We start from the raw sequence: 72,089 nt of genomic DNA, 5'->3' as shown, positions 1-72,089 counted from the left end.
TCATCAAAGGGGGATCTGTCAACCGTATGTTAATCATGTGATTCTTGTGTGCCACTCTTGGCAGGAAACTCTGAGATCGTCTGGCTTATGGTGGTAGCTGTCGATCGTCTGGGAATCTGGGTCTGGGCTCTAGGTCGATTAGACGTGAACCATCCTCACTGCTACCAAACGTGCTCCAACACATTGAAGCGTCTCTGTGCTATATGGAATTACAAATAAAATGGCTTAGAGCAAATAACTGGACAGACTCAAAGAAGATCATAAAATATGCCTTTATCTCAATTAAGGAAAGCAGGGTGGATCATCGTCTAATTGATTCATGCAGGTTCATACTGTCTTTTTGATCCTACTTAGTTTATATAATGCTAGATGCGTCATCTATGATGTCATCCTACGTGACATATTACAAAACCCTATTGAGGGATGGGATTGGATTAAGGGAACATATCTCCATATAGAATATTAGTCTTCCATTGACAGTCCATTTTCTGTAGGACACACCCTGAGCTACTTCTACACATGTATCACACTGATTACAGCAAAGAATATGGCAGCGGAATAATACTTGCAACAATGTATGTAAATGTTTATGGCAGGCGTTTCTAATTGATTGGCAACACAAATCCAACCTTGGACATTCGGCTCACTAGCAACACGCACATAGAAACAAAACTCAGGTGCTTGGAGATACGTCAGCTCTTCCCTTGTTTTCCCAATTAGTCAAACCTCTCTCATCGATAGGCCTCATGCCAATGTCCTCTGTTTGAAGATTGACCTTCCCAGTCTGCACTGTCTCAGAGGATTCAAGGGAGTGTAGGCACACCATAATCTTATCTTCAAGACTAACGAATAGCCCTTGTTTGCAAGCTCTTCATCACATATTAAAAGACCACAAATTTGTCAATTTTGATGGTGTATTCAACACTATTTGATTCAATTAAACTGGGTGCAGTTGCTACTCTTCGCCTTTAGAGACTTGCTCACTCTATCCAATATAAACTTTGTGCTCTTTTCATTGTCCAATACTTGGCATCTGTAAATGTTCTGGTTCTTCCTAATCTTGAGAAATGTGTCCTTCGCACATGGTCTGCTCTTTGTACTCCATACTTTGCCTTCATCTCTCGAAATATTATCCTTGATTGTAGGCCAATGTGCTCCTCTATTTTGCAATTGGAAAAAAAGTCGTCATCATCTTTTGACTTTAAGATCCTAGGCTTGTATTTTGAGGTAGCTGGGCTGATTGACATGAGCTGTAGTCCATATAACATTGAATATATACCTCTCAACCCATAAACCAAGGGCAGTTTATGACGAGGTAACAATAATTAGGGATGGATGAGGATGCAGAATTTACTCAAATGTCAATAATCAATCTGACTAAGGAAGTTGGCAAAACTTTGTTTTATTTGCAATTATCTAAAATATGGAGTTACATCAGAGTTTCTCTCAATGCATTCTATTAAAAACACAACTTTTATAATCAAAACTCATCATAAATGACATCACACTACGTGGCAAACTACTAAAACCTACTTGGGGATGTCATAGGCTTACAAGGGACATCTAAGTATACGTTCCATACTAAAGCGGGAAGTGATAGGGTATTTAACACCAGGTGGACAACTAAGCCCTCCTCTAGTGCAAGTCATCTTCATCGTCATAAAATATACGATGATCCATTGGTTACACAAACTATAGGGTTCTCTGTTAGGTGGCTGTTACGCTCACCTTGTTTCCGTGGGGGCGCTGGTCCGTCAGGAGGGCGACTTCTGCTGGGGCGTCTGGGATTCCCTGCTGCTGATGGTTCCTCTAGCAGAGGAAGGTATGCCTGTAATGAGAGGGTCCCCGATAAGTTCAAGCCACTGTTGTAGCCTTGGACCCGCCTCTCTTGTGCCCCTGTATGTGATTTCCATTGTCAGTGATTTTTCTTACCTTCTTTATAGTATCAGCGAACTCTCCATCCTGCTTAACTCAGCTGTATGTCCAGTTACTTTACTGGGTCTTCGTGTGGTGTGAGGTGACCAGACCTGCTGTGACTCCTCTCATGTGTCTGTTTTCGTTCTTATAAGTCTTTCTTGTATTGACTCTCTCTTGCTCTTTGAATGCTTCCACGTTCCTTTCTCGTGTTGTTATTTATGAGTTTTGTCTCTCCAAGTCTTTATTTTACTAATCTCTTTCTCCTTTTCCTTTGACAGTTGTAGCTGTGGTACCAACACGTGTGAAGCACTTGAAAGGATCTAGGCTTCAAGATGCGGTAAGTATGGGTTTTTGTTACAAGCGTTAGCAAGTAGTTTTCATGTTCACTAACCTTGTCCTTTCTGTCTTTCAGGCGCCAGATGTGGAGCCACATTCCGGACGGGACCGCAGGTGTCGGAGGATGTGGTGCGCCTTCCGCTGAAAGTGGTGATTGAGGATCTGAAGTGCTCAGGTAGGTAATTGCCAGCGTGAGCTGATCCAGGCGAAGATGGAGCGGTCGCTGCAGCGTGCATAGCTGACTAAGGAAAGCTGGTCCGGGTAAGTGAAGAGGTAGCGGTCGTTGCAGCGGACTTTGCTGACAAAGGTAAGCTGATCCGGGTAAGTGAAGAGGTAGTGGTTGTTGCAGCAGGCGTTGCTGACAAAGGTAAGCTGATCCGGCTAAGTGAGGATGGAGCGGTCGTTGCAGCGGACGTAACAGGTAAGCGTGACAAGGATAACTGGTCCGGAGCAGATGGACCTTGGATGCTGAGCGTCGGTGAGTGTGTGCTTCTGCTTGGAAGCAGAACAAAGTGAAGCACAGGTTGCTGGAAGGGTGTGGCTTATATAGACGACCCCACCCAAGGATCCTACCACACCCTGAACACTGGACCGCATGTAGGGGTTTCATCCTGATCTCTACCTGTCATGTTGAATCATCAAGGGAGTTGTACTGAAGCACCTGAACATTTCTCATGAGCCTGGTGCCAAAGGACTGGGTGAAGGAAGGCCCTTTCCCATTTTTGAGGGAGCTTATACCCTGGCCATATTCCCAATATCGTGTCATGGCTCCTAGTGTTGTCTTGGGGCAGCACTGAGTCATGACAGTGGCCCTCTACACTTGGTTTGGCACCCTTGTAACCTTCTGGAATATTCCACATGCTAGCAGCATGCCGGCAACCACTCCAGGTGCAGGGAAGGTCGGCGTGGTCATGCCTCCCTTCCAAATTAGCCCAACATCTATCATCACTCTTGCAGTCTACCAGTCAATGAAGGCTTTGAACTTGGCCTTATAGAAGCTCTCTGTGCCTGAGAATAAAAAGGAGTATCTTCTTGGTTTCATTGTAGCTCGACCTGATGTCTATTTTGATCTGACCTTGTGACTGGAGACCACGTTTTCAGGCTCCTTGCTGCTTTTAATTCTATCAAATGATGAACTCTTGACGCCTTCAGTGTTTTTCCATTCCACCTCAAACAGAAGTTTGTTTCTTTCTCACGTTCATGTAACTACTGGATGGACAAACAAGCTCACGGTGGCCTCGACTTCTTGGTGCTGGGCCAGCCAAGCCTTTTTTGAATTTCTCCTTCGCAATGAGCAATTTTCCAACTGTGCCCTATTGAAAAGCCTTTCCAATCACAGGGTTTCAAGCCTTGCTAAAGTGCATCGTGGAACATCCAGGTTCTATAAATTCCTATGTATATACTTTGGCGCATCACCTCAAACTATTCACTACGTAGCCAGCCTTAAAATCACTTTGTCTACTTGCGTTACTGCATCTGTACAAGTGAAAACTGATTTTGCATTTTCCTCAGCGTTTCTGTAGCATGAGCATCTTCATGTTGAGACCGAGATGTTGCTCATCTTTAACTCCTCCTCTTCAGATCTTGTAGAATTTTTAAGTTCTTTTGCCTTGTGCATCTTTTCAGGGTGCGTCAGTTCTGCTCCATGTGACATTACCAGTCCTCTTTCTTACTTATTTTCACACTTCTTCCAGGACCAGAAGCCCATCATATCTTTGTGAATGCAAATATGGTTTTCTCAATTAATACCTTGTTTCAAGTATTCTCTATGATACAGGCATCCTCACTGGTACTACATGTGTTGCAATTTCCGGTTCCCAACATATAGGCAACATGGGCTAGAGCTTTTGGTTGGGGTACTTGACTACTCCTCTACAGTCCACCCTCTGGGCGATTCATCAACCACTCTCTCATCAGTCTTGTACATCAAGACATCCTTGTCTGGAGAAGTGCTTCTTTTGGACCCATATCTTTATGACTCCTTTCAGGCATCCTGCTGATTTCACATGCTATTCAACACTCCAGGTCATAAGCATGCATTGTCCATTTGGATTGCAGTAGATTCATCTTCCCACATACTTTCTGTGGTTCTTTGGGTACAGGAACTTTGTTCCCTCAGGTGCAAGGATGCTGTCCTTTACCTAGTCTCTGATTTCTTCATCTGTCAGTTCTTTAGGTTCAAATCCTGATTCAACATCAGTCACAATCTTCATTCCTACTGCTTTCTTTGCAGTCTCCTTGCACTGTGTGATTATTATCCCGATCACACAAAATCCAAACATGATCATCACCAACAGGGCTCCAAGTAACTTGAAAATGTTTGCCATCCATTGTGGAACCCATGAGAAGATTGACCCAAACCAGCTGTCATCACCAATGTCTTCCACTTCATTTTCCATCTTGATGTGTAGGTTTGTTAGCATCGTTATGACCTCCATCAAAGTGCCATTCTCCTAGTCGAGAGAAGGTGTGAATGTGCAACATGATTCTCCGATTTTGGCACAAACACCTCCATCCATAGCTGTGATCATGTCCAGGACATATATATTCTGAAGGGTCATCAGTCTTATGGCTCTCAGTTCCTCCTTGATTGCATTGAATACCCTTATGTTGCTTTGATCATCTGCAGAAGCTCCCATCTGGTTATCTGTAACCATTTGGCAATTGTCATCACCTGTTTCTAGGCATAAAGATCGTTGTGAATATTGCTGAAGTCTGATTGAACAATCGGTGTTGATATGGAATAGCATCAAAAGCTTCTATCGATTTGGCTGAGAAATTGTTCTCCCTCTTCATTCAATTCAAGAGCTCAGCATACCTCTTCTTCCTCAGGTGAGCATCTGCTTTCGGAAATTCACCAAAGTTTAAGTCGCTTTTAGGAATCACCAGTGCCGGAACACGAACAATCACTATAAAACATAGTCCTCCCCAATCTCTGGGCAGCTTCATGTAAGCTCTGGATCCACAGGCCCAAAAGTGATCCATTATCACTACTGTCCCATCCTTCATTCCTGGTACATCAAAAATGTGTCTGCACTGTTGATTCTCTCCACCTTTTCTCATACCATTGTTTCTGAAGCATAACTCTGCACTAGCCAGAGGCACTATCTGCAATGGGCCTCCTTTGTCTTCGACCCACGTCAGAAGTTTTGCAAGCCTTGGCCATAGAGGTTTGCATCTTTTTCCACTCGCTCTATGACTGGTTTGTGATGACCAGTTACTACCACAGCTCTGCATATGACTACACCTTCTTCCCATCCATCTGGAAAAAGCAGTGTTCCTCAGATCTGCATCTGGCCTCTTTCTTTGCAGTTTCAAATTTCTTCTTCAGTCTTCCCTTGACAATTGAGTCTTCTGTTTATTTCCCATCTAATTCCAGCTCTTTTCATACCACGGTGTTCATATGTTATCATTTTTGGTGTGTGCTCTTGCTCTTGTATTCAAATCGTGCACATAATCATCCTCATCTGGTGCTGTCCATTCTGTCACCCATATCAAGGATGCCATTGGACCCTGGAATTGTCATCATGTAGGGCAGAGTGCAAGGGGAGTAAGGCAATGAGCTGTTTGAACATCTATTTCAATAGCTATGAATATTTTAGATTTTCCCATAGCATAAGGCGGGAGTGCACACACATAGCAATCCTCCTGAGAGGTTCTTTTTCCCACCTCTTTCGTGTGCTGATACCACATGTTGTTCCCCAAATATGCTGTACTGTCCAAATAATTATTCAATTCATAATCATCCTCTCTTGCACTTCTCTTAAGTCTCTTTCTTGGTTTCTATCTAAGAATCTGTGTATGGCGTTCAGCAAGGATATCTACAAGAGTCCTTCCTGCAAAAGGATTTCTGGGGACACAGTGTGGATTAGCAGAATCAGATAAACATAGAACAGGCATATATATATTATACACCAATACATGAGGCTCCACCATCAATGTTTTTCCACACGTCATTGACCTTGCTCACTTTCTGGACCTGCAATATGCTCTATGAGCCACATGTTTGCCTGTAATTACTTTTAAGGAAGGAAAAACTTGTTTTATTCAGGCAAACTAGTCAGATGCTCGGGTAGTTGCCGAATTTGCTCTATAATGGAGTCTCACCAAACAAGATAAGGATGAACTTGAAGAAAATAATAGAAGATCATAACAAGTAGTTTGTGGGCATTGTCGTTAGAATGGATCATCTGTACTTTGGAAAATTATTATTGCTGCCATTAAATGTCTAATAGTCGGGCCATTCTTAGGATCCTGGATAAAGGCATGTTTGTCTGTGCACCTCCCAACAAGAGCAGGGTAAGCTCTGAGTTTAAATATGAAGACAGCAAAAAGTAGTCTATGTATATCAACATCGGTTAACACCATAGGCACCTGCAAAGAGAAAGTCAGTGAGAAACGAGTCGGGGAACTGCTCCCTCTTCCAGTCGTCAAATAAAAAGTCCAAATCTGGCATGTTTTGTTTACTTCACACTCCACAGTCCAAAGTCAGCAAACTCCTGTGGCTCAAGAAGAGTAACTTGCTCACTCATTGCTTGGCAGCCATAAAGAGTGTCTCAAGGGAGAAACAATCCAAATGTACACTTTTATATGTCTAGTGGACAGTCTCTGCGTCCTTCTTCCTTTTCATCAATCAAGTATGCATGCACTGAACTGCTTCTCCTTGACTTGCATCACCTCACATACTCACCATCTAGGAAATATTTCTCAGACTAAGAACTTTGCAGGGCAAGTGGTGTCAGGGTGTGTGCATGGACCCGCCTATATCCACCTTGAGAAGGGGCACACTACCACTATCATATACCTTAATCCATTACAGACCTGCATCATGTCAACATAATTGATATGTAAATGCTGAAAAGGACCATTTGGTCGAGGAATTACTCCTCTGACTGTTCGCAGCGTGTGCCCAGCCGTAAACATTTGACATATGATGTAATTTACTACATAAAAAGCAACGTGTTCTAACAGGTTCGGTACAAACCAATCCTACACAATGGTTGCTGTGAGGCTCTCCCTAGTGACATGCGCAGGGTAGTGTAGCTGTTCTAACGCCACCCTTAACAATGCTACAGGCATCACCAGTTTGACCAGTGCTGTCTTGTCACCACTATGCATCGACAGGTCTTTCTCTTCCTGTGGAGCTCCACCTTGAACTTCCATTAACTGTGCTAGTGATAAGTGAGTAAAGCCTTCATTCCCAACCATCATCACAACCATTTTCTCTTTCACATCACACGTATCAAAATATCAGAAGAATATGCAACTTGTTTTGCTTCTTCTTCTGCGTCTTGGTTTCCGCGTGATATAAAGCCGGTTCTCTCAGTGTTTGCTACGCACTTAACTATTGCGATGGCTACTGGGAGTTGTAGTGCTTTAATAAGCCTGTCCAATAATGCAGTGTGTTGCACTGGAGTGCCGTCTGCTTGGAGATAGCCCCTCCTTTTCCAACATGCTAGCCCTGCGAGCACGGTTGACGTCATGTAGGCAGAGTCACTGTACACTGTTATTTCCTGGTCTGCGTGATTTCTGAGCACGACAATAAGCACCACCAATTCTGCAGCCGGTGCTGAAAAATGAGACGGTAGTCTTGCATTTGCTACTACCTCAAATTCCCCATTGGATCTATGTTTTAACACAGCTGAGCCTGAATGCCTTTCTCTATGAGTTTGATCGAAATTTGAAGAACCATCAATGAAAAGAATCTACCCAGCTGCTAGAGCAGTTTGTTTTACTCTTGGGATCTCATCATAGAATTCCTCATAATTTGAGCAATCGTGCAATTGTTCATCATCTGCCAGTGGTTGAGCTACAAAACGTGGCAGGGTTCACCATTTTAAACCTGACTATTTTAATTGCTGGATTTGACATAACTACCTCATAAGCAGAAGCGCTTTCAGATGTCAGTGTACCCTTGGGTTTCTCCAAAACAGAAAAAAAGGCATGCTCAACAAATAACGTCATGGAACACCCCATCATTGTGCTGGCAGACTTCTCGATAGTGAATGCAGCTGCTGCCAACGATTGTTCGCAAGGGAAGTGACCACTCATTACTGGGTCCAAAAATCACACTGTAATATGCTATGGGTTTGAACCCCAAAGTAGTTCTCTGTGTGGGTACTGCTGTCATCACTGTTCCATTTGTGTTCGAGAATAAAAATAACTCTTCAGAATAATTGGGAATTCCTAAACCTGGATATGTGCAAATCGCCTTTTTTAGTTCCTCAAACCCCTCCTCCATTTCCTCAGTCCATTTAGGGCCTGCAACAAGGGCCTTGTGTATGAACGATATTCAAATACCCATGCTCTAACATAATTACACAGGCCTAACGCTTCCACACAATCAACATTTTCTGTGGATCCTCTTGTCTTTCTGTCCTGATCCAATATATGATGCTCATCTCGAACACTACTTCGTCATCTGACGGTTCATCTCTAAACATATCCTCGTCAGTGACTTCAGTCAATCTACACCCTTCCTCAATAGCAATCACTGTTCTCCATCGCTTGCCCTTAACCCAACTTTTGAGCATGGCCAATTACCCTCGCACTATGGCTGCCTGTAACAGCAAGGGAAAAGCCCATCCCCCCTCTTCGTCCATGGATATCTGTGGCCTGAACAAAAATTCATCCATTATTCTCATTATCTTGCCCATTAAACCGGGTAGTCACATTAACAAAATGCATACTCCATAGTGAAAAATTTCAGGCTCTAACAGCGTTCCCCGCAGAGTGATTTGCCCTGCAAATGCCATGATAAATTTGCCCACATTTAAATAATGTATTCCTGGCGTTGAACACACTATGCCTTCATCAGTGAAAGAAAGGGTCATATTTAATTTTCTCATTAAATCTCGGCCCAGTATATTAACTGGTATCTGCCTTGAATACAACAATGGGACAGACAGAGAACACTGGGAAGAGAAGTTTTCAACTCCAACCCCACAGGGAGCTAGCATATCCCCTCTCCTCTTCAATTTATTTATGAAATATCTATGTGTACTGCTAGAATCCATTGGCGTATATTTTTCAAATTACGCCGATGACACACAGCTAGTGTTAGAACTGGAGGGTGACTACCAATTAGACACGGAACAGATCATGACCGTTTACAACCTGATAGACAAATGGATGGAAGACAACTGGATGTGCTTGAATAGCAAAGAAAACGAGCTTATGATTTTGGGGTCTAGCCAAGCGAGGAATAAGCTCGGAATAGAATACAAGGAGCTTGTGTTTAAAGACTCACGTATTAAGGTAGTCCCCCATGTAAAAACACTTGGGATGATGATGGAGTCCACCTTGGGCATTGAAGCTCAGACAAACTACCTCCACAAAAACAATGCCTATTGTATAAGGCTCCTGAGAGCCATCTGCCCACTTCGTAATGAGAACAGCGCAGCCACGATAGCAAGGGCCATTATACTGGCACGCCTTGACTACGGCAATTAATTATTGATGGGAGCATCCAAAAAATGCATCAATAAATGTCAGATAATGGAAAATAACATGGTCCGGATTGTAAAAAGGATTAATAGAAGAGACCACGTGACGGAGGACAGAAGATCTCTTCACTGGCTCATAGTTGAGGAGAGAATCTTTTTTAAATCTATGACATTAGTGCATAGATGTTTGCATGGAGCAGCCCCGTCGTACCTCAGATCCAAGTTCACCCAATACATTTCGAACAGGACTCTGAGATCACAAGCACTAGGTAGGTTACTGGTACCTTTGGCAAATTGAGCTGTGGGTGCCGGGAAATCCTTTCTGGTACAGGCAGCTCGGCAGTGGAACAACCTTCCAGCAGCAATGCGAGTAGAACAGATTTATAAAACTTTCAGGAAAAATCTGAAGACCCATCTCTTAAAATAATGTCCCGACTTCTTACTTCTCATTTCAGCACCCTGACTGCCTATTCTGAATCTGTCTCTCTGTGCTCTGATGCCTGCGGGCTACTGACGCATTACAAACACAAATACAAATACAAATACATATTGTATTCTCCTATAGATACTAGCAATTTTTCAGTAAAAGGAACTCTACTTGTAGCTCCAGAGAACCCCTCAGCATTCATGGCATTTCCTGATAATGAACATTTTCCCTCTCGTATATTTGCCTCCTATGGTAAATTCAACCCTCGGTTCGTCTTGAGGATTGGGCATCATCGATAGTACTGAACACATCAAGGCACCCTGTGAGCTGTCCTGTTGTGGGTACATACTTATTCTCGTACCTGTAAAAGGATTCCCTCCCACGACAGTGACACCACCTACTCTAGGAGTTAATAGCTGTTCTTTGTTTGCGCTCTACTGTAATTGCATGGATGCGTGCTGTGACCGCCCTTGTGGCGGATTCAATGCACTTGTGGTTGATACACAGTCTGATCTTGGGCGAACCTATCCCTACATTGTGGGCTATATGCTGGTTGATAAGCTGTGCCCCCTCTTGAGAATTGCCCGTTCTGTACAAACCCTTGTCTCCCACATGTTCGTACAATGTGCCTTGTCATTCCACATGTCCAACACACAGGAGGAAATTGCCTAACTTGCCCTCCCTGCATGCTTTCATTATCATTCTGCATATTCTGAAAAACACCATGGTTATTCTGAACATTTCCCTGATTATTCTGAAAGCCTCCTCTTCCACGGAAGCCTCCCCTGCCTCTCGGCATAAATCCGTTCCCTCCTTAATCTGACTGCTGTTGGTTATTCACCTGCAGCATACCTGCAATCTGTTGTGATCCTGGCCCTTCTCTGCTAGTTAAAATTGCCCCTTCTATATCATACTTTTACAGCTTCTTCTGAACTAACTTGGCTTCCTCGATCTTCCTAGAATCTTCTCTCTTTCAATTTTTTTCCTGTAACAATCGGCAATGATGCACAATGGTCAGCTGTATTTCTGGCCATGGCTTTGCCTCCATACCCACCAGCTTCTTGAGCTGTCTCTGTACCTGGTCTGGCAATCCCTGACATAGAATATGATAGAATACAGGTATCGTTTTTTTGCATGGCTCACGAGTTTCCAAAGACCACTGCTCTTGAAAATTCTGAATGTAGGCAAGCGGATCCTCACTTTCCTGCATCTTACGGGCCATTATAGCACCAATATCTAACGTATCTGGATATTGTACTCTAAGCTCTTTCCATCTTCTGCTCAATTATTAAATGGCATCCCATTGTGCTCTGTGTTCTGTGCTATGATACTTGCGCAGCATGCTCTAGTCTATATGTTGTCAGCCCTTTCACCAGGAATAGCTGCTAGAAGACACTTAATGTCCCCAATAGCTAATGTATTTCCTCCTGTAATTTTCTCTAACTCATAGATCCATTTCCCAGCGCCCGAAGTCAAACTCGGGAGCTTACACCTCAGATAATCCTTATCCATCTGGGTCCACGGCATATACTGTTGTCTGCCCCCTCCTTTTTCTAACAAGGGAAACTGCGAAATCCCAAAATCGCAATTGTCTCCCATCGTTTGCCTGTTCGTAGCAGGGACATTGGTTCCTGATCTCTTTCTTCCTAGTAATGACATCAGCCTGCTCTCATATGGTGGCAATGCCCCCCTCTCGCTAAGAAGTCGCCATTTAGGTCACTCTGGGCATGCCATAGACTCTGGCGTCCTTTTTTTAGGCAGATCCAAGTTTGACCACCTCACTTCCTTGTCTGTCTGAAAACACCCCTTTGGACCACACACACTAGCTCCCTCCTCCCCACAGAAGGTTTCTCTTTCTTCATCTGATATATCTGCTCCCCAACTTGTATGACTGTCCTCCTTCTCATCTCTGTTTATAGTTAGCCTGTCCAAAGACAGGGCTCTATGCTCGAGGCTAAACAGGCTTCCTCCTTGCCTCATGACTGGGCACTTTCAGATCGATAATCTTTGCCCTTTTTCCCTCATCTCTTGATAAGCGTTTTCGATTCTGTCTCTGATGCTTCCTATATCAAAATCCTCCTCTAGATTTACTCTAGATGGTCCTGGCATAGGTTATTTTGATGGGAGGAGCTCCTCCATGTCCTCCCATGCCACACCTGGATTTGGTTCCATTAATTCCCTTTCAATGAGATCAATGTCGCGTGTCCTCTGTCTTCTTTCATTCCATTTCCACATAAAAATCCTAATCAAAATCTGTGTTTCATTGCTTCCTCCCTAATCCTTTCCTCTTCCTGTCTCTTTGCTTCTCTTCTTTCATTTGCCCTATGCACCTCATCATCTTTGGATTCTTTTGTCTCTTAATTTCTGTTCTTCCTCTTCTTCTCTTTTCTTTTCTAGACAGTCTCGTTCTTCGATTGCTCTCTGCCTATTGTCATATTTTCTTTGTTCTTCCGCTCTTTCTTCCTTTCTTAACTGCTCTTCCTGATACATTTGTTCGCATATTAGTCCACTCTTTTAGACTTGTTTTCTTTCATTCACTTTTTCCATGTTTTCCATGTCTTCTTTATCTTGCTCGTCTTGATCTTCCCCTTGCCGCACTTCCTCGATGCTCTTCCCATCAAAGTTTGAGCAATATCTGGCTGCCCATCCATTCATTCTGTATGAGCGCTATCTCTTCAACTTTGTCCTTTTCTCCTTTCCATCTTTACATTTTTGTTCTATATCTAGAGTCATGATCAGCCATTCACTTCTCTCTTTGTCCCGTAAGACTCTAGAGATCACACCAGTTTCTGGAGTTTTTTCTTGACTCTCGTCACTACTACACGCAGGCGGCTCATGCGTCAGATTACTGTATCCTGCCGTTGCTTTAAGCTCTCTTAATACATACACTCCTTCGCCTTTCGACATTTACTTCAGGCACGGTAGGTGGGGCTGAAGGCTCCGCACCACCATCTTTACACCTGCTTACGCATCAAGTCTTCAGGAGGCAGGTCTTCCTGTTCCTCCTGGTACATTTTCCAAAGCTCTATGCTACCGAACCTTTTTTCTAACTTCTTCCTGATGTACGCAGCATGCAAGTATGTGGTCATGTGTTGCAAAACTTCTTTTGACAATGATCCTCCCATGGCCATGGCATGAACATTTTATCTGCCGTGCCCTTAACCCATTCTGCACTCTACTGCTTAAGCTTGGGTGCGTGTGTTGGCAGCTGTTTGCGCAGGTGCATGAGCGGAGTAACAACCTCCATCATGATTAGTCACAATCGACTGTCAATACTTACTGATATTTTACACAGAAAGTACTTTTCAGAAAAATAATACAATATGAGCGTGCACCAATCGTCTCAGCTCCAAACCTTTATGTCTCACTTTACTTCGGTCTACCTGTTCAGTCAATACCTTTAACAATTAAATAAATAAATAAATAATCTACTCTCAGCCTTTTACCACAACCTATTAGTTGTTGCTCTTCGACATTTCATCATTTCCTTAACACACACAACACACACAATATACAAACAGACAGACAGGCTGGCCCCAATATATAGCTCCGCAAACACTCCTTGTGGCTACTCTCACCCCTAAAATTACTCTGATCGGAGTGTGAATTGTTTTCTTTAACATATTTCTATGTTTGTAGCCTATATATGTCCACTTGAATTTTAAAACAACTCCTTCTAAATGTCTATGGATGTAGGATTCTGGGTTTATCTCATGGATCGTTCATCATCCATATGTCTTAACTTGACGTTCTGCATCATTAACTAAAAACCCCACCAATCCTCCATTACTTTCTCCCCACTTAATACACAATAGTTTTTGCCACCTTTCTCAATCTACTCACCATTCGCTTTTCAGCTCCTGACCCTCGAGATCGTCTCCTCCTCAACCGGCCACCTCAGCCTTCGGTCTGCTCAGTTGCCTGTAGAAAAAGGCCGTTCCATAGGTTGGCGGCAACTATGGAAAAGGCGCGGCCACCTATCCTGATACAGCGAAACCTTGGAACAGCAAGAAGATCAGCGGTGGTGTAGCGACGACACCGTTCAGGCTGATAGCTGAGAAATTTAGCCTGAAGGAACTCCACCCCTTGACAATGAATGGCCCGATGAACTATGCATATAGCCTTAAATCTGAAATGTTGGCTAACCGGCAACCAGTGGAGAGAGCATAGCACCGGGGTAATGTGAGCTCAATAAGGGGTGCCAGTAGCCTACCTAGCAGCCGGGTTGTGTATACGTTGCAACCGTTGTATGAGGCCAGACGGCTAAACCAAATATTAAGGGTGGAAGGCCAGAAGGCAGCGGCCCTAAGTGAAGGGTCAGGAGGGCACCCAACCACCAGCACCTCGATTTATCTCCATTAAGCTTAAGCGAGTTGTGGTCTATCCAGTTGCCCACGACCCTCAAGCAGCTCTGGAGGCACGACGACTCCTCAGTATGATCCCAGTCTAGCCGGATCAAAATCTGGGTGTCGTCGGCATAAGAGTAGCAGTTGAGGCCATGGGCAGGGATGTGACACACCAATGCCCAGATGTAGATATTAAATAAAACCAGAGATAGAGACGAGCCCTGGGGAACACCACAGGTGAAATAGCAGGGAGATAAGAGGAAATGAAGCATATTCCTATATGAGCCAGGCGAGATAACAGGATGGGGTGGTCGACAGTGTAGAATGCCGCTGATAGGTCTAATAAAATTAGGGCACCAACCCTACCTGAGTCAACCAGCCTGGACATATTATCCTGCACGGACACTAACACACTCTCTGTGCCTCTACCCAGTCTAAATCCCACTTGTGCTGGGTTACTGATTTCAGAGGATTCAAGAAAGGAAAGTAGATGTGTAACTAAAGATTCCAAAAGTTTGGAGAGAAAAGGAAGCAGAGAGATGGGGTGGAAATTGGCGAGAAGAGTAGGATCAAGTGTGGGTTTCTTAAGAAGTGGGACGACCCAGGCAGATTTAAGCTCAGGGGGCACAATTCCAGATTGACAAGAGTCATGACAGCCACAGTAAGGGCTTCCAACAATTCAGGTGCAATCTTTTTCATGATCTCCATAGGAATGGCATCAGTCGGGGAAGATGGTTTAATTTTTTGAATAGCCATTACTACTTCACCCTCTGTGAAGAGAGGGAAAGTCAACCAGTTGGCAGAATTTTCAAAAGGAGTAACAGGTGGCATATTAATCGCATTAGCGGCAGATACCGCTAAAGATTTGGCAATGTTGGTCCAGATGACCTCTATTTTATTAATAAAGAAAAGAGAGCGGTCATCACATAATTTTTGGGTAGGTTTAACACTCGAAGTGCGGGTTTCTGAGGAAGCAAGTGATTTTACAATAGAGAACAGTGTTTTGGGTTGACACAGCGCTGTTTCGATCTTATGGGAGATAACAGCTGCTTTGGCACTTTTGATGTCATCCAGATAAGTGGAAAGACAGGCTCTATAAGATTACCCAAGTTGGGGGTCATACGTTTTGCGCCATTTACTCTGAGTCTGTCTCAGTTTCAGACAAGCAGCTTTAAGTAGGTCTGAGAACCAAAGTTGAGATGGCAGTCTACGCCCTCGTACTAATTTCAGCGGGGCAAAGCCATCTGCTGCATCTTGAAATATCTGAGACAGAGATAGCAGAGATAGAGGCCGTAAGGAGCCACACTTAGATGTTATATGGGCACTAAGATCTTTACTGTCAACCGAGTGCTAAGAGTGCAGCAGCATTTTTGGTCGCAAGATTTTAGTCGGAGGAATAAGAGATTTAAATAGACAGGTTATTAAATAGTGGTCAGACCATACCACTAGTTCTATGTTATTAACGCTCAAAAGAGATCCTTTTGAGAAGATCAAGTCAAGGGTATTACCCAGTATATGGGTAGGGCTATGAGCCAGTTGATGGAGTTCAAGCTCAGATAGACTGTCGAACAAAGAGCTCAGTTCAGCAGGTCTAGGGGAGTTAAAACGTAAGTTAAAATCTCCCAGCACTATTATATTGGTATAGTGCAGGCACATATCTGCTAGTAAATCTAGGAAGGGTTCCCCAAATCTACCCACAGGACCAGGGGGACGGTAGACTAGCAAGAAGTGACAAACAAGGTAGGTGAGATAGCACATCTGAATAGAAGAGCTTCCATATTCAGATCATGGGGGCAAGGAAGTTGGGCAATGTCATATTCTGCACGGAATATGACAGCAACTCCATCACCATGCTGTGGGGGGGGCAATCAAGATGAATAATAGCATATTCTGGCGGAATAGCTTGGACCAGTGCTGACGAGGAACTCGGTAAAAGCCAGGTTTCAATGAGACAGAGTAGCGATGGCTGTTTGCTCACTAGAAGAGGCTGTGTTAAGCTTAGTAGGCCTACCTCCCGTGTCCCAAAGGAGGTGGCTCTCCCTTTGGGAGAGGGGGCGAAATCCCTGGGTTTGTCAAAAGTAATAGCTTATGCAAATGTGTGACAGGGTCAGAGGCCTGGCCCTGTGAACAGGTGGGCAGCTCTCAGCCTGGTTTGGGAGGCTTAACACAAGGATGCATAGAGCTGATCTACCCCAGTGGTGGGATGCAGCAGCTGGGTGGGCCCGAGTCTGTAGTCACTGTCCCTTCTCCATGTGCCTGCATGTATGACAAGAGTTTTTGTATTTATTCAAAGACCAGGAATGTCAATTTTTAACAGACATGGCTTACAATAACACATTTACAGATGGCAGAGGCATTCCCAGGAAAGATTACTGTACAATAGCACAGCAATGAGAACAATTGGTGAGATAATTCATGGGAGTGGAAAAAAGTGGGACATGCACCATGGACAAAATGAAAACAAAATAAGAAAACAGGAGACTTACAAAAGGAACAGAGAAGGTATGGGATGGTGAGGTTGAGTGTGGAATAGAATCTGAGGGAGCAAGATGGTGAGTAAACTCAGATACAAACAGACAGGTACTGAGAAGCAAGACAACTGATACCTTTGTAGACTAGGTGAAGGAACGTGAAAAGAGAGCGGTTGTGCAAAGAGAGCCAACCAGCATATTGTCAGTAGATATATGTGGAGAGGATCTGTGGAGGTTGTAGAGAGTGCAGGTAGCAAAGTTGAGGACTTTGTCTAGAGAGAGGAAACATTAGAGAGGAAGGCCAAGGAGTAGGCTTGAGAATGAGAGTGGAGTTTTTGTACAGTGTTTAGAAAGATAAGTGTGACTTTTCGGTATGTTCGGTATGTCAAGGAGGTTAATATGAGCAGCAAAGGCAGTGGTACTGATAAATGTACTGATGAATTGCTGTAGTCATATATCACTATCAAAGAGGACCCCAACATTTTGAGCCTTGGGTGAGGGAGCAAGAATGTCAGGTGGGAAGTAGATAGGCGGGGGGGGTGGAGGGCTGACATTGGCATTCGGGAGAAAGATGACGTACATTTTGTAAGAGTTTCCGAATGAGTCAGCCGAGAGCCATCCAGTGATGAATTCCAGTGAGACAGTTCATAATCCATTCTGAGATGGCTCAGAGGAAGGAAGTAAATGAGAGCAATATTTGAGTGTCATCAGCAAAAGGGTGATAGCGAAAGCCAATGAATCATATAAGTCTTCCTAGGGAAGAGGTATAGTGGGTGATCCTTTCAAAAACCACTTGCTCCAGACTTTTAAATAGTGCAGAAGGTGAGCAACTGGTCAATATTCTGCTGGGACCTATGGGTCATCAGAGGTTTCTTTCAAAAGGAGTAAGACAGTTATAGACTTGGAGGAGACATGGAAGAGTGAGAGTGAGGGAGAGAGAGAGAAAGAGAGTGTGAGAGAGATAGAGAGAGAGAGGGAGTAAAGAGTTCAGAGAGATAAGGGCAAACAATTGAGGCTAAGTATTTGACCATTTGGTGAGAAAAAGGGTTGACAGAAATGCAAGATGGATTGGAACTATGAAGGATGGGTGGTAATTTAATAGGGGAGGATAAGTAGTGGAGAATAAGAAAGGTAAGAGACGGAGGTATCTGACAGATGAAGGGCTAGGGAGGGAGAGAGAGGAGGGCTGTGGGAGTGCCATACATTTAACAGATTCTAGAGTAAATTAGTGAGCAAATTCCTTAGCTGAAAGGGGGAGGTGATAGAAATTGGCTTAGCAGGTGTTAGCAAAGATTGGAGGGTAGATGAAAGAATGCACAGGTGATTGCAATAGAAAGGCAATTAGGCTTGTGAAGTAGGAGGATTTGGCAGAGTCCAGTGCAGTGGTTAGGACAGCAAGGGAATTTTCGTAGGCTAGGAGTAGGGTTGCTGTACCATTTTTGATCACCACATAGCTTCAATGCCCAGTTCTGGAAATTTTATTTTCTATTTTATTGCATAGGACTGCCCATGCCAGCAGCCGTCGTGGTGGAAAAGCCAGCAAATAACCTTAACCAGCTAGAAAATGAAACACATAGCAACAACATAAACCAAACAAGCCACTATGCAACCCGCACCAACACAACACCAGGGCCTGCCAAGTTGGGGAGCACGCCATCAATTCTGACCCACTCAAAGACATTGCACTCACATGCAAGGGGGCCGCAGTGTAGTATCCACCCCAAGTAAGCCTCTCTACCAAGCTGCAAAGCTGTAACACCAATTGTGACATTTAACGCAAGCTAATGGCCACCATTAAGGAGAACAGTAGATCTGCGGATGGAAAAAGGTGGGGCTTAATAGCCCTTTAATATGTCTCCTTGCTTGCATCACCTCCCTACGGAAAATGGCAGGCAGCTGTTGGCCCGTGGAACCACATAAGGGAGTGAGCCAATGGAGGTGGAATGGGAAGGATAAAAGGGAGAACAAGAAGCAGGAAGGTGTGGGTTATTCGGCTGAGGTCAAGGGAGGAGCAGGAATAACAAGAAATCTGGCAGAGGAAGGATGGATCAGAGTAGCATAGCGAAGAATTGCTTGAGGAGCATCCAAGTGGGGTATTGGTTGGTGGGATAAAGTGGTACTCGAGTTTGAATGTGCATGCAAGGTGAGTAAGTGAGACACACGGAGACAGACTAGGGAGTGAATGAGAGGGTTACTGAGGAAGTGAAAAGAGATGACTGAAGGTGAAGATGTGGGCAGAGTTAGAGTAGTAGTGTGGAGAGTATTAGTAGTGTGGAGAGGGGAGAGTAGAATTAGTGCGGAGAGGCTGGAGTAGTTGTAGTGTTGAGAGGGGTGAGTAGTAGTATGGCGAGGGGCAAGTATTAGTGGTGTGGAGATGAGAGAGGAGTAGTGGTGCATAGGAAGAATAGAGAGAGTAGTAGGGAGTCAGGTCAGAGGTGGAAGTAGACAGTAGAGAGAGGGCCATTGTAGGGATAGAAAAGGAAGTGTGAGGGAGAGAAAGGAGAGATGGTAGGTGGAGTAGTAGTAGAAAAGAGAGTACACAAATAAAAACCTTTTTTCATATTGCACTTCAGCATCTAATTGAGGGACTGGGTTTCAAACCTGTGCTGCTCCACATTGCTGTATTTCCAAGACAAGTGTATTGCCTCTGAGCTACCTTCCCAGCCACAGTAGCAGGGAGGAAAGGAAGAGTGATAGAGAGACATAGGGAGAGGCACATCAGAAAACGGAGAGCAAAGTCAGAGGGGCTCATTACGAGCATGGCACAGTGGCAGAAACAGCAAAAATGTGTCCGTAATTCCCTTTCTGCCACATAAACAGCAAATTGCTGCACTGCCAAACTACAAGTTCGGTAGTAGGTATACCTCCAACTAAAGGTTTGGAGCTAAAACTTCCTCCCTACCACCAGAAATTGGCAGAATTATCCCAGCAGAATCACCACCGACTGTAATTCTGCTAAAAACATCATGGAGTATAATGGACTCCAAGAATGGGGACTTACACCACCCAACCACCACTGGTAGTCCCACTATAAATCTATAGTATCAATTGACGGTAACAGTAACTATGTATGGCAGTATTTTTGTGGATCTATCACCTAAATACTGCCAAACTCAAAATGAGGCCCAGAGTGAGGCCTGAGTGTGTTGAAGGCTTGAACCCTTACGTTATGGCATCTTGGTGAACCTAGAGCATGGACCACCTAGATTGTTCCCAGTGGGAGTTTAGATAGAGGATGTGTTTGCCTTTATGTCATCACCGCCAGTTAGATAGCTTTGTAGATTGTAGAGGTTACCAAACACTCATGATTCCCTGGGGTTGAGGGACACCTGGGTTAGGGAGGAAACGGCCTGCACTAGGAAAGACAGACACGGACAGCCATTGCTAAACCCCTTCACAATTCTAAAAACTAAAAACTCTAGATTGGTCTTTGAGTGTTGGTGTGTTCTTGAGAAGCAATCTGTGATAAATTCAAATTGAGCCTTGAGTAGTGTTGGAAACAACCAAGAGCTGCAAACCTGAATGGGTACACCACACAAGCCCACACCTTCTTAAACCCAAAGATACTGACACCCATTGTACTGTAAAATATAGCAGCACAGATCATACATCCTTAACCAGCCAAGGGGTGCTTGAAGAGCTGACTGAAACCAACAAATGCCACGCCAGACAAAACAGTTTTCATGTGCTTTCAAAATAGATGTATTTTGACCCTTCAGATAATGGCTGAGCGTGGAATATATACTGGGGATGGGGAATTGAAAACCTGAAATCAAACTTAAGTCGAGAGCAAAAGAGGTTGACAGTGTGACAGTCCTAGCTGACGTATTGAAACTCAAAAGGGCTATTTTATATAAGGGAGCTATAAATACAATTTGCAATTTAAAGTATTTCAGTTGCCTGCCTCGTAATAAGGACCCAGATGCCTGAATCCTGAGTTCAAACTGGGATTAATGGAGATCAAACCAGAGAAACCACATAAAAGTCAGCAGTAAAGTGCTAAACTGTGCTGAGTTTCTAGGCCTAACTCCAATACAGACATTGTTGCTTTCCTAGTTGAATATACTAGAATGAAAGAATCCTGTACCCAGGGATTCAACAAACAAAGACAAGAGTCAAGTGAAAATACAGAAGTACACGACTCGTCCAGATGTAATCTGCAGCACGCCAGTACCGGTTATATGGGTACACAGATACCAAAGACATCCAAGTAAGAACATGGCGCAAATGGGGGTGAAAGAGACAAAGGGAAAGACTCAAGGATGCCACTTTGCTCAGGCAGGCACTTTCTCCAGACTAAGGGCCTCATTACACGGTAGGCGGTAAGGGTTTACCGGTACTGGTATTTTACCGGTACCGGTAAACCCTTACCGCCTTACTACGAGGTCCCTTTGCGGGTTGGAGAATTTAACGCCTGCTTTTTGCAGGCGTTAAAAACCAACCCGCAAAGGGACAGGGAGCTAATTACGGTACTGCAATTTGCGGTGCCGTAATTAGCACCTTCCCCATTCCCATTATGCCCTATGGGGCAAAAATGGGAATGGGGAAGGGCAATGGGGGAAGGGGGAATTACCGTCCCACCAACCTTGGAATAGGGTGGTAATTCCCCTTTCCACCAAGGCAGTGCCGGTATTTTACCGGCATGGACCAAGGTGCTAATAGCACCTTGGTCCACCGCCGTCCGTGTAATGAGGCCCACAGTCTTTTCCTTTTGATACAGTGCTTGACAGAACATGTTTACCTAGCAATATGTAACTCTAAGAAACTAAAGGTGACCCAGAGGTCACCACTGGTGATCATGCTTCATTTTCAGCCCCACAAGAGTATGGAAGGGAACGGGGTGAGGCACTTGGGATAGGCTTTGTCCAGTAGCACTGGTATTCTTGTATGCTCAAAGAAATCAGTGATATCTATTTAAAAAAATAAAATATTGGCATACAAAGATGGGCCCTCTGTGTGCTAAGGACAACCTATGCATGAATGAATATTGCTCACAATCTTCTGTCCCAAAAGACCAGGGAATATCCTAAAAGGAAAGAACATACTTAGAACATAATGATATCAAAGAAATGGTGAGGGGCACATCTCAATCTGCCTCCATTGGAGAAAGACACAAAATGGAGTCAGAGCTGCAGTTATATCGAGCCGAGGGGAGTCGTTTTGTTTGAAAAACAATGCAAAGTATTTTGGAGGGTGTTGTTGAGCATCTGATTCCCAGGTGAGGACTTGCTTCAAAGAGTAAGGACTGTGATGAGGAAGATGAGCAAGAGGGTGCCACAGGAATTAAGTGTTAGATCAGAATCAGGAGACCCATAATAAGAGTTTGACAATGGGGAGCCTAGAACATTAACATGGCAAATTAGACACGTTGAACACAAGTAAAACATATTTTTTTAGAAGAGGAGAAAAATACAGCAGATGACATTTTGTGTCTGTACACCAAATGAGAACACATCTTCATTTACAAAGGAGCTGTTTGCCATTTCACACATCATGCACTGCTTTGCCTTTCAAAATTGTTCATGTCCTTGGCCCTACTTAACTTATCTTTCTTCTTTTGTTGCTGTGTACTCCTCAACCGGCCTATTGGATTCTCCCCAATTCCATTTTCGCTCATTCTCCTTTGTTGCCCAAAACTATGGAACGTTCTCATCTACGTTTTACGCACTGCCTCAGCTTGGTCCTCTTTCTGATCTTCTATCAAAACTGTTGTTTGTCGTCTCTCCTGCTCCTGCATATTACTTACAGCGTTTTGCCAGAAGTGCTTTATAATTTGACATACATACATGTACAAACATGTCGATTCATGCAAAAGAAGCACAATGTGCACAAACAAATTGCTGCCTGGCTACCTGCTCACAGGAAAGTGAAATCGAAATAAAAGAACTGCAATTGTACATGCAATGGTAACAGTGGGAGAAGTGAAAAACGTTCAGGAAATACATGTTAAAATAGTGTGCTTAGTCGCAACAGAGCTCCCTCAGTTCCAAATAGGTACACAACTGTGGGAGCCCCTCTACTGAGAATGAACATGGTTCAAATAACCTGTTGTGTGGAATGTATCCCACTCAGGAGGGTCTACCAACACGTTTCAGCTCACTGAACCCTACACAGAGGAGAAATATCAGTCTGGTTCCACCAACAAGAGTGGTCCAATCAATAACTAAAGGTAAAAGCCCAAGGTTTTACAAAATTTACAAAAGTATGAGAGCCCTTCCACTGAGAACAAACATGGTTCAAATAACCTGTTTAATATGGAATCTATTCCACTCAGAATGGTCTACAACCCTTCCAATAGTTTTAGAACCTACAGAGTGGAGTACGTCCCATAGATCAGGTTATTTGAAGAATATCTGTCCTCGGGAGAGAGGATCCACACCTCTGTTAACATTTGGGGAATGGGAAGGCCTGTGCATGCACGGGTCACAGGTTGTCCTCAGATTCATGGGCATAGCTGAAGGTTATGCCCATTGAGATTCTTAGGAGTGTGGATGTTTGCAGGTCAGACTCCAAGGACAAAGGTAGTGACAGAGCAACCCTGCAGTCCATACCTGTTGTACCCATGGTGTGCTGCAATGTCCCAAAGCACCTGCACTGAGCAATGGAGCCACTGGACATGGTCACATGCAATGGAAAATGGAGCCATTGAATGCCTCTAGGTTCTAGGCAGGGTCTTTGAAAGTAGTCACTTGGGAGAACTCTATGCTATGCCCAGTGGGAACCGTTGTATTGCTCAGGGGAATATGTGGTAGGTTTGAAGCTCTTCCCTAGTTACCTTGGGTAAGATGGGGCAAGCCAAAAGGCTCTGTCCTGTGTTGGTAGGCAAAGTGTGGTGCCTGGCACATAGCCAAAGGACCTGTTCAAGTGAAAGGAGTTCTTTTTGTGCCCATTCAATGCCTTGGGGTTACCTGGACAGCCCCCGACCTTTCCAAAGTACTCAAGGGGCATGGCTGTTGTAAGGAGGCCCGGGAAAGTCCCAGATTGCACAGAGGAAATGGAGTCAGTCAAAACCAGACTAAATAACAAAAGTAGACAGAGTGCAAGGCAAAACCCTGCTTTATTGACATCTGAAAAAAGAGGGGACAGCATACAAGCATCAGAATCCTGGAGCTCTCAATTAATTCAATACAAACAATGGATTAAATAGTCAAAACCTGTCATTGCTGACATCACAATGGTATTCAGTGATATTAATGAAAACCATAACAATGAATCACTTTGAAAGAGATTCAATATTTTTTTTAATGCACTATCCAACACTTTCCACAAATATTCTGGGACTGGAGTTTGATTATATAATTGCACCAGTCCTAAAATATGTTGAGGAGGGTGTTTAGTGCCTTTCAAACAAAAATCAAATCACTTTAGATGTGAATCGGTGTTATCGTTTTCGTTAATATCACATAGATCCCATCACAACACAATCTCTCCGTACAAAACCTGATGGGTTTAGGGATTGGTTAAAGGGATTGGCTACATAGGCTGTTCCAACTTTCATGCATTGTATATTGCAAATATGCCCACACTTTGGGTTCATTCCAGCACACACTGCGCCTTTATTTCTGAAACACAGGGTGGCATCTTTCAAAGGTATTATGGGTACTGGTCCTCTTTCATCTTCGACCCGGGTGATTAACGGTATATTTGGGCCATTCCTTGAGGCATTCTTTATTAGTATTTTGTACAACCTCTTTAGGCTGTTCTAAGAGTGGTAATGCTTTGCACCCTATTGCACCCTAATCCTTGCCCCATCCTTCTGCCGGAAGTATGTCTCGTTATTTGTAACTGTCCTCTGGTCCAACACCCAGGTATTTCTTTTCCTTGTGCATCTTTACACTGCAGCATTTTGTGATCTGTATTCCTTACCCCATTCACATCTATCCATGGCAGGTATTTCACTACTTTGTGTTGTGTAATAGCATTGATCATGGTGTTCTTTTGTTTTATAAAATGATCCTCCGGTGGAGAATTTGCTGTTGTCATCCACTCCATGGAGGCTTTCTGCCCCTGGAATTTTCCTCGGGTCATGTATAGTGCAAGGTGTGTGATGCAATGTGTGGTGTTCGCGGCTACTTCTGAGCCTATAAACACTCTGGAGGGACTCATGGGGCCTCATTACGACCCTGGAGGTAGCCATGCCGCTATTTGCAAGAAACCCAGACCCCGTACATCCCCATTCCCATTCGAGCCCCCATAGGGCTTAATAGATATCGGGAGGATGCAAACAACGGGCCCGTTAACGACGGGCCCATTGTTTGCATCCTGGTCTGCTTGCGGGACCGGGTTTTACCAGGCGCCCTTACCGGGTCCCACGAGCAAACCTCGTAATGAGGCGGTAGGGGTTTAATGGGGTCGGCAGCTCTACCGGCCCGTTAAACCCTTACCGCCAGGGTCATAATGAGGCCCATGGTGTAGGGGATGACAGTACACACAAAACAACTCTCATCAAATGTATCTCTCCCCACTTTGCTCATGTGCATGTACCACAAGTCATTGGTAACATGGGCTGAATCATCAATATATGCTTTAGGCGCATTGAGTCATCTATTGCACTTCTTTTTGCTCTTTTCTCTGGAGTGATATGGTTAGGATGGTTCTATGTTTATTCTCTTTCGTGATTCTTTTCGCAGCACTTTTTGGCAAAAGATGTTTGCCGAAAAACATCATTGCATTTATTTTCTTATTTGGGGTTTCCCCATACCTCCTCCCCTTTTATTCATTCCCTATACACCACCCCACCCTACCCCCTATATGCCCTCCCCCCTTTCGATTTCATTTTTTCAGCAAAAAATCTTTTGGCAAAACGTGCAGCGAAAAGAAAAAACAGTCAATGAATGAATGTTGTACCATTAGGATATTTCCCTGGGGTTGTTTCGCTTGGCATTATTTATGTAGTGTACTGGCACTGTGGAGAAAAGAAAAAATTACCTTTTTGAATCATAGGTGCTATAGTGTGACACTGCAAAAAAGTTTTTAAAATACAAGCACACAAAGGAAGAAAATGTTTCTCCTATAAGAATGACTATAGTGTCTTCCTTTTACAAATGTTTCTTTTGCTGGTCCTTCTCCTTTTCCTTTATTCTTGCTTTTCTACTTCTCTTTCATCCCAGTCCTTGTTCTGTATTGTCCCAGTCCTTCGCTTGTATGCTAGTCCTTCTTCTGCATTCCTTCTCTTTCTCGTTTTCCCCAGTCCTCGTCCTTTTCCCCAGTCATTCTCCTTTTCCTTCATTCCAGTGCATCTTCCTCTTTGCCCCAGCCCTTCTCCTTTATGCCAATCCTTCTTGTGTATTACTTTGCTTTTTTCCCAGTCCCTGCCCCTTTCCCCAGTCTTTCTCCTATTCCTTCATTCCAGGCCATCTTCCTATTTGTCCAAATCCTTCTTCTTCTGCTTGATCTCACTCTTTCATTTTTATCACAGTTCTTGTCCTTATTTCTACTCCTTCATCCATGACCTACTGCTTCTTTATCCCAGTGTGTCACTTTTGTCCCAGTCTTTCTCCTCTTTTGCCCGACACTTCTTTCTCCTTTGTTGATATCCTTCTCCAACACCATTCAACCTACTTATCGTTAGTCCCAGTAGATATGAGTTCTTCATCACCCCACTCCTTCTCTTTCATTCTCATCCTTCACCTTCTCATATACCCAGTCTTTATGCTTTATTCAAGCCCTTCTCCCTCTCCTTCATCCGAGTGCTTCCATTTTGTCATAGTCTTTTCCCTTCATTCTAGTCCTTAACATTTGTCATAGTTCTTCATCCTGGGCCAAGTCTTTAGATGATGGCATTCTCCATTATTCTACTTAATTAAAAGTTATTCTCCTTATCCTCAATCCTTAGTCTTCTCTCTTCCCTGCATCTGGATTGTCTCATCTGTCTCTTTTTCCCATTCATTTGTCTCATTTTATTTTTCTATGTCCCTCTCTCTCCATCTCTGTCTCTCAAAAGGGAGCAATTATAGGAAGCATGTGGACTTTACAAGGGGGCTGCATGCTGAGAGTATAAAATGTGCTGAACCAACCACTCTATGTACCTGCAAATGAATTTGCGTATGGTATTTATACATGTTGCAAATGGGGGCATTTCTTGAATTAGGGGTTTGAGGGAAGCATGGAGCTTAAGTTATGATAGTAAGTGTGAAACCTGCAGTCAAGGACTGAGTATAGCAGCTGCTTCAGGTGTCCTGGAGGTAACTAGTAAGGTATGTATGTTGCTAATATATTTCTCAGCCAGAAATGGTAATATGGCCTTTCCTCAATCAAATAATGATTGCATTGTTTATAACTAGCATGTTAGAATAAATGGTCTGACAGAGAGCCCTGTTCAGAAGGACGTCACACTCTATAAGTGTACCATCTGGTCTAGCACGTAATATTCAACACGCTCCAGTTTGTAATGCATATTGTCAAAGTTGCATTATTATTTAATAATTATAAAACACATACCTCTTCTTTAATATTGAATATTTTTAAAAAGACATGTTTAATAATCAATAACCAATTTATATAATTCAACTAATACACAAACACATGATAGTGCATTCTTCTTTTATTCAATATAAAAAGGTGAATTTATAATACAGTAAAAAGAAGGAATTAAAAAGCATACATGTCCCAACAAATGTCTTGAGGATTATAGCAAAACTTTCTATGTATGTTAGTTGTTCATTATAAAAAAGGTCTTGTTGAAATTATTAATTTATACCAATACTAACATCTCCCAATATTGACAAATATTGGGCAGAGGCAGTCTGAACATTTGTTTTTACAATGGCATTTTAGCATATTTTAGGGACAGCAATCATGAAAATATATTTTTACAGTGTTAATACTGTCATATATTGAGCAAAGCCAACACAGAAATGAATGTGGTTTTCCAATGACAAGCTGGCATATAGTGGGCCAACACAGCTTTGAAAGTGTTTTACTGTGTAAACCCTGGAATATGTTACACATTGCCAACATGAAATGTTTTTTTACAGTGGCATTACTGTAATATATTTGGTAAAACCAGCATGAAGATGGCTTGCTTGCATATACTAGACACAGGCAGCATGAAACTGTGTCCTAACAATGGCATGCTGGCCTGTGTGAGCCCAGGCAGCATGACATTTGTGTACACTGGCAATACTGGCATACAATAATCAGCAGGACAATGTGATTGTGTGATGACATGTTGTCATATATCTGGCACAGGCAGTATGAACATGTTTTACTGTGCCAATTTTGCCATTTATTGGGTACAGAGATAGTGACCATATGGGCATATGTTGTGCATAGCCAGCTTAACAAAAGTTTACAGTGGCATTTCTATGGTATATTGGGCAAAACTAGTATGAAAATGTCTTTTTAAAATGGCATGCTGGCCTATCATGAGTCGAGGTGTCATACAAATGATTTACATTGGCAATACACACATATACTGGGCATAGCTAACATGACAATATTTTGTAAAGTAACATGGCAGCGTGTATTTAGCTTAGCCTCTATGACAATGGGCCTCATTACACGGAAGGCGGTGATCCAGGGTGCTATTAGCACCCTGGACCATGCCGGTAAATTACCGGCACCGCCTTGGCGGAAAGGGGATTTACCGCCCCATTCCAAGGTTGGTGGGGCGGTAAATCCCCCTTCCGCCATTGCCCTTCCCCATTCCCATTTCTGCCCCATAGGGCTCTATGGGAATGGGGAAGGCGCTAATTACGGCATCGCAATTTTGCGGTGCCGTAATTAGCTCCGAGGTCCCTTAGCGGGTTGGTTTTTAACGCCTGCAAAAAGCAGGCGTTAAAGCACCTACCCGCTAAGGGACCTCGTAGTAAGGCGGTAATGGTTAACGGTCACCGTTACCATTAACGGTGGCCGTTAACCATTACCGCCTTCCGTGTAATGAGGCCCAATGTTTCTAAAGAAGCAATACTGTTATATATTACTAGTGAAAGGTCAGCATGAACATTTGTTTCCTAGGGCAATGCTTACATGTATTGCTGGGCACTAGCAGCATGATTATGTTTTTTACAGGGGAATGCTGGCATATTAGTTTGAGACAGTTCTCATGTTGTTTCCTTTGGCCAAAGTGAGCCTTAAAAGTGTTTCAAAATGTTCCTGGGCACTGTTGGTGTTCTAGCACCTTATGCAGTTTTTCGTGTGCTTCACTACAGATGCTTGTAAATTATATGGCTTCTTTATATCTTTTTCTTAGAAATATGTGCTGTAAAATTCACTGTTGCGACCTTATGTAATTTGGGTTCACTGTGTTTGCGCAGATTAATTTGGGGGGAAAAAAGACATCCATGCAGCCACCATCACCAGTGCAAACTCGTCTGTGTGCTTTTGTAAATCTGCCTCTTTGACTCATAATTATAACAGACATCCTACAATTTCAGGAAAAGTATAATGTCATGATATTCAGTAAGAACAATTTTAACAAATATGAAACGTTAGATGCGTCTACGTGGATATTTTAAACAGGCTAGTGTTGCATTATTAAACAGACAGACTCAACTACGGAAGAGAAGAATGCTTAAATTGTGCATTTGAATGCTTTGTTTTCGTTTAACTTTGTACCCGACTTCCATCTAATGTTTTAAAAATCTGGGCAAAATTAGACAGCAAAGAAAATGTCATTCAAAGTCATGCAGCCCCAAAAGAAAGACATTATAAACGTGCTCTACTTGGGATCTGGTTTTAGTATCATTCTCTGTATACATTTAAAAGGAAATATTCTGCTATTGAGTTCTGCAGATGCAGCCTTTCTCTGACTTTCCGTGTTTAAATAAACATCTGGGTAAAACTACTCATGAAGTGGGTTATTATTCAATAGTTAATGGTAAAATCAGGTGTTTGGAAATGCGAGGCATGTGCTGCTTATTTTTGCCAACGCCAGACAGCTGGGAAAAGAGAGAGCAGACGTTGCACATTCTAAATGTCCGGCACGAATTCCTTGATGCAGAGAATGAGCAACAGCAACGTTATCTCTATAAAAATGGCCGAGTCATGCAAAGGGAACGTTAATGAGGTTTTAGCTCTCACATTTTGCAAAGATTGGAACAAATAGGCTGGGTGCCAGTCACTTGTGTTTGTAGTAGCAGTAAACCATAGACACTGCCTTAAGAATCTATGAGGTTAATAGTGTAGGAGTAATTTGTGGTTGACGCACTACCTAAAGACAGAAATATATACGTTGACAAAAAAGTATCTGAACCAAAAGTGAATATGAAGTAGCTCAATATTTAGACAGTATAGTGATTAATGGAAACTGGAGGTTCACAACAGGTTTACAGGAATGGCCATATTTTATTTTAGGCAGGTAATTTTGGAAACCATATGGGTCTTTTTTAAGTCATCTGTGGCAAAATGGACTTTAAAACCATTATGCCTGTATGAATACCTATGCTTGCACTCAGTGGTACTATCATCATTTTTACCGGCGCAAGGCAGGCACAGATGTTCATGAGTGGTGTAACACGATTGAAAGGCCTACAAGCCTTGAGTAAGGCTGTAACGCCTTTCATTCACAGCGCACCACATGTTCAATCATTTCTATTGCGGCGAGGAGGGGTGGAACGCAACTTGCCTCCCGCCTCCTCCCTTCCTCCCCACCATACAAATGCTCCAGCATATACGCTGGCATGGATTTCCATGCACAGGCGAATGCTGGTCATCCCTATGTAGTCCACCTGCCAAAGCAGGCAGACCCCATAGGGACCGATTGTACACTCTCCCTGCCATGCTAGAGCGTGTACAATTACTGGGGAGGGCTTAATTTCAATTGGGAACACTGCTTACCATGCACGCATGCTCACAAAGAAAAGTGAACACTGCCTGGCCAGGCAGCGTTTACTCACTTTGCACGGCCAGAGTACAAATAAGAAGGGTGAAAGGCGGATTACACACTTGTACCTGTCCTTTGCCCTTTACATTTGCAGCCTGCAGGGGAAAAGATGAAAATTTTGCAGCGGGGACCCGCTTACGTAACAGTGTAAAGATAACGGGCCCAGCCTCCAAATTAAGATTTTATAGAACATGAGCCCCAGAAGGTATTCATTTATGCCTCCATTTCACGTTTCACCAGGAGAAAATGAATGATTTTAGGCCAGCATTTCCTTTTTTAAGTGGCCGGAAACCATTGGATTCCTATGAAATCTGCCTGTTTTTAGCACCAGTTGGAAGTAGGCTATACAAATCCATTGTAGATGCCCCCCCTCTGCCGGTCCCACAAGTTTACATTTTGGTAAGCAATTCCATGTTTTGCACTACAACGCGCAGTAAAAGGTTAACCAGTTTTCAGCAGGTTTAACAGTGTTTTCCACTTCTTAGTGAAAATTGCAGGGATGAAGCCTCAATGCACTGAAGTTCCAATGTAGGTGATCCACTCTGTGCAAATTGATCTTATTAGAAAATTACATTTGTAAATTGAAAATTAGGAAATTGGGATTTGTTTGTAAACACAATTTGAACACATTTGCATAAAGGACATATTGCATATCCTATTGTTCAGCCTTACAAATAACGTATTCCATTAAACAATGTTGACAACCTAGGGAAGGAAGTAGTGAAGAGAGCATTTAGCAGAAAGTGTTTAAGTCCAGAAAGATTGCTCTCTCATACAGAACTAATGTAGCAGGGAAAATAGTGGAATTATTTCTCTGTAGGGCCAAAATCAGATCCAGGAGATAAGATTTAAACTGTTTTATGTTGGTGCTTGAGTTCATGCACTTCTGTCATTAATGATTCAGTTTGTCCCCTTCTACAGGAGTGCTGGTGAGCTTGTAATCATACAAAAAAGCATATTCCTCAAGAAACTCAGCTGGCAAAAGCTCTCGAAAACTATGACATATTGTTCACTTTTAACAAACACTGTGAGGTTTCCCATTCAAATTCACTGCATGTGGCTGCGCCGGTTCTCTTTGAAATGGACAGAAGCAGATGCAGGTAACTGGTCACGTGATTCTTCTTTTCACAAGTTCCTGGCCAGGATACATGCCTCTGGAATTGGAGCTTGTCAGATCAGAACTGGGACACTAGATATTTACTCACCAGAAATCATCAATTATCATAGCATTTGGTTTATAGAAAATTCAATACTCCATCTTCCACAATTCACTGGACTGAGTCAACAAAAGATGTTTAATTGGAATGTTCACCTACAAACAATAATAGTGTGATGCTTGTTATTAAACTGGCTATATTTTATTTAATCTCATGTATAGTGAAGTGAAAGAAATACGAGGTACAGGATATAGCTAAGCCATTTCTGAAAATCTTCTCCAATAAATATTCCGAAATTGATATATCAACACATACGAATATGTATTACATATTAATTATACATGATTACATACTAGGCCATAGACACAAACGGTCTAGACAATATGGGAAATTGTATACATCAATAAGGCACACAAATAAGCAACAATTTTGTGTGCTGTGGTAAAACTGCAAGAAACAATCTGAAGTTTTGTCTGCCTAGTTATTATAGATTGACAAGATTACTCCATGTAAAAGGGAGCCATTTAACCCTGACCTCTCCTTTAACAAATTCATGGATTCTGGTCGTTTTACTCTTGGATAACCTAAATTGACCCCCTGTAAACTCAGTTCAAGCACTCCATATCTCTTCCTACACCACACACATTCAGAGTTTAAAAAGCTAAATCGTTTTCAAATTGTGCAATAAGTGCATGTCGCTGCGTCTGCGAACCATAGGTAGCAGATTCTTGCTGGCGAGCAAATATTATGATTGCATACTTGCATCTCAGTGGGCCAGTCTAACTCTCAAAGAACAAATCAACGTTTGACAAAAAAACACTCCGATCTAGAGCTTGAGCTATTTAGTGGGTTTGTAACTCACACTGCTGGAAGTGTAGATGCACCTGTTTCGTCCCCAACCCACTCATGTTTCATAAGGTTAGCCATGCCTCCAGGGGCTGTGAAGCAGTTATGGTGCATGTGAACCTCTGTTTCAAAGGCATCCCAGCATGACTAGCACCTCATCCAGTGATGCAGAATTGATCTTCTTAAAACCAGACACTGTCCTCAGTTCAGCAGGCCTCCAGGGTTCACCTCGTCGTGTGTATATGTGTTGCACCTACATGCAAATGCATGCCCAGAAAGGCTGTTGCATCCACCGCGAAGGCCCACTTCCTGGTTCCCATTTGGTTTCTGATAAACTGCCCTACAGCCCAATATGTCATGACTTGCTTGATTAATGGTTGACAAGTTCTTGCAGCGCTTTTTGTACCAGCCCACCTAGTCAGAGTGCTGCTGGTGATTGGGGTTCAACTACCAGAGGGTAACTAGTGAGAATGACTGGCTCTGTGACACTATGCGCCTGTCTACAAGGCTGTGAATGCAAGTGTGAGGGAGGTGTGTGTGTGCCTGTGTGCCTGTTTCTGCCGGTTCCCATGTGTGTACCTGTTTCTCTTGCACCCCATGTTGCACCTCTTCTATCTGTGAACAAGGCTTGATGTGATAATGCATGTGCTGTATTCTCCTTGTGTGAGTGTGTGCAGTGCACACTGCTTCTGTGTCACAATTCACTCACTTTCCTATCATTTCCACCACTATGAGAGATGCTGTGAGGACTCTCTAATATGTAACTTGCCTTCCAGACCTTGTAGCATATGGCACTAGTAATCCAGAAGCTTTTGAGTGGGCTCAGCAGGGAGGCATTGCCGGCCAGACCGGAAATGGGAACCCACACATCTTTGTTCTTTGTTTGTGGGCTCAGTGGGGAGGCCGGTCAGACTGGAGAGGTTATCCCAAACATCATTGTTCTTTGGAACCCACAGGAATGCGTTGCATGTGAGCTACAGCCCCTGCAACATAAACACAATCTAAACGCAAACAAACTCTTAAACCAACTAACCCCAAAGGATCACAACACTGACAACCAAAACACAAAGAAACATCTGAATCAATCAATGTCTAAGGAATGCAACATGCCACGAAAACTAACAGGACCAAGCGAAAGACAACAGAAGAAGGAATTAACTAAATGGAATCACACCACAGAATCGCAACCGCAGAACACACCCCCACAAACATGGTTGACAACAGAATAAATGCCAAAAAAAAGAGATACTTCTCTAAAACTTTCACCGTACCTCGCGATCAGCCACTCACCGGAACAAGGCAATTTGACCAACGATGCGGAAAGGACCAACAGCATAACCGAGTCACACAGAAAAAGAACAGAAACCCCCCATATATCACAGAAACACAACTTCAACTACAACAAAACATAGAAGAGGAACCTGAAGAAAGCAAGAACTCAACACTTAACTTAGTAGACGTACTCAATGATGACACAGATGCGAATGAACCACCATCACGCCCTGAGAGCAATATGGGAGCAAACCAAAGCAACAATCACAAGACAAAAATGATATTTAAAAAAATAAAAATAAACCAGGCCAAAATAATCCACTGCAATCCACTCCACGCAAGATCAATGTCAAAACACACCACAGAGATGTACGACCTGCTGTGCAACAACAGTATTCACTTCCTATTCATCACAGAAACATGGTTGGATGACAACTATAAAATTACACTCCACAGCTCCCTACCCGACAACTTCAAGTGCACACAGTTAAACAGAAAAGGAAAAAAAAAGGAGGAGGTCTTTCAATATCATTCAAGGAACACCTGAAAATAAAAACAGACAAACCACTAAACATCCAATACTGTGAAGCCATTGTCTTTCACCTAACAGTAAACCCAAAAATCGCTAATCGAGCAACTAAAAACCATAAAAATACAACAATTGGTCAACACACTCAGTGGGACACACACTTGATGCAATATTCATCAACAAAAATCTTATCACCACTGCACCACCAATACAGATGCTATGGAGCAACCATCTCATCATTCCATGTGTGATCATTCTACAAACTAAAGCAGCGAAGCAGCCCAATAAACTCCCAATTATCACAAAAAGAATCTGGAAGGCCTTCAAAGCGAGCAACTTAATAGAACAACTTGAACTCACAAAACCAGCTGCAATTAACCTGGACAAAGTTGATCTTGATGGAAAAGCTTCATAAATGGATCACGGAAACAATTGACAACATCTTGCCTGAAAAACCTTTCACCGCATCATGAAAGAGAGCAATGGCAAAATGGTTTACCCCACTGCTCAGTACCTTGAAAAAGAACAAGAGGAAGCTTGAGCTAGAATGGAGGAAAGAATACGACCAAGGAAAGAGAGCTCAATTCCAACAACAAATCCGATCTTACAAGAAGGATATTCAAAAAGCCAAAAAGAAACACTATGACAACAGAATCACCAAAGCTGCCAACACCCAAAAAGAACTGTTCAACTTCATAAAAGAAATGAGGAACCCACTGGGATGCAACAAGGCTCCGGTACCTTCACAGACACTATGCAACAACAAAGTGGACCACTTCAGAAATGAAATCAGAGACACCTATAAGATCATACAAAGCAGACAGGTCGACCAAAACACACAACCAACCCTGTCAAACGAGGAACCACAGCATAAACTCCAAAGCTTCCCACAAATATTAGTAGACATTTGTCAAGCTGGTAAAATATAGAAACAAAGCAGGCTCCAACTACAGATCAATTTCCAACATTCCCTATGCAGCAAAACTGCTAGAAACCTCCATCTACAAACTAACACAAGAACACATAGAAAAACACCAGTTACTGGGTCATGCACAAGTCGGCTTTAGAACCGAGAGAGGAACAGAAACGGCACTCCTATCAATTTGGGATGACCTAAAGACAAACACAGACTCCAACATGAACACTGTCCTGTTATTACTCAACCTCTCTGCAGCATTCCACATAGTCAGTCATGACTTCCTCATCAAGAGAATAGAAGAAATAGGAATATCAGACCTAGCACTACTCTGGATTAAATAATTCCTAGCAAATAGAACAAAAACTGTCTGGATAAAGCCATTCCAATCCGCTCAACGGGACACCGAATGTGGAGTACCAGAAGAATCATCCCTATCCCCACTGTTCATCAACATCTACATGGCTGTGCTAATCAAGATCATCAAAAACACACATTATGTGCTACAACTAAGCAGAAGACACACAAATCATCTATAAAATCAAAGATGCACAAGAAGAGAACACAACACTTGCCTCATGAACTCTAAGACTGGATGAATGCAAACAGCCTAAAACCCAACCTTTGAAAGACAGAAATCGTGGATATATCCAAAAACCTCAAAGATAACATTTATATTCCATGGCCAACAGAACTAGGAACATCGAAAAATAGTCCTAATGGACAACGTGGTAACATTAGAACCACAAGTAAACACAATAATCAATAAATGCTTCTTCCTCGTACACTCGACAAAAAGAATCCTACTGTTCCTGTCCTTCAACCATAAAACACTTACAATCCTCGCCCTAATCATGTCAAGAATTGACTATGCCAACAGCCTCTACCTTGGAATGCCGGAAAACCTGCTGAAGAAACTGCAACGTATCCAAAACTCAACGGCTATACTCCTCCTTAAACTATCATGAAGAGACCACATCACCCCACCACTAGAAATGTTACACTGGCTGCCATTCTAACAATGAATTACGTTCAAAACAATGTGCATAACGCACAGAGCAATTGGTGGCCAAGGATCAGAATTCCTATAAAAGAAATTAACCATTTACCAACCGACAGGAACACTGAGATCAGGCAAGAACATCTGCCTGGAACCAAAATCATACACAAGGAACAAACTTGTAGGATCCTCTTTCTCTCACCTGTCAGCAAAAATGTGGAACACCCTCCTAAAAGAAATGTGAAATACAAAGGACCACCTAAAATTAGGACCTGCTAAAAGACCTTTCCTCTTTCGGAAGGGCTATTTTCCCCATAGCTGTAGTGCAAGTTAGGCATTACATCCATCCTGATATTTTCATAAAGATTTTTAAAACTGTTACATGTGTTGTCTGTGTCATCTCTTGATGCCATGTCTGTCTCACAGCTTTATAAGCCTCTCAGTCTCCCTCAGATGTAGGTCATCTACACTTATAGCTGGCTGCTCCTACAGCAGTGTTCCTCTGCATCCCTCTTCCTCGTCCCAGTGCTGTGGGAATTAAGGGACTTCAAGTCCCTATTAACAAAGTTAGTTTTCCTAAACTTTTCTACTTTGTAATACGCCATTAAGAGATTGGGGTTTTGGAGGAAATTAAACAAGGAGGTTTCCCCTTCCTCCTGGCCTGTTCCCCTCTGCCCCCGAACCCTAATTTGATCTTCCCGTAGAACACCACTCCCAGGGTCGGGATCAGAAAGCATTTGCCTTCACCAGACTACTTGAGGGAGGTCCCAGGCCAAGGTTTTTTGGGGGAATCACTACTGATTCATCACATAAGTAAGCAGACAATGCAAGGAGTCAATTTAGCTGTGTGCTAGGAATACAGACAATACAATTAGTCAATCTAGTTATGTAATAGGTATGTAGCAAAAATAAAGTATACAACATGGCTATTTACTAAGCATGAAGACAATACAGTGAGTCAGGCAAACAGACTCACAAGGGAATTATTATCCTTTTGTGAATTATCCATTTGGAAGAAGATGGATGTAAGCCAATTGTGTTGGAAGTCAAAACAACTAATCAGAGAAGCAGTTGTTGGTTCTAATCTCACCATTGATGATTCTAGTGTGGAGAGTTTGGAACAAGCCTTAGCACAGAGTCTACATTGTAGTAGTAGGAGTTTTGCCCTGGCAGGTGAGTAACACAGGAAAGGGGCCAATTGTAGTTAGTCCAGGCAGGCGAGTATACCAGGAAGAAGAAGGTGATTTCAAGTACTGTGGTTGTGGTAAAAAGGTTGTGGTGAAAAAGAAGTGTCAACTATATCATCTTGTTTTTGATGAACTGTTGCATAACCAAAAGTGATTGTTGAACCATCCTGACTAAAGTGTTTCTTTTGAATGAACCATTCTGACTAAAGTGGTACATATAAGAAGAAGTTGGTGGTGCTAACATGTGATTGACCTTTGGAGAAAAGAACATTTGCATTTACTTTTAGATTTATGTTTGGAGAAAAAAGACTTTTGGTTTACAGAGAAGGAGGTTGTGGAAAAGGTAATAATTGCTTTGGATTGTGGAAAAAAACTTTGGAAGCTAGATAATCACTTTGCCAAGTGAACGGATATATTGAATGGAAAAGACGTTGTATTCTATGTTGAGTGGAACTTTGTTATTGAACAGCACTTTCTTGAAACTGAACTTTATTCCAAAGAATCCCAAATTGATCCAAGGGGAGGGAATCCAACCATGGTCATAAGGATTAATGTTTATAACTTTTGAGTTTGAATTTGTATCTTATTTTGTGGAGTTTGAAACAGCCAAAATATTGCTATATAATTTTGTTTTGTAAATTAGTGTGAGGATCAGCTACATTTTGGACATTAGGTCATTTTTCTTTAGTCTTAATTTGTTAGGCAGGGATAGCCTTGTAAGGCTGGGGGATGATAGGCATTTGTCTCACCCCTTTTCATTTATTAAAATGGCAACTTGTGAGAAACCTATACCTGCGTGTCTGTCTCGGATTCATAACCCCTCACAGAGCCCTCTGCAAAATGCCTTCTTAAGAGGTATTCTGATCAGCTAAATTGAAGGCAACTCAGCATTTCACCTGCTGTCCCTTCGTATGTACATTTTCCAAAAATTCTTGCAATGAGATGAGGGTTTGGCCTGAAATAACTGATAAACGCCACATATTGAATGCCATTTGATGGAGCATTTTCTCATTTGATTGTGCAACACCACTCCTTCTGTATCATCGTATACAGCATTTTGTCATTGTCTGGGTCTTATCATTGGTTTTCTTCAGATACTCACGCTGCCAATGATTCTCCTCTCTATTTTAATTGGTCCGATGTATGTTGACGAGTGTTAATGGGGGTGTTTTCCGCCTACCATCTAGAGCTCTGGTCAGTTTGGACATACCTCTATTTTTCTGGCATAACTTATGCTATGCACTTCTCCCATTTTTGAGACCCACATATTTGAAATAACAAGACAAATCTGACTCTGCAGATATATTACATGTTCCTTTGATTTGTAATATGAAAAATGTATTGAAATGTGTAAATGTATTAATAATTCACATATATTGATATATTGGACCTCATTAAGTTTTCTGGTCTGGAAACAACAGTACAGGTAAACTTGCTGGTACTGTTGTTTCTAGACTGGCGAACTACAGGTTCTGCGAGCGGGTGCCTTTCTGTCTGCCAGTTCTGACCTGACAGGCGGAACGGCACCCGTTCGCAGACCTTTGACGGATGCACCGCACCATTCATGAATGGTGCGGTGCATCCGTCCTCCCCACTGCCATTGAGTCCAATGGGACTCAAATGGGAATGGGGAGTAATATTTTCCAGCACCAGCAATAGGCAATTACCGGGTCCACCGGGGCCATAATGCCCCGGTAAGTCCCCATTGCCTGGCCCTGGAAAAAAAATGACTCCGGCGGCAGCCATGCCATTTTTACCAGCACAGCTACCGCCGGACTCATAATGAGGCCCCTTGTCTTTGTATTTTTATTATGGGTAACATTTTGCTTATTTCAAATCTGTTTTTGGTTTTTAAATTAAGCAACACGTCCCAAATCTTTGACTGATAAGGTTATTTAAATTGGGTGCTATTTTAAATCAAATATTGTAATTCTTTGTTTCTATTTCTGTAATTTCATGTCTCTATCTAAGTTAAATATTAAGCTGAAGGCTGGCATAGGCACTGTGGGATCCACACAATCAAACAGACATGAACAAATGGTTGTTTTCTTCTGATCCACAATTATAAAGTCAAGGTCTGCTGGAACAATATTTTTTTAATGTATTGTATTTTCTAAGAAACATATCCACATAAAACTATTCAGAAATCACAAAAGTGAACATTTTTGAATGCAAAGGCTCTATTTGTTATATTTTTCTTAGACCTTAGCATATGTTCTGCATACCCCAACTGTGTTTCCAGCTTTGCTTAATTAATTATTTATTGTTAACAATGTGTCTATATTGTATCACAGAATTGGACTTTCAAATGTTTTGTCTTCCGGGCTTATTGCCTTGGGGACCAAGCATCCAAGGATACCATGTTTTAACTGCATTTATAATCAAAGCTGACATAAAAAATAGCAAGCAAGGCTACGGGGAATTCCCCTTTTAATTCAGCATTGAATGGACAATGCCCTTTGTCTCTTTTCTTTACCAGGGAGACGTCTCTGAAAAATCTCTTGTGGTATAGGAATTTTAGTGCTATTGCTTTCTTCTCCAGTAGAGCTTGAATCTCCATTGTAGTGATATTCCAAGCCTTCTTTGAAAAATGAAGTGGAGACTGATACACATGAGACCATTTCTGCATGGAACCCTGCACTGTCTTGTGGACCAAGTGAGCTAATGACATTTGAGGATAAGTGTTCGAGAAATAACACAACCTTCCCTAATGGAATTTTAGGAAAAATAGTGCACAACTTGCACAGTTCTTGTGTGGGCACTGCTCCTGGAGAATATGGCTCTACCCGACCGATTAGTATGGGGGAAGAAGTAGAGATGGGGTAGTCTGGAGAAATATTGGGATTCTGTGAAGTATGAAGCATGAGGCAAGAGCAGTGGCCGGAAACAGCTCCTACGAAAGACCCACAGCTGCATGATGTTTCTAAGGAAAGATTTTCCTATGTCCATTAATGTTAAAGTGTTAACCTACTTCACAAACCTTTTTTGTTTTCTCCAGAGATGTTCTCAAACAGAATTGTCCCTGACTCAGATCACTTCAGGATCACCCAACTTTGAAATTATTTTGAGCATGATGAGAGCTTGCACACATAAAAAACTGATGTACCTGTTACTCTCTCTGGTCTGGGTACTTCTGTCATAGTCCAACTGCGTCAACTAAGAACATCCAGGATTTCCAGCAAAAGCTATCAAATAGCTTCATTATATTCAAAATACAGTAGCCAGAGAACTCCGAAAAGTATAACTGCCGTAAAGATCTCCTATCACTTCAGTTCTGTTCCTGTGGGCAAGCAGAAGATGCGATGTATGGCACATAAGGCATTCCATCAATTATTACTACCATTTCTGATAGACAAATTTGCTCACTACCAATCTCGCCACTCACTCCAACCGGCAGAAATAAAAACCTTGAAGGAAGATGGTCCAGGTAATAGTGAAGGATCATTCAAAATAGACAGTAGTTCTGCTTTCCTATACATGGAATTACTGTATTGAAAAGAGAAAAAGCACACTGCTTGCTACCCCGTTAGTGCCTTCCACATGTTTTCCTTTTATGGCACTTTTCTGAATTGCAAGCAACAATCCTCAGTTCTTGCGTTAATCAAAGCCCTTGCATTGTCTGGTTGCATGGGCTGCCTACGGAATTAATCTTTGAAATAAGGGATTCGAGACTGATCTATCTCTTTTGAATATCCAGACATTGAAGTGGTAACAACTTAATTGTCTGCATGTAAAACTGAAAAAGCCAACAGTGTTAGAACATTATTTCTCCATCTGGTATATTTGCTGATTGCCATAGTTCAAGGGAAAGACCATGGGATAGTGGTTATAATGAAAAAATAAGATAATACCCTTGCATGATTACTCTATGCTTGTCTAGAATGTTTAAAAGAAAGGTTTAGAAGAGAAGTGAACAAAGCAGAACTGACTCCTACGCAAGACCCAGAACCCGGCTGTGTACCCCACTGGTCAGGCATGGTGCTGCTATGAGGGAAGCTGTCTTGGGGCCACCGGGACCTTTTTTCGAATGCTGTGCATTTTGTGCACCGGGTAGCAGAAGAATCAAATTTGAGGAGATGTCAATGGAAACCCAAGGGACTTCCCTGTAAAGAAAATGGCAGCAATTCAAAGTATAGCCGGTAAGAGCAATGTCCCAGTGGCCCAACCACGGCATTAATCAGCGTGACTGAGATTTCCCTGAAAATAAAAATTAAAAAAAACATGCCCTCAGTTAGAGTGCATTTATGCTGGGTGTTGTGCATTTTAATAGAGGTCGACAACAGGAAACCAAGCAGATTGAGAAACAAAGCAAGACAGGTAATTTCATGGCCCTGTACACTCCTGAAATGTCCAAAATGAACAACATTTAGAGTTTGGTGGTGCGGAAAAAAATGGCCGGATTACTGACTGATTTACTGCACCACCAAATTTAGAGTTTCAAACAGAAACTCGGTAAAAGCCACATGGTTTTGTTTGGAGGAAATGTCCTCCACACAAAACCATTACAATTAGTGCATGAGGTAATTACATGAGATAATATGCAAACCCCCATAACAAATCCCCCCCATAATATGCAAACCCATGGATTCCACTCGGACCTCAAAGTCAAGAATAACCTTTGGGGTGTGCGTTACTCTAATTCATGCAGACCCTTCCTGTTACCACATGCGTACCGTATGAGCTAACACTATTTGAGTTTCCCAGTGGAAATAAAGCCAAACTCTAAATGAGACCCTTATGCTATAGGGTATTTGGTGGTTGTCGGTCAATAGGCCTATCTATGTTGTACAGAGTAAAGCACAATGCTCGCCTGCGTACAATGGAATGAAATCCTAGCGTCAAGGACAATTTTACCACCCTCAAGGACATTTTTGTTACCCTTACGGAGACTTCTACTACTCTCAAGGATACTTCTAAAAGTTACATTTAGTCATGTAATTTCGCTTTAGTCAATTATGAGCAGCAAAAAATAACTTACTGGCCTGTTGACAAAGTAGGAACCAGTACCGTTTTCCCGTAAACTGAGAATAAATTCCCTTTTACATTAAATGTCCCGCCCCGTCAGCGGTTCCGTCGATATCGTAATGCGCGATCCTATCGCTGTGCTTTTTAAAATGCAATGGTTTTAGAGGAATGTGTTGAAAGCTGTGCTGAGAAGGACAGATCTACATCTTGATGTGCTCAGCCAACATTTCTTACCCTACAATAAATTATCAGGCCCAGGCATCTTTTAGAGTGGGGGTCACGGTGTGCAAGATGTTAGGGTCAGGCACATAAGAGGCTCCAGATGTAGGGTCTTGCAGTTATGCAGCAGAAGGCTTGAGGGGAAACGAAACACTGAGATAACAGCACATGGAATATTGAAGGCATGGCAAAACGACGTATGCAAGCAATTACATTAAAGATGAAATGTGAGCACGGTCTTGCATGTGTATGGAGGAAACACTGCAAGGGTTTACTTTGAATGAAGTGAGTAGACTTAACACGAAAACATCTATGAGCGTATACTTATATGGTGCTTCACCTATGTGCTCGCATGCTCCATGTCTGTAAACCTTCAATGCCTGTGCATCCTGAGGCATACAGTAAAGAATGCACTTCGCATAGCACAGCTATAGCCCCTGTGGAAAAATGGTAATGGACCCCCTCCTGGAAAAATATACATCACTCAACCCCCAAGCATGTGTCTTCAATTTAAAATAATTCAGCAATCATGTTCATGAAGAAAGTGATTACACAAAATGGGAATTTAAAACTCCCAGGCTTAGATCAACTTCTGAAAACTACAATAAAGGACGAAAAGAAGCTAAAAGTGCGGTAATACATGCCATGCCAATGCTTTGCTCGTTATTGTGGTTGGATGGCTTGCACAAACAATACATTATTTCTTCCGCTGCTGAACCACTCCGACGTGTATTTGTAGAGGAGAATCCGGAGGATACTTTGATGAAGTGGAACCTCGATGAGTGGGCCCCACAGAGGGTGGACACGCGTGACAGACAAACCAAACAACTTTGGTGCTGCGTGACCGCCATCTATGTTTGAGGAGCACAGCGCGTGCTCTGTGCCATTTCACTTAATTATCCGTATGTTTTTTGCATATGTCTAAGCAAGCAGTGAGACAAAGGGAGGTAAAATAACTTTAACTATGTATACAGGTGAGGTGTGGGCGAAGAGGAGTCTGTTAAACTAGGTCACGCATTCTGATAAGGAAAAGTTCAAGGGCCCAGCTAGAACAAATGGCATTTTAAAATTAATTTATATAAAGAGTGGGTCATTGCATGGAGTGTCATGTTGTTTTCTGTGGAAAGCTCAATGCACACCCTGTAACGACCCCCCACCACCTCTCCAATTGTGTTGCAGTATCTCTGTTTGAATTCTTCAGGAGGACTATGGCTCCGTGGAGTGGGCCCTGGCAGGGTTTTAAATTTGCCATTCAGACCTGCAATACAGGAGCCCGACAACAATCAGATACTTCTCTGCTCTCCCACCATACCACTTTTTCTGCAACGGCAGGGACCTAGCCTTCAATGCGGACAGTCATTGATGTTGATGCTCAGCCCTGACAACGCCCCTGGGCCCTCCAAAAAGTGACCTGAGAATCTTCGCAGGTCACAATTCCAAACGTTCACTGATCTCTGAATATTCATGTGTCACTCTTGTGGGTTTGAACAAGAAACCTTCACATTACAAGAATACTGCTTTTACATCTAAAGCCCAGTGCTCACCATGTTTTGCTTGCCTCCAGTAGCACTCTAATCAGTTAAAACACTCAATGTTGGTACATTTTAGTGGCACAGAATTATTAGTACAGAAATAAAAGCGAGAGTACTAGGAAGCACAATATCTGTTTGGAATGACAACTAGCAATGTGGTGGCATGAACTGGCTGAACTACTTAAATGTTATTTCTTGTTATGTTCACCATATAAACCAATACAGACTGGTTTAACTATATGTCTACCAATCGGAACCTCTGACTCATGAAATATATCCACTCTAACCACACGACGCTGAACTATCTCACCCACTTAATCCCTACTCCAATACTCTATCCCACCCACTCTACGCTATGGTACTACAACACCCTATACTCTTCTCCACTCCACACTAACATCACCCCATGGCCTCTCACCATACCCTCTCCCACCCAACTCTTCTCCCACCCATTCTATTTCTACTCCTACCCACTATGCACCCATACACCTGAGCCCATTCTAGCTAGCTGTACCCACCATACCTTATCTCTACATCATTCCAAACACCCTCCCTCAACCCAACTTTCCCCACCCGCTCATCCTACCTAACCCCACGATGACCTCACCAAACCACCATACCTCACCCCACTGTACCTCTACTAGCTTTCCAACCTAATCTCACTCTGTGCCTTCCTACCCACAATAATTCAGCCCATTTTAACCCACCCACCCATCCTCATCCCACCTTACCTCTCCTCACTCTACCGCCACCCACACACAATACCACACCTCACTCTAGCCCCTCCACCCAACCTATCTTATACCAATCTATCATGTTCCCACCCACCACCCATATCATACCCCACTCTACCTTCACCCACCCAACCTCAACATAATCTACTTTCACTCACCCAATCTACCACACACACACTCTACTAACATGCTCCCTAATCCCACTCGACCATACCTCATTTTTTCCTTCTCCACTCACTCCAATCACACTCTCCACTACCTGACTGCAGCAACCCATTTCCCCTAGCACGCATTGTCCATCTCTTTATCCACTACCCTGATCCATGCCTATCCCACTTTCCCCTACTGCACTCTACTCCTACCCAACTCTATAACTCCCATGTTTGGGCCACATCCCCTCCCCACTAACACTATCACCCGCCACCCTACCTCGCCACTCTCTAAATCCTCATGCACTCTACCCTCTCTAACCCTTACATCTAGATCCCCTGGCCTAAGCCCCACCCACCTGGTGCCTTCCTGGTTGCCACTCTTTTTCCCTACTTAAACAGCCCTCCAGCCTCTTTTCCTTTGCAGATGGGGAGCAGATGCAAGTGGATCTAGGTCACCTGGCCTAAGCACCACCAACCTTCTTAGCCCTGCCTCTTTCTTCCTGCTCTTAACTCTTAGATGAAGGGCGTCTCTCGCCCGGGCATCTGAAGTGAAGGGCAGACAAAGAAAAGGGCAATTCATGGTTGGACCTGTTTGGACCAGTCAGCCCCAGGATCGGAACCCCTGCACAGACAGCAGGTAAGCATGCACCAACATGTGTTTACTCCCTCTGTTCCCACAGGCCATCCCCACCATCATCAGGCAACGCCAATGTCAACTTCCCTGGTGCTGGGGTGAGGACAGGTGCTCCGTGGCACAGTAAGTTGTGCATTTGTAAATGTTTTCTTCTCGTGCCTCAGCATGTGTGTGCCTGATCCCCCCTCCCTCCATCCCACCGTGCTCCCATTGGTTGGCAGACCCTTTAAATCGGCTGACTAAGTCACCCCCACTCGGTCAAGGACCAGAGGCTTGCCCTTCCCTGCATTGCCGCTCGCATTCCTTGATCGCGTACCCATCTGCGCACCTATATCCCTGCTGGCTACTTGTGCATCCTTGCCACATCCATCCTCCCATCGCTCATGCTTTAACTCCCTTACCTGCTTGGCCCATCGCAATCCCTGACCACGTGTTCCTCGCAACTCCCGACCACGCATTACTCGCATTTTCCATCCTTGGTTCATCGCATTGTGCATCCCTGACCACCTGGTCCCTAGCAACTCCCTATTGCGTGTGCCTCCCTTCTACAGCCTCTCGCATCCACATGCCCCCTTTGCTCTTCCTCATTGACTGCCCTGTTTTGCATTGCATTGCTCTGTGTTCTGTTGTATTCTTCCCTCCTCTAGGTTATCATTTCTCGACTGCTCTGCTCTTTGTATATAGTTTTGTGTTTTTTTCCTCACTGACTGCCCTGTTTTGCATTGCATTGCTTTGTGTTCTGCTGCATTCTTCATTCTTCTACGGTTACATTCGTCGACTCCTTTGTTCTTTTGTTTACTGTTCTGTGTTCTCCTGTGCTCACCCTCCTCTAGGTTTTCTTTTAATGACGGCTCTGTTCCTGATGCTCTGGTAACCTGATTTGCTTACCGGACTGCCTTGTTTTCTGCCTGCTCTTCCATCTGAGCTCTTGTCTACTTAGTCAATCGTCCACTATTGTCTTGTCCCTTTCTGTCTTGTCTGCTTGCACCCCTCCTTGTGTACTCCCCTAGTGTCCCCCCACCTTTCTCCTCCACCCCTCTTCCTCTCTCCTCTTCCCCCACCTACTCTATGGTGCTCTCTGTTTCTCCTATCTTTTCAAACTGCTTCTCTATCTACTATCCTGCTCTCCTCACTAGTCTGGTAAGAAGAAGTTCACATAGGATATGCTGGTCTCCAACCCAGACCTCCCTATCACTGACACCTATATCAGTGCTTCCTCCAGACAGACCCTCACGGACATCCTGTTTGTTGTTTCCCCACCAGACCTATGACTCTTCATATGGTCTCAGTGCTCTCTCCTTCTCTTCTTCTCCCATTAATGGTGGCACCCAGTGAGAGGCCCTCCTGGCTTCCTTCCACTCCTCTAAGGTCAACATTAATGTTTACATGAATGGCACTGTCTTGGTCCAAGGCCCTCAGGCCAACCTTCTCCTCTTTGATAGATGATTCTCGCACCTCATCAATTTACTTTCTTCTCCTGCTGTCCCTTCTCTCCCTTCTTCTGCTTCCTTGCCGCACTCCTCTGCCTTCTCCTTGGCTACTATTGCCCTCTCCTCATTCCTCTTCTCCCGCCCCTCAGGCTCCTTCTACACCTACGCAGGGCATACCTCTGATTAGTAACCCTCCCCACAAGTCTTTCAAGGTTGGCAGCCTTCTCCATATTGCCACTCTCAACTCTCGCTCAGGTGTCAAACACTCCTATGACATCTGCCGCTTCCTGGGAGAACTTGATCTCAATTTCCTCAGTCTCACTGAGACATGGTTCATGGCCAGCTCTGTCACAAGCTTTGACACTCTCCTCCCTGATGGCTACAAGACCCTCTCTGTGTCCAGATCCAGTCATTCCAGAGGGGGTATAGCCTTGATCTTCCTGGAGTGTATTCCTGCATCTCTCAATCCTAAGCAGGCCTACTCCTCTTTCAAATGCCTTGACTCCAGGCTCTCTCTCCTGGCCCCTCTCTTACCATGGCTACTATCTATCAACCACCTGGTCAGATCACCTCCTTCTTCTCTGAGTGGGCGGGCCTCTCCTCCTCCCTCCTGGCCTCGACCACTCAACTCCTCCTTCTTGAAGATTTAAACATCCACCTGGATGCATCCTGTCCCTTCTCTGGACTCTTTCGTGACCTCTGCAACTCTCTCTCTCTTTTATTCTCCCTTCTGGCCTGACTCACTCTGCAGGGCACACTCTGGATGTTCTAATCTCCACAGACCTCACCCTCTATATCCCCCTCACCACTCCTCTCTCCTGGAGTGATCACTTTCTCCTTTCCTCCCATCTATTCCTCTCTACCCTCTCAGCATTGCCACCTACCTTCTCGGTAATCTGACCCATGAAGCATGTGTCAGTTGAGGCGTTCACCGCTAGTTTCTCTCCCCTCCTCCTCCTCTGACTGACTTACATTCGGACACAGCCCTTTCCATGCTCCACTCTTCTATCTCTGATACTCCTCCCTCTGTTCTCCCTTCCGTGCCTCGTTGTGCCTTGAAACACTTGTGTATAGGCACATTACAAATGTCTTACCATATCATATCCTTCCATACTCTTCTCTAGTCCAACCCAACCATCCCTGCCTCTTTCTATCTCCAACCACCCTTCCTCAACCACTCTATACCCCACAAAACAACCCTTACTCAATGCCTCTCTACTCTAATCCAACTCTGCCACTACCCCACTCTAAACTGTTGAGATATCTGTTGATTTGTCATTCTTTTCAGTAAGTGGCAAACCCTGTTTACAATCCCACTCCACAATTCTCGGACAAGAGACATGCTGAGGTAACACTCAAATTATTTGAACTAACAGAAAATAACAGGCGGTTCCCTTACTTTATGCAGGGGAAGCCACCACAAGAACTTAGGAAGCTTCTCTACAGATAATAATATCCACCTGCTTTTTACTTCGATTCAATACACACAATTCAATACACATCTCCACATCTTCTGAATTTCAAGGGTTTTGTTGCATTAAATCTGCACAATTTAACTGCACCTTAACTAAGGTTTTTTCAGTGAATTTCAAGGTTTTTGTTATACTGTACATGTGCCCCCAATATGTTTCTTTTGGACCCACTGTGTGGCCACAGCCAATTTACATTTTATCAGGGTTTTGTATGGGCACTGCTATGATTTTTTTGTCTATTTCTATGTAGATTCTGCTTCTTTTTTGTTTAAATTATTTGGTCCTGTTACCAGGAAACGCTCCACTTGCACAGTGGAGTAGAAAGTGAATATAGGAGATTTTTGTTCAGGTAAAATAACCCAAATGACTAGAAGGACCAGTGTGAAATATCGCTAATAATTCATGTACATTTATTACATTCATGCAATTCAGCATGTTCCCATATATTCATGAAATAGTCTTCAGTGACAGTTTCCGGCTTTCTTTCCACTTCTGTATGCCTTTTTAATAGCGTTTTTACAATTGGTGTAAATTAACCATTCCGGGAACCCCATTAGGTATCTTGTCTTATTCTCCTAATTGAGCTTTCTTGGGGTTCTTGTCCTGTGACCTTCTAAGTAAATGCTGCAAAATACTTAGACGGTCACCAGGACAAGAACCCCAAGACAGCTCAAATAGAGAACAAGACACAATACCTAATGGGGTTCCAAACCGGTTAACTTACAACAATTGTAAAAGCACTATTAAAAAGGCATACAGAAGAGGAAACAAATCTTGAAATTGTCCTTGAAGATGGTCCTTAAGAACAAAATGCATTGGACACACACAAGAGGGCCTGTTGTCTCTGTAAAATAAAATGCTTTTGAAACTTCTTATGTATATACTGATCTGTTTGGGTAAAGGAACTATTTCCTAAATATATGGGAATATGCTGAATTGCATGAATGTAATAAATGTACATGAATTGTAAGTGATATTTCACACAGTTCCTTTCAGTTGTAGAGGAGAAGTTGCATGCCTCTGCAGGAAATCCTGCCCCCCCTATCTCCTGTATGTTGTAAGCCTTAGATTGTGCCATGCTTGCCACCAGCAGTTGTGACCATTCCATGGAGAATATTCAAAAGAAGATACCCACTGAGAAAACCCTATCCAACGTATTCCCGAAGAGACGATAATCTGAGGGAGGAGCTTCCTGAAGGAGTGTGAAAACAAGTGAAAAAGGAGCTGGTGACATCACAAGATACAAGCATGACATCCTGAGAATTCTAGCTGAAGAGAATGCATGGACCTTATAGAAACTGATGACGAAGTTGGGAAGTGAGTAAACTTTCATATGTGAAAAGAAGATTGCATGTGTGTGACGCGCTGCAGTAAATGCAAGCTGTTCAATAACTGTACAGATGCAGCAATGCAAGTAAAATAAGTAATATTAAAATCTGCCTATATGTAGTGAATAGACTGCAGGCAAAGCCACCATTGTGTAGAAGCTGGACATCAATGTCATGAATTTTAGTAAGCCCGGACCCATGGAGAGGAAAGTCCGAGAACTGTGTCGCAGCAAGAATTAGCTGAGATCGTGGAAATAAATGGCAACGCTGTCTGGCCTGACGTCATAGCAGAGGCAGCCAAGGCCAGTTATCTATTCTCAAAGGCAGTGAACATGAGAAGCTGAATAATCCTTTGTTAAGGTGTGAAGAAAGAACACCAAGCATGCCAAGTTTTATTTATTTAAGACATTTAAATGCTGCACAATGGACCAAATCATGGTCTCTTGTCATGTGAGCCAAGGATGGAAATAGAGTTGGGCATGGAGTCCTAGAACTATGATAGAGACAACAATACACTGTAAGGCCAAGTTCAAAGACAATCTTCATGGCAGAAGGCATGGGTGATGAGAGACGTTGGGCTAATTTGGTGGGGAGGTAAAGTCAAGTCCGACTCTTGGCACCTAAGTTTGAGCTTACATGCTGCTAAGTTAACCGAATGTCTCAGACATGGCACAAGCATATTGACCAATTGTAGAGGGCCGTTTAACGAAGGGAGTTATAGTTTGAAGACCAATAATATACTGAGTACTTAATAGTGTTGAATATGACATGTTTTAGAGGTACACCAAGACAAAGAGGGGAGGAACAGGGGAAATGGAAAAGCAGACCCAAGAAGCAACCCCTCAAAAGGTTATTATCCTATAAATTACACAAAGTGCTTCTGGGTCTGTATTGTTTCAGGGGAATAAAGGTCAAATGTCACTATAGATTCTTGTTAAATCAAGCATGTGCCCATCATATACTAACTCTAATTATGCAACTGGTAGCAACAGCTGTTAAAAAAGGCACATTTTATTAATATGTATAAAATTAAAAACAGTATCAAATAACTCACATTGCAGGACAATCACAGGACTTAAACATGTCAATGGTTAATAAAGTGCTCCATGCTGTGCAATAATATGTAAACAAATACACACATCAATCAGTCACTAACCATACTCATATTCTCACATTCGTTCTATGTTAACAGGCAAAAACCCAACATGTTTCATTCCCCAGTGTCCGTTATTCTATTGCCAAAGTGGGAATTTCATCAGGGAGTGACTGTCATATTTTGTGCAATGTAGCAATATCTGTACGATTCCTTCAGTTTCTTTTTATTCATAAATTGACTCCATTCTCTTCTCTCAGAATGCTTCTTCTTGACCCAAAATACTCTCCTGGAACAATGGGAACATTGGGTTAGCTGTAGCATATGTCCAAAGATCATAAATATAATGCACAAATAAGTTAACCTTAATTCAATGGAGTTACATTTAATTTGTAGCATCCTTAGTCAGCGACACACACTTACCAGAGTGCTGCTCATTGACACGTGTGGAAATGAGCACTACCTCCTCCTACCTGAGGGATTACCCACATGTGTTGCGAAAACATTGCAACAGGTTTAGGCTACTAGCATACTGGTGCCACCAGCCTCTTCTGTTGCTTCACTTACTGTCTAAGACAGCCATTACTTTCACACAAAGCCATTGTTCACTTTTGCAACCAGGGGCTCAAAATTGCACCCAAGCAGGGATTATGTCTATCTGTGCTAGATCAAAATAAAATGTCGGTATAATATCATCGCTAAATTCAATACAAAGACTTGAGCAATAACCGCCATTGTTTAAAGAGCATACACAGTTAATCTATATAATCCATCTTGAGAACAATTAAGGGGTGCACCGGTGTTAGAACTTACTGGAATCAAGCTCAATAAGTGTATGTAGATATGTCGTCCACAGGGGTAAAGACAATGCTGCCATCGTAGCCTAGGGGGTCACCATAAATTGGGTCACCTGCAATAGTCTATATGGCGAAAAATGGCGAGAAACACAGTGGAAACCCTAATGTTAGGCCCCAGTGAATTAAATCAAAATACACAGCACTTCAACTGGCACTTTAACACCCAAGGGGTTTACAGCGTTCTTACCAGATGATTGTTTCTACCCAGTCTCCTTCTTAGTTATACTGATAGGATACTGTGCCCGATTCCGCAGTGATCATTTTCAGCGCGGATCTCCATGCTGAGGTAGATCACACTTTAAATAGAAACACATTTGTTCCATTTTAGGGCGAGGGCGGTTAGTGGGACCCTGTAATGAGCTATGTCATAATAGCTTAAATCCAAACAAATCTGCCTCACTCACAATTCCAGTACTCGTGCACAATGGCTCCCTGATACCAGATCTCATATCATCCCAGCTCAAGGGTCTGGTCTGTAATTTAATGAGCTTAAAGCACGCTCAGGCTACCAGTCTCCAAATGATCTAAATAGCTACGTAGGTGTTAAACAAGGTCTCTCAATTTCATTGTTCAAGAGAGGGGAGTGCTACGTTACCCTAATGGGGACGGGGGTGGGATAAACACGAGTACTCTTTCTATCTTAGTGTCTCGAGTCTCGATTGCTATGGAAACAGCAGAATGGACTTGTGTCTCAAAAACATTACCAAGGAGATCAATGATACCAGTGGACATCATACAGATATCGGGCAGCCATTTTTTAGTACTGCGCAGATCATCAATTCCACAAGATTATATTTTGCAAGCTACCACATTATTATTGAATCCTGAATAGCACCATATGATCTCCAATGATAGTGTAGTTATTATACTGATGTTATTATTACAAGCGCTTCATAGACAGCATCATTGTATTGGACTCTGTGATGACTTGAAAACATTAAATAGGTATATTCAAATGCACTGCTTAGGTCCACACCACTCTTATGACTGAGTCATTATCATATCTCTACAGTCTAATAGGTTAGCGCCAGGCGTTCTAAAGAATTAGAGTTCTAACCAGTCCATTTTCTCATTTAGGCCTCTTTCTGCACTTTTGGCCAGAAAGATGAGTTGCTTTTCTTGGAATAATAATGTCCACCTTAATTCTTCGGGTCTATGTATAAATTCAGTCCAATGGCCTACAAGTGGAGCGTTCAGAGTCCAGTTTCTTACACAACTTTTATGTTTGATTAACCTGGTTTTAATTTTTCTGTTGGTTTTTCAGACAGAGTTTATTACAAGGACACCAGATCCCATATATTACCATTCCAGAGTTGCAGTTCATGAAGCTTTCTTTTTTCTCCACGGTTTAGGGAGGAAAATGTCTACCTCTATACTTTTAGTGGTTGAATGGCAACAAGAACAAGTTCCTCAAGGGTAATGTCCATTAAGGTTCAGGCATCCCACATTTCACTGGTAATGTTAACTGTGTCTCTGGTTTCACACTGATGTTGTTGCGTGTGATCTGATCTTTCAGATTTGTAATTCTTTTAAATGCCACTATCAGTCTACTAAGTGGACTTACACCCTTTTCCAGGATATTCCAATGTTTGTTAATTATATTTTTTAATGGAATTCAAGAGGTGACTAAATGTATTGATGAACATCAGTTTCTCTTCTCCTGTATTCACTCTCTGTGGCACTTTGTATTCCAAGATGAGCCTTGGTTGTTGTTACTCGCTCTTTTAAGGGCTTGATCATTGGGTACCCACAATGATGTAGTCTTTCACTTAGATCTCCTGCTTCTTCTTTAAAATCTCATTTTCTACTGCTATTCCTCTTGAGATGTAAAAATTGTTCCTTTGGGAGGTTATCTCTCACGTGACGTGGATGGAAACTGTGATAGTGGTGTAGCGAGTTACGGTCTGATTGGTTTGTGGAAAGGTTTCACAAATAGTGTTCTACTCTCTTTTTCAGCCATAATGGTAATATCAAGAAAATTAAATTCTTGTTTGCTGCAATAACAAGTTCACTGCAGATATCTGTCTTGTTGGTTGATCAATAAGCAGAAGTATTGAACTTCTGTCCGATTGCTCTTCTATATGATCAAAATATCATCTTTGCAGCCTCTCCACGCAGTATATTCTTGAAATACGGGTTGGTATCCTTGTGGATTTTGTTAGTTTCAAACACTTCGATATAGAGATTGGCTACACTCAGTGCTAGGATTGCCCCCATTGCTGCTCTGTGTGTCTGTCGATAGAAAATTACATTGAAACAGAAGTAATTTTTGAGTGGGTGTCATTTCTGCACACCACGAAATGAATGAGACATGTGTTGTGGTTTCTATATGTTCTTGAAGTAGTCTTTCTAACAGAATTTCTATTGGCACCCCTTGGGGACTACTGGTATAAAAGGCTACCACATTCAAGCCCAGTAGGATTTCTTCTTCTGGGTCGAAGTTCATGCCCTACACTTCTTTAATGATTTGTGTGGTATCCTGAACGTACAAAGACATCTTACGTAGTAGGGGTTGTAAAAAAAGTATTGACAAATCTGGACAGTGGCTCCAGAACAGAGTTCACTCCTGATACTATGGGGCAACCAAGGGGATACTGAAGGGATTTGTGGATTTTAGGCAGGATATAGAATTGTGGTATCTTGGGGGTATTCCATAATCAAAAATTCGGCTTCTTTGAGGAACACCCACCCTCTTTGTTTAGCTTTATCAATCTTATTAGAGATGGTTACTTGTAGTCTTCCTTTGGGGTCATTAGTTAGTCATTCATAAAACCTATCATCAGATAGTTGCTTATCACATTCTCTCACATAAGCCTCATGGTCTTGGATCACAATTGCACCTCCCTTGTCTGCTTTGCAAATTATGATGGTCTTATCCAATAGATTTTTCATGGCTACTTTTTCTTTATTGCTGGTGTTGTGGAAAGTTGAGGTTCTAGCAGTCTGTTTTTCTAGTTGTTCCAAGTCTCGAAGAACTCTGTTCTCAAATACCCTAGCTTCGGCAGTCTGGGGTTATAACAGCACACAATATGTGGATTTTTTTTATGGATGACGGTATCTGTATCTAAAGAAATGGGTGGGTACCCACTTTTTTGTTTATGGGGGGCCTGACTCTTGACAGTTGTTTGAGATCAGCAAGGAAATAGATGAGTCTAGGCTAGATTTGACAGATGTAATGCGCTGTTACTATGTGCAGCACATAAAATCAATTTCTGTTACTAACATCACCTCTCCAGAACCTAATGTTTTTATGTTGTGAATAACATTTCAAGTTGTTGTTTTAATGTGTAACCTTATTTAGTATAAATGTTGTTTTAACAGTATCTCAACCATTTAGTTTGATCATGAATGGCTAAGTGAACTACATCTTACACCTCTGTAGATTGTTTGTGCACCTCCTGTGCGTTACAGGGAAGGGTAACCTCGACTCATCTTTTTCCTTGCTGGCCGGTGTCTGTGCCAGTAGCTTCTGCCTCTTTACCTTGGAAAAACTGGCTCAAATGTACTTTATGCATCAAGCCAAAAACTTTTAATGAAATCGGAATGTGTTATGTTGGTTGGTATTCACAAAGCCCATCCCTTTCTCAAGAACCTTTATTTCCTCTGCAGTTGGAGTATAACCAGAGAGGTTCACTTCAACGCTCGTATGCTCTTTGTCAGTCGTGGCTCCATATCCCAAGCCTCGTTGCACCACTCTAAAAAATAGTCCTCATTGCCTCTTCTTCCTTGGTTAGGTCGGGTGCCACCCCTTCTGCCTCTGAAGTTGTTTCTTCTTGCTGGGTAGCGTGAGTTATATCTCCCTGTGTTTGGACCTGTTTCATCATTGTTGCTCCCATCACTAGAGCAAAAGGAAGTTGTTCTAATTCTGATGCTTTTCTTTTGAATATTTACATTAATGCTCTGTGGATCATCCTGTTGTTCGTTATGGTTATAGTTCTCTTGAGTATAACGAAAGGCCTTCTCATGTGTAAAGTTTAGCAAATCTTTTTTCATTCTCCTCACTCTATCTTTTGTTGTTTCCTCTTCAAATTCACTCATTTCTGTGAGGAGAGTGTCAAGTCTTATTTTGAATAGGTCAAGTGGGACACATTTCTTAATCTCTTTTTCCAATCTTTGTAGGTCTATCAGGATTTTTTCTGTCATTTCTGTCACAGTCACATCCACATTTGTTCACAATGTAACTATACTGCATAACAAAATTTGAATTATCTAAACATAGTCTAGGTTCATTGCTTACAACTAACCCTTGGGGAAGTGTCATTTTCCTTAAGTATTGAAGCATAATAGAACCATGTAACTCCGTATGTATGAGTCTTTTTTTAAGTTGCATCAATTCATCCCAGTTTGTTATATTCATTGTATCTTCAACTGGATCACCAAAAAGGGATGACTTCTGTAATAATTTAGTGACGTATTTGTCATCATAGCTTTTACAGCATTCTACCGCCATGGTTTATAAGGTATAGACAATTCTGGGCAGAATGGGTGATAATCTAAAATTATATATATATATTACACAGCCACGGTGTAGTTATGGTTAAGTTGCTGTTTCCATAGGAAGAGCACTTTTTGGGCGGCTTATAACTTCGCCCCCCCTGGACGAATCCTCACCAAACTTTGCAAAAAAAGTATATGGCCCACTCTGAATTGTTTTGCAAAGTCTGGTGAGGATTCGTCCAGGGGGGGAAAAGTTATAGAGGGGGTCCCAACACTTTTTTTTTCCCATAGACTGAAAGGGAAAAAACTTTGCGCACGGCTACAGCCCGAACCGCTGGACGGATTTACACCAAAATGGTCCCGAAAGCGTGCTTTTGCAAATTTGGTCTAAATCCGTCCAGTAGTTTTTTTAAAAATGACCAAAATGTAAGGCAAAAAAATTAGTGATATTTGTGTTCGCTTCGCGGATGGACTTCCCTGTTCGCTCCGCGGACAGCACCCCGATTGGCCCATGGCCTTGTGTCATGTCCGCGGACATGCGACGTGTTCGCTGATTGGACGGCGAGGGGCGTGGAGCGCGTCAGATTTTCTGTGGCGCCCGCCATCTTGTATTCGCCGTCGACCGCGTACAGCGCGGTGAAACGTGGATAAAAAATTGTATTTAGTGCCGTGTGTTGGTGTGTAAGAGTGTTTGGGGAGGGTGGGGGAGTATGAGATAGGTTCAATGTTTTTTTTTTATGTGCTAGATGTTTTTGTTGCGTTCGATTTGTCCGCGGAGAACACGGCTGTTCTGACATTTTGTAAATAAACTAAATGGTGGGGTGTTTAGAGGACGGAGTATGTGTCATTTATGTTCGCAAGGAAGGTAAAAATGAGCTATAAACACTCGCGGTGTACTTAATTGTTCGTAAATACACAAACTGGGGGTGTCCTCAGGACGCTGTCCGTATTGTAATCTGTCTAGTTGAATGTGTTCTAAGAACACACGCAGTGTCCCGAAATGGTTGCAATTACACAAAATGGGGGTGTTCTGAGAACGTTGTTTGTATTGTACGTTGTCAGGGTGAAAGTGTTTTAAGACCACTCCTTTTGTCCGCTAATGGTACAATTTCCTATGGGCGTCAACCGAATTTTTGTCCACTAAAGAAACGATAAATCCGGCTGGTGTGCGCCAACATTATGTGATAATCCTATGACTGGCGCTATTGACCTGGCTTGCTTTTGCGACACTAAATCATATCTCCCACCCCTAAGCCTGATATTATCAAAGCATTCATATTCCCCGCCTCTCTCTGTGACGTTACAGGGTGCGTCATCAAACACGCCCAGTTCTCTGCAGTCCTAAGTGACTTTACACAGAACCCGGAAGACAACACATATTATGTCACAACACAGTGCGCCACAATTCGGAATATGAAACAGTGATTTAAAAGCAAACAGCAAGATTGTAAATTTTGTAAAGTACATTTATTTGACATCAAATGTTTAGAGAATATTCAGCAATTTGCATTTGTCTTTGTTGTCGATCCGCAAAAGTTCATGTTGAGGCATGCGATGTTCGTTTGCGGTACAGTGGGTGTTAGATCAGCTTACAACTCAGTGCGCCACAATTCGGAATATGAAACTGTGGTTTAAAAGTAAACAGCAGGATTGTACATTTGGTAAAGTACATTTATTTCACATGAAATGTTTAGTGAATATTCAGCGATTTGCTATTGTCTCTGCTGTCGATCAGGAAAAGTTTATTTGGAGCCACGCGTTGTTCCTTTGCGGTAGATAGGCTGTTGGTTTATGATAAAAGCAGTAAATGGTCACTCTGATAATCGGAAGGTTGCTCCAACAACGAGCCATTAGACCACCCTATTGGTTGGTATGTTGTTTGTAGCTGCTAGTACTGCGTAAGGGCATATTGGTCCTTGGCGATTGTCCCATAAAATGGTGAGGGTCATGAAGTTGCATATTTGGACCTGCACCTGGCAGTTGAAGACCCCATCCGCTGGAGTCTGTAAATCGTGACATAGGCAAAATGGGGCCACATACCTGTTTTAAAAAACATAAATTAGTCTCACCAGCCGATCTAAAAATCATCATTTCATTTATTAGGGCGTGAAACTATTTGCTATCGAAGATAGTGCAACGGAGTATGTTAATAATAAAATAATAATATTTTCCCATTCATATAGCGCTAAGAACCGTGAGGTATCTAAGCGGTGCTTATTATTAACCACGGTGTGTGGTGCTCATTTATCAACCACGGAAGGATGAAAGTCTGAGTTTGGCCTTGCCGGGATTCGAACTTGCGTTAGCAAGCTGTGCACGGATGTCAAAGCGAGCGTTGTACTCGCTGTGCCACTTGACAGGCTACAGTGAAGTGGCACAGCGAGTAGAGCGCTTGACCGCCTATAGACCGGTTAAATTATTTCTATTAACCCACCCTGTGTCGTCTGCCTTTTTCAGAGCCCTCTAAACGACATGGGATCAATTCGGCGGTGATAGTGCGCAGTAGAAAACATTATGCCACTTTCAACGAACAAGTTCAACTTGAGCGGTCTTTAATGCTACGTTATTGTAATTATATTTGGTATAAAATAATCTAAAGGGTTACTTACAGTACAATTGCAATTTCCATTGTCTACGAGTGGTGCAGTCCCAAAATACAATTCTGCATGTGCGAACGATCTTTCGCATAGTGATATAATATATAAAAGTGGTTTTGTTTCAGAAATTTCATCTTTATCTTCTCTTACGTTTTAGCAACACTCCTTCAAGAGAAGTCTTTCATCACAATCTCTGTCTGTCAAGGTCAAAACACAATACAACCTTATAGCGCTTCGTGAGCCTCTCCGGGGCCCGAGAAAAAAATGGAAGCAGCTGACCTTCACTGTGAACGAGCATAAATTCTTACTTTGCACCATTCTGTGTAAAGCCATCTGTGAGAAGTTGGTTTTTGCACGCCATGTTTGTATATTGTTTGTGTGATATTAAAAAAAGTTTGTTTAAGGGACGTTATGGTTCTAAGTACAGCCGAAAGACCCCTGAAAATCGCAAGTTATGGTAAGCTATGAAAAATAACTTGCGCCACCACCGTGCACTGCTAAGACTAATACCCAGGACATCAAAGATGACATCACAAATGTCATTGATGAAATCACTGATGACATCACATGTGTATGTACTTTTCATGGAATTTGTGTACTAGGGATTTTTATTATAATGTTGCGAAAAAAGTGTCAAGGATATTGCAATAAATATCATACCATTATTAGTGCTTTGAATGATGCATTGATATAAATAGCATTGTATTATGGGATTCTATCTAGTATACTGAGCTACTATTGGAGAAACATAGCATTGTGTGCAGAGTACAAGATGAAAGTATAATATTTGTAATGTTAATATGTTGAATAATGAAATGATAATTGTCCTGAAATGTTCTAAAATTCACAAAATGGGGGTGTTCTGAGGACGTTATTCGTATTGTGTGATTGCTTAGCTGTATGCAATGAGGGAATGGCACAGAGAGTAAAGTGGACGCCGTCCGCGGACACCGCGGCTGTTCGTGGACAGGGCGTGCTACATCCGGGTTTTTCCAGGAAATCCAACATGGAAAGAAGACTGTACGGATCAGCCAATCAGATGTCAAGGTTGTGGATTTGTGTTGAAAGAGACTGTGTGTGGTGAAGATGGCAGAAGTAGAGAAAGTCAGGGTGTTGGTGCTCGGAGATATGTTTGTGCATGGTTTACAACAGTACGCTCAATGCAGGCATGTTGCAAAGAACTTTGATGTGAAAGGAGTGGAGGTGGTGTGGAGCACTGCGCCTGATTGCAATGTACAGGGAATTGTACAAGTTTGTGAGGATATGGCCACCATGAACAGTCCGCATGTGGTAGTTTTGCACTATGGTGCTTTCCATTTGGGCAACGTCGGTGCCCCTACTTTGTTGGCTGATTTGGAACGCTTGGTTCAAGCCGTAATGCAGATCCTTCCAAATGTGAAAGTATTTTTTTCTGGATTACTAACTAGGGCAATATGGGACAATAGTTCAGTTTTTTGTCCTCAGCAAAACATTGCTAGGTGTGTCATCAACCGAGGCATGTGTGCCTTCATGCTTAGAGCTGGTATGTTCTTCTGTAACAATGAGAATATTTATGCCAGTAATGCTGTTAATTTTAATGAAGATGGCATTTCTTTATCTTTTACGGGAAATGCTTTTCTATTTTGGAATGTAAGGGTTGCTTTGGAGAAGGTTTTGTGAAGATTTTAGGAGTAAAGTAAGAAAAAAAAACAAGAAAAAAAATAAAAAATAACGGGTGTCTGACAAGCATCTGTAAAAAAAAAAAGGCTCTTTTCAGAGCCAACTTCAAAGGGGAAATGGGGCACCCTATTTAAATTTACATTCACCACGCTCAGATTTTCGATATGTCCGTGGACATGGCGGTAGTCCGCGGACATGAAAATCACTACGAGGGGGTTAGTATGTTCTATGTTACATGTATATGAGGTCAGGGATATTATGGTTAAGTTGTGCTACTAAAAACCTATGAAATTCATGAAAAACTTTGTTAAAGGGACGTTATGGTTACGTTGCGATACTAAAAACCTATGATATTCAGTGAAAAAACTTTGTTAAAGGGACGTTATGGTTCAAAGTAAAACTGAAAAACCGCTGAAATTCAGCAGTTATGGTAACATAAGCAACCATAACTCGCGCCACCGTGCACTGCTAACACTAACACCCAGGGCATCAAAGATGACATCACAAATGTCATTGATGACATCACTGATGACTTCACATGGCTGGCTCTCCCTTTTTATCCTTTACTGACATATCGAAGCCACATAGTTTTCTTCAGTAACAGTCAGGAAGTAAAAATTGAAAAGGTACTATATTTGTAGACTTAGGGTCAAGTCACATCATATGAAACATATTCATAGCGGAAGACACAGGCTTCAAAGAGAGCGATCTTTTCTGTGCATGAAGATAATCATTAGGGTTATCAGCACTTTCTCATAGTTTTATTTTTATTACTCTACCTTCCCTGTATATGCTCATATTTGTATACATTATACTCACTCTCCTTTCCTTTGGGTGCAGTCACATCATGTGATACACATACATATGGTAAGTCGCAGCTTTGAAACAGAGCAAATAGTTTCTCTGCATAAAGACAATCAGTTAGGTTATGAACTCTTTCTGCTACTACTTCTGCTTTTTTGTTTACTTCACTGTCCCTGTATATACTCATATTTGTATGTGTTGTTGTCTCTTTGTGTTTTGTCTGTAATAATTATGTATTAAGTGGGTTTTATTATCTACTTATTACATGTTTCACAGTACGCAAAACTCTAATAAGAAAGCAGTTATCATTTCAGTATTTAACATGGCAAGATTATGAATATGGCACCTTCATCATGTATGCTGCACACACTGCCTATGTTTCTGCATGAGTAGCTTAGTATACTGGATAGAACTTCATAATAGAATGTTATTTATATCAATGCATTGCTTAATGCACTAATTAGCTCATGATATTTATCCCAATGATCCTTCACAGTTTTTGGTCAGCATTATAAGAATCCCTTGTACAGAGTTTTTATGAAAAGTAAATGCACATGTGATGTCATCAGTGATGTCATCAATGACATTTGTGATGTCATCTTTGATGTCCTGGGTGTTAGTGTTAGCAGTGCACGGTGGCGTGAGTTATGGTTGCTTATGTTACCATAACTGCCGAATTTCAGGGGTTTTTCGGTTTTACTTTGAACCATAACGTCCCTTTAACAAAGTTTTTTCACTGAATATATATATAGGTAAATGGTTGGGGAATGTTCCCTATCTAACACTGGAGGAAGGAGGCACACAAACGACACACACGTGTCTGAGAGTTCTGCTTATTTCACCAGCAAAGGTTACGCCTCAGGACCGGGCGGCGTACACGATACACCAAGACAAAAGGGGGAGGCGCGAGGGAAATGGAAAAGCGGGCCAGAGAAGCAACCCCTCAAAAGGTTATTAACCTATAAATTACAAAAAGTGCTTCTCACTCTGTATTGTTTCAGCGGAGTAAAGTTCAAATGTCACGCTAGATTCTTGTTAAATCAAGCATGCATACATCATATACTAACTCCAATTATAAAAACTTTAGCAATAGCTGTTCAAAATGGCAGATTTGATTAATATGTGTAAAATTTAAAACAGTATCAAATAACATACAGCAGAGGACAGTCACAGGATTTAAACATGTCGATGGTTAATAAAGTTCTACATGATGTGCAATAATATGTAAAAGAAAATACATACATCAATCAATCACTAACCATACTCATTCTCTCACATTTGTACTATTTTAACAGGAAAAAACCCAACATGTTTGATTCCCTAGTGTCCGTTATTCTATTGACAAAGTGGGAATTTTATCAGGGGGTGACTGTCGTATTCTGAGCAATGTAGCAATAACTGTACAATTCCTTCCGTTTCTTTTTAATCATAAACAGACTCCATTCTCTTCTCCGTAATGCTAAAAGCACTGAGTGCTTCTGCTTGACCCAAAATAATCTCCTGTTTTAGAGGTAGAAATTAGTTGTCCACCTGACAGTAGATAGCCAATCGCAATCCCACCCTTTAAAGAAAGTACACATAGATGTTCCCCTTGAGCCTATCACAACCCCTCGTAGGTTTTTCTCATTTGCCGCATAGTATGATGTCTCGTCTGATGTGTTTTTTTGTATAAAATTATGTTTTTATGTGAAATGTACTGGGAGTTCGCGCGAACGTCAGTTGATGTTCGTTGTAACTCTGTTTTAGATAATTGATATTAAAACGGCAACCTTTGCCATTTACTGGTTTGATTCAATTATTTGGTGTCAAAGTTATTCTGCATCCACATCCATTGCATGCACAATACCCAAAGGGCCCTACGCTCACGGTTGTTTGGGTTACTCTACCTGAACATAAATCTCCTATAATCACAGCCAATTTACATGCCTTTTGGGCCCACTAGACAAGGCCTTCGGCATTGGTCAGTGAGCAAGGCCTTTGGCTGTGCCCACTGTAGCTTTTAAAACACAACCTTTCTTTCCTACTCACTAGCCATGGTCTCCGCACATGACCATTGGCCCTGGCCTCTTTATATGTTGCCCCAATAGCTTTTTTCCGGTCCAACTAACTATGGCCTTAGGTCATGGTCACTCTGCATATTGCTCCAATAGGTTTCCTCAATGAGCCCACTAGACATGGACTTTGGCCATGGCCAGTGACCACAGCCATTCCCTGTGGCCCCTTGACATGTTGCCCCAATAGGTTTCATTGGGGCCCATTAGCCATGGCCTTGGGCCATGTCCTCTTTCCATATTGCACCATTCGGTTGCTTAAAGTAACCCAGTAGCCATAGCCTTCGACCACACTCTATTACGTTGACCTCACTGCAGCTGTAAAATTCCACATTTTTTTGTATACATCTAATTTTTTTTTAACTATCTCTATTTTTAACAAATGTATCCCCATAACTGTGGTTAGTATACCCCTGATAATAGCAATGTACTACAAATAACCCTGTTTTTCCGTAAACACCTGCAAATAACCATGGTTATCCATAAAAAGCGCACAAAATCCAAAACTCTTCTCTGTCCTCCTGGGCACTCACCAGTGCCCCCCTCTTCTTGCAATGCTCCCCCACTCCACTCAATTCCTCCCCCTAGCCCAGCCCTCTCCCATTCCCCCAATCATGTTTTCTATAGTAACCGTGGTTATCCCAAGCAATAACCCTGGTTATGTGAATAGGTTGAGCTCTGTACTTGGTGCCTAGCACGCGCCCCCAACTCCTCAATTGCACACTGCCAAGGAGTTCCCCCCTTCTCACCTGAGTTCAATCTTTGCTGGATTTCTTGGTCGATGCCTTCTTGTGGACGGATCGTGTCTTGAATAAGGCTGCACGAGTCTCTTCCGACTCCAGCGTGCGTTCAAAGTTCCGGGATGCAAAGATCCAGGAATCCGGGAAATTTACAGAATGCGCTACTAGCACACAAATCCAGGAATCAAAAAAGGAAGGAAATCGGCTAGGAATGGGGATGGCTGGAAAGAACCAAGGAAAACAATACCGCGAGCTATGGAGCACACATCTGGTCGCTACTTCGCAATAGCATTGAGACGCGCGGAGCCACGGGAGGCGTGGTCTATTAATAGAACACGCTACGTCCAACGTGTAGAGCTAGGAAGGTGTTTCACAGTGGACGGCCATGTTGGGAGTACAAGGGAGTGTAAGCCCCGTTGAGACAAGGACAAGGAAGTCCAAAAGGGGCGTGTTCTGTAGGTCATGACACACGCAGTGTCCTATTTCGCCCTTCTCATCTCTAGCCTGATGCCATCTCATCCGTTTTTCATCCTCCAAATGGCATTTTTCCACTTTTCGTTTTTGGCTAACTGTGGTTATCTCTTGCATCGGGCAAAAACAGGCTTTTTCATTTCTGGAAATTCTGGCAGAAGTATTGTGGCACACATATATAGCTATAATTTTGGGAGAAAGGGGCACCTCCTTCCCCGTCAAATATTTGTGCCTAAGTTGTTTCGTACCTGGTCCAATTCCGTCCAGCGGTTTTCGCTGCGCGGAAATGTAATCTTTTTCTTTATTGGAAAATTAATTGGAGTAGGCTGAATACAGCTTTTCTTTTTTGCTTCCTTAATAATGTTTTAATTTTAAATGATTCTTTGCCAACATTTCCAGTCCGGGCGCCCGGGGGGCCTGGGTAGGAGTTGTGACAAACGTTTTGTTTGCAAATTATCAGCCAAAACGGTCATGCAAGTCAAAAGTTATTAGCAATTCAATTTTTTGAATTACCTATGTAATTTGATACTCAACGTAACTATAGTGCGGTCACTGCCGCACTACAATGTACATATATATATATATATATATAATTCTATTTCATTTATTATTCAGTAACACAAAGTAATAGCTATGCAATACACTGCACTTCAATGATGACATGACTCTTATCGGCCAGTGTGTTCAAATGTTTTGTGGGGTCTATGTTCTTTCATCGCCGGTAATTTCAACGTCCATCACATTAATTTCCTTATAATGAAGCACACATTTTACAACACTTTATTTTCTTATGTATCAATAACATGCATCGGTACTAGAAACAAACATATGGGGCCAGTTTACAGAAACGTTGCACCAGTATAAGTGCAAAGTTGCACGGTATTAGCACTAGGGCAAAGTTTGCCTGATTTTCTAAAACACTGGCATACACTAGAAAAGTACTGCACCATGATAAGGGCAGTTTGGCATATTGAAAGCACCAGAGCAAAAATTGCCCTAGTGCAAAAAAGATGCATTTCTACTGCATTTTTGCACCTGGGCAAAGCTTAACCTAGTGCTAATACGGAATGGTATTAGCACAAGGGCAAACTTTGCGCTGATGCAAAAATGCATCAAAAATGTATCTTTTTTGCACTAGGGCAATTTTTGCCATGGTGCTTTTGATATGTCAAACTGTGCTTGTCACAGTGCAATAGTTTTCTAGTGTGTGCCAATGTATTTAAGAATAGGGCACACTTTGCCCTAGTGCAACTTCCGTGCAACTTTGCGCCTGCACCGGAGCAAAGTTTCTGTAATCTGGCCCCAGGTGCTATGGGTTGCTATTATATGCATGCAATCTGAAAGTAGGATATCTTGAATTGCATCTCGTTCTAAAAGTTTGGGTTAGGGAAACAATGCTATAATTTACAACACACTGAAAGTTATTTACCTACTCCCTGTATCCACCCAAGATTCTGATTATCTGAAAAGACAACAACTATGCCCCAAAAATCCCCATTAATTATTTCTGTGTATTTAGGTATGTAAGAGGATTGAATTCAACACTACAGCTAAGTCAATGCCTAGTCTGGGATACTGAATGGAAACCCTTATTGATATATCTTTATGTCCAGTTCATGAGTTCTGGATGACTACCCCTATATAACACCCCTCTCTTAGAATCCCCCTGACCTCACTGAGCCAAGAAGTAGTTCTGTTTTGCAAGTTTAAAAGGTTTATTTGAGAAATATAACGGTATGTCTATCACACTCTTATAATAAAAGAATATTTAATATCACACTTAGGAATATGAGCAGTAATGAACAATGAATAATGTTCTACTAGTAAACTGATTTGGTTACTCAGGAGTAGTATAGAGGATGAGGTAGCACACTTGTGAATAGGAACAGAAGAATAAAGGGGTAGAGAATGCTTTATACGGTTCAAGGAAATGCAAGGTGGAATAAATGCAGTACAGAAATAACTTGATATGACTTCAACAAAACAAGCAATCACTTTTCTTTGACAATTTACCCCCCCCTTTATGCAATGTATGGAGATGAAGAGGAGAGCACACAGTTCTTAGAAATCCAATCACATACAATTCAGTTCAATTCCCCCCCCAGCAACTTAGAGAAATCAGGTATGAGTTTTAAAACACCGGCCCAAGTGCTTTGAATGTGGTGGCAAGGAAGTGAAAAATATGCCGAAAATGGTTTTAATTCCCATTAGGAGGTTCAGGGTGAGTGAGAGATACTTGGGATGAGTTCAGGCTCACTTTAGCAATGATTCAGAGATGGTGATTAAGAGGCAAACACATTTTTACAAGGAAAGAAATGACTGCTGATTGTTACACGTGGCTGGACTTTTAACCAAATCGCAAATCGCGGTAAAATTCACATGTGCGTGAATCACGATTACGGCAAAAGTATTCGTTGGAAAGCTGAGATCCTAAGCTTTCAGAGGAAAGTTAAACCAAGTTCCAGAGATATGAACGATTTTGTAAGGGTCGTTTTTCGGATTTAAAGTAACTCAAATTGACAAGTGACAGCTATGCAGCTGCAGAATTGACAAGTGACAGTGGTGCAGCTTTACAAAATGACAAGTGACAACTTCTAGGAGGCAGTTCTGGTTAGATTAAAATAGTTTGGATTAGATTATTTTAAACTAAGAGCTTATTTCTGTCACAATCTGACCTAAGTACTCACAATATATTTGGAAGGACTGGACCTCGTCACGGATCTGATCAATCAGGCTAGCGGCACTTCACAGCGATCTGGTCTTTGGGTCTGCGGTTTTGCACGGTCTGGTCTGGTCTGGCACTGGTCTGGTCTGTCCGGATACAGCGGTCTCTGCACGGCTCCTGGATCTCTGCACTGGTTCTGGCAAAAGTTCTTGGCAAGGGATTCAAGCAGGTCGCCCGGCTGTGAGTAGCTTGCAATGATTTGAGGCCTGCTGCAGAGAACTCATCTTGTGGTTTTAGGCCTCTGATTTAGGTTCTAAAGTATAAGTTCTAGGTTCTGGAGTATGTAGCTGGAGTCAGTCTGGAACTGGTATCTTCTGGATGTTGTGTGGTCCGGCAAAACGCTCCGCAGCAACTGGATTTGAATGTCCTCTCTAGCTTCCAGTGGCTCTTTTTATGTCTTTTGAAAGTGGGTGTGTGCACAGCATCACTAAGCCAGCCCCTCTCTCAACTGATCATTGGTCAAGCTTTTCTCTCTTCCTTGATAGGGGAAAGGAAATGTGAGTCATGGTGATGCTGTTTTATGGCCTGCAGAAAGGACACTCCCCTGTCAAACTGCACACAAATCTATATTTGATTCAAATACATCCTTCCCAGATATACAGTTGTTTGTCATTGCATACACACATCATGCATTACTGATGGAAGGCACTGTTCCGACCCTGGCGTTTCTAGGAGCTTGGGTAAAGAAATGGCAACTTTTTGCGCTTTTTAGTAGCTTTCCCCATATCGGATTTTTCTCCAAATTTATACAATTGTGGGCAAGGCATGTGGGCATTTAGATAAGGAAGTGTCAGATTTTTAACATGCATACATTTAGAGTAACAGCCTCTTTTCCGCTCGTAAACCCCCAGATCATACCACCGGGTCCTTAAACCTCTTAAAATGTGGGCAGAAAAATCACAAGAATTATGGTATCATTTAGATAATTTTGACAAGTCCGCACCATGAGTTATACATCTTTCTTAAAATCATATTCTGGCCAACAGGGGTGTGTCTTCCCAGGTCACATGGTGGAGAAACCAGTCTATCCACTTTCTTTAAGCTCAGCCTGTCCTCAGAGGGGGCTGCCCCTCCCCGTTTCTGCCAAGAGGAAGCCACTTTACGACCCCCCCAATAAACCATCTGCCTGAGTCAAGGAAGGGCTTTGTTCAAAAGGAAGCCACTTTACAACCCCCCCAATAAACCATCTGCCTGGGCCCTTTGTTTAGTTTCCTGCAGTTCCCAGGTAATTCAATCAGAGAGTGTGTGACCTCCTTTTGGCAGGGGCAACAGAATGCAGCCAGGCCTGGGAACCTGCTAATCAAGTTTCAACTCCTGTGGGGGTAGATGTCAGGCAGAATTGGAATCTCGTTAAGCCAGTTTTTAGCTACATGTCATTTTGGGTTCCCAGTTTAAATCAAACTTACAGTTTTTACACATGCAGCTAGAATGCTGATTCTAAGTTCAAAACTATGACATTTCAACAGTGACAAACTATGTGACACTCAAAAGTAGGTCACTCATTTATTCTAAACATTTCGATTTTAGTGTTTTCAGTTCAGTTTAGCACTCAGCCAGTCTTGTTATCAACATTATTTTGGGCTCTTCATCTTCCCAGATTTTGTAGGCACACAAAACTTCATTCTGCCAGATGTCTGTTGGTGTTCAGTGAGATTTTTGGATGGGTTGCAATGTTTGAAAATAGGCATTTTGAGCTGGCATTCAGAGAAACCAATGGTAATTTTAAAGTGTTTTTTTTTTTTGCTAACAGGCGCTGCTGTTTTACCTTTGGTACCCATTCCACTCATGGCACACTGGCCCATCATGCTCGCACTGGTGTGTGGCAAGTTAGGCAACCATTTTGGTGTGCGCACAAACTGCGTGGTTCTCCTGGATTCTGGCGCACATGTGGGCTTTTTGGCCATCTTGGATTTTCTAAGCCCACAGCACCAAATGTTGCAGCATGATAGCTCAAACGTGGGTCAGGACACCCAACAAGGCCCCCCACGTGACTGCACTTTGAATTTGAGTCGATGGGGAGTCAGGTGCACAGAAGGTTTTGACCCACGCACTGGTATGTCCGCATAATCTTCTTCCAATTCTGCAAATGGCACAGCATCTTTTCCTCCATCCGGTACTGATCGATCGGTTCTCCTCGTCGGTCCTGATGGGAATATTGGGCGGTACCCCGAGCCCCTCGGATCTTTGCTCCCGGTCTCTGGATCGTCCTCCTTGGCCAGTCTCCAGGTTTTCTTTCTCCTAGGACGACAAAGGAAGAGCGGCAGTACCTATTCATGGACATTTCTCCCCCATCATTGATATAGTGGGGTGGCATATAAATTTTAGAACTCAACAGATATGAACATGCACATTTTTTTTAATTAAGAGACAGGAACACATAAACTTGAGAAACACAGAATTTGATAGGCTATATGTAGGATATTTTAGGGTTGGAATTGAATTGCTCTGGAGCGGTAACCTCTGGGATTGCAGAGGACTCCTCCAGTTGCTGCAAAGTGTGGCTGGGATGGCAACACTTCAACTGGTTTATGTGGACCCACTTGTCTTCCCCCTCTGCCAAACCGCCTTTGGGGATGCGGATCTTGTAGGCCACAGGGGAGATCTTGCCTATAATCTCAAAGGGTCCCTTCCATGTAGGCAAAAATGTGCGCTGTCTTGCCTGGTTTCTTTGGAAGTTGTATAAATAGACCCGGTCCCCCACCTGATATTCCTTCCTGGAGGTTTTCAGGACATAGTGGGTCTTCATACTCTCGGCTGATCTTTCTAGATTCCGCTGAGCATAGGCAAAAGCATGTTGAAGGTGTTTCCTTAAATTCATACTCATGAGTTGTGGAGGCATTTATCAGTGTCTGCTCTTGGGTCCTGTAGAGCAAATGCTGGGGAAGCACCATCTTGTGCCCGGTCATCAACTCAAATGGTGACATTTTGGTTGCAGATGAAGGGGTAGATCTAATGGCCATTAGGACCAGAGGTAATCGGATATCCCAACTTGGCCCAGAATCTGCCACAAACTTCTTTAATATGCTCACAATCGTTCGGTTGTATCTCTCCACTGCTCCAGAAGAAGCTGGCCTGTAAGCAATGTGTAGCTTCCTTTTAGCCCCCAGTATCTCCCACATCTTTGTTATTACTTCACTGGTGAAGTGGCTACCTCTGTCTGACTCAATCCTTTGAGGTAGACCAAAACGGAAAAAGATGTGGTTAATCATTAGGGCAGCTGCAGTTTCTGCCTTGCAATTTGGGGCTGGGCGACGTTCCACCCACTTGGTAAACAAGCATATCACTGTCAACATGTACTTATTCCCCCTAGCAGAGTGAATCACGGGGCCTACAAAGTCAATTTGCAAATCTGACCATTGGAGTGTCATTCCCCTCTTTTGGAGAGGTGCCCGGTGTGTGAGGGATGTTGGCTGAAATTGTGCACACACAAGACAACCCTTCAGATATTGGTTGAGGTCCTGGCCCATGTGTGACCAGTATGCAACCTCTCTTAAGATTTCCAGTGTTGTGTGAAACCCCCTATGACCGGCGGTGGCCGCATCATGGGCGTGACTTAACATCAGGCTTCGGAATGAGGTAGGAACCACCCACTGATCATGGCCAGCTTGGGATTTCCTTACCAACAAACCGTCTTGGATTCGGAACATTTTTGGACATTTCATCAACACTCTTAAGTCCTCTTTCCCAATGTAATCGGTATCCGTCAGGGGAAAGTTCTCAGGGTCCTCAAGGTGTTGGTAAAATGTACCAATAATTGGATCCCCCTTCTGAGCTGTAATCAAATCAGCATCAGGGGTCTCCTTGCTCCATTGGGCAGTTGAAAGATCATTGTGAGCATTTCACTGGGACCTAGTGATAGAATGACCTGGATTTCCCCCAACAGGGACTCTATTTCCATTAGATCCCTTAGGATGGCCCCGGTTTTGGCCAGCTGATCAGCTAAGTCATTTCCAGTTTTGTCTGGTCCCTCTACTTTGGAATGACCCTTGATCTGTTTCCAGTAGATGGTCATCCCATTCAATGTTACCAGATCATCAATGTTTTGGATTAACTTCCCATGTTTCAAGGGTTTGTTATTAGCACATAACATGCCTCTGGTTTTCCAATTAACCAGGTGCTCCACGAACCCGTTCTGTACATAATCCGAATCGGTGATTATGACCAGTTCGTGGAGTTGATGTTGGACAGCAGTGAGGATGGCCTGATGCACAGCCATCAACTCTGCCACCTGACTACTTCGGGGACCAATTTTGTATCCAGCGGAGGGTTCTGGAAACTCCTTCACCCAGGCATTCCCTACGCCGGCCACCAGTTCTTTCTCCCCGTTGTTGTCAACGTGGTACGAGCATCCATCCACATAGACAGTGGGCATTCCCTCACACTTGTCTTCTTCAAAGACTTTGTGTGGGGAATTAAGGTATGCCTCTGTGTTGTCCTTGATTTTTAGACTTTCTTCCTCGAGACAGTTTTCTCTGGCACAATCATGCAAGTCAGCCAGACCCTGCGCGAGGGGAC

This window comes from Ambystoma mexicanum, chromosome 2q (assembly GCF_040938575.1).
Source record: "Ambystoma mexicanum isolate Mex_15411 chromosome 2q, UKY_AmexF1_1, whole genome shotgun sequence".
Lineage (NCBI taxonomy): Eukaryota > Metazoa > Chordata > Amphibia > Caudata > Ambystomatidae > Ambystoma > Ambystoma mexicanum.
The sequence above is the reverse complement of the archived record's forward strand: the minus strand, read 5'-3'. Positions refer to the sequence as shown.